This window comes from Durio zibethinus, chromosome 2 (genome assembly GCF_047325235.1).
Source record: "Durio zibethinus cultivar Kanyao isolate XHJ-2024 chromosome 2, ASM4732523v1, whole genome shotgun sequence".
NCBI classification, from domain to species: Eukaryota; Viridiplantae; Streptophyta; class Magnoliopsida; order Malvales; family Malvaceae; genus Durio; species Durio zibethinus.
The window spans coordinates 20,908,304-20,980,392 of NC_143163.1; positions in this window are offsets into that span (position 1 = coordinate 20,908,304).

Sequence of the window (72,089 nt, forward strand, 5' to 3'; positions counted from 1 at the left end):
CAGACGCAGAAGAAACTATCCCCCAAGTAGGTGAGATGGCAAGATTTTCTTATAGAATTTGATTTCCAGATGGAGTACAAGTCAGGACGGGCGAACCTAATGGTAGACACCCTGAGTAGAAAGGCTAACCTTGCTGCCATAAGCCAATTAGAGGGGTCACTGGTGCCACGCATCAAAGAGGGACTTACGCATGATCCTACAGCCAAGGCTTTGATGGAGTACGCCTAGTAAGGTAAGACTAGGCAGTTTTAGTTACAAGATGGGTTATTGTACACCAAGGGTAGTAGACTATTTATGCCACAGCACGGGGAGCTCCGCAAGGAAGTTTTGTAAGAATGCCATGATTCAAGGTGGGCTGGACACCCCGGAGTGAGCCGCACCTTGGCGCTGATCGAGGATAGGTACTACTAGTCATACATGAAGGACGATGTGGAGGCCTATGTGAAGACTTATCTTGTGTGCCAACAGGACAAGGTGGAGCTCAAGAAACCAAGCGGTCTCTTAGAGCCATTGCCAGTGCCAGAGTGACCATGGGAGAGTGTTTCTCTGGACTTTATAGTCGGTCTACCCAAAGCAGAAGGGTTTGGAAGCATCATGGTAGTGGTGGACAGGTTTTCCAAGTATGGAATCTTCATTCCAGCAACCAAAAAATGCCCAGCCGAGGAGGCAGCTCGATTGTTCCTGAAGAACATGGTTAAGTACTGGGGAGTGCCAAGGACCATTGTTAGTGATCGGGACGAGCGTTTCACAGGCAGGTTTTGGACTGAATTGTTCAAGCTGTTGGGGTCAGACTTGAACTTTTCCACCAGCATGCATCCACAGACCGATGGGCAGACAGAACGAGTGAATGGACTATTGGAAGTCTACCTCAGGCACTATGTGAGTGCCACACAAAGGGACTGGCCAAAGCTACTAGATATTGCATAGTTTTCCTACAACTTGCAAAGGAGTGAGGCAACGAACCAGAGCCCATTTGAGGTTGTGACAGGGCAACAACCACTAACACCCTGTTCGATTGCTGCAGGTTATACAAGGTCGAATCCAGCAGCATACAAGTTTACCAAGGCATGGCAGGAGCAAACTGACTTGGCCAGAGTTTGTCTACACAAGACGATCAAGAGGTCAAAGAAGTGGGCAGACCAGAATAGGCGGAACGTGTAGTTCCAGGTTGGAGACTTGGTGTTGGTGAAGTTGCATCCCATTGTGCGCCATAGGGGGCTGCACAAAGGCCTAGTCCAGTGGTATGAGGGACTTTTTTGAGTAGTCAAGAGGGAAGGCAAGGTTGCCTATAAGCTGGATATGCCACCCAAGTCGAGGGTACACCCGGTGTTCCATGTGAGCATGCTTAAGCCGTTCCATGAGGATGAGGGAGATCCAGGATGGGTAGAGTCAAAGCGTGTGCCATTGGAAGCAAGGGCCTCATATTAAAAGGAGGTCCACGGCATCATAGCTGATTGAGAGGTGAGACGAAAGAACTATCAGCCAAGATAAGAGTACTTGGTGCGCTGGAATGGACTGCCGGATAGTGAGGCAAGCTGGGAACTAACAGATGACTTATGGTAGTTCAGGGACCAGATCAGGCAGTAACATGTAGAAGACGTAACAAGGGTATTACGTAATCAGGTGGGGGAGAATGTCATGCCCTGGGCCGGCACGCCAGGCACATCAGGCGCACCAGCAGGTGAGCCAGAGGTTGAGGCCCGCAGACCAGGCATGTTGGCGGGTATCTGTGTGCAAAGCCTAGCAAACGAGTTCAAAACGCTCGCCCAACTTGCAGGGCAGCCCGTGAGACCAAGGCCTGGCATTCAAGCTAATCGCACCACATCCAGAAGGGCCTAAGGTGCTGGACACGCAAAGGAAGCTTCCGAAAGTAGGTAGGATCAGTAGGAGCATCCTGGTAGATTTGGTTGACCTTAAAAATCAGGTGTTAGCATCTTGATTGATTGTAATCTGTATAATCCCTTGATTTTAGCCTTTATTCTAGGGATATTGCCATTAAGTGTAGCAGGAGCCTCAACTATAAATACAGGGCTGCCCCACCCTCATTTGTACACCATCAAACACTTTTGTTTCAGTGAATACAAAAGCATTTCCAGAATTCTACCTTCTTATCCTGTTTCTCTTTAACATACGTAATCAGCCCTTCATATTGTTCTAGTGCCTGCACTCTTGTGTTTTAGGCTGACTTAGGCATAAAGGAGGAGATTCCAAGCCTAAGGCCGTACGGTTTCTGAGTCTAAGGTCAGAGCCCGTGACACCATCACCATGCGCCATCATGTGCCATTGATGGTCGAGGCCTTGGCCGAAGTTCAATTTTAAGCCACGATGCACATGCTGGGCTCAGGCATGTGCTGGTGCCATATTTTTTTCGCCTAGGGCACTATCGTCGGAGCATCACCGGAGAACCTAACCGGCGGGATTGAGGGTTCCGGCGGTTGGGGGGCCATTGGGTGTATGCATATGATGTGCGATGGGTGCTGGTACTTGGCCCTTATATTGGCCCCCTATCCCTTATCAAACCTCGAGAACTCACACCTCCTTGAAGAGCATTTGAGATTTTATAGGTTTGCTCCCAGTAGCCATTGAAGTGTCTGAAATAGGGACATTTTTTTCAAACGGTTACAAAATCTTCTCCACTTTGAGTTTTTAGCTGAATTTGTTTATGCGTGCCAACAAAAAAACAAGGATCACATCTACCAAATTTGGGGCCAAAACTCCTAAAAAATTTTTAAAAAATCCTGAACCGCAAAAAGTTTCAAAAATCGTGAAAAATAGAAAACAGGTCATCTTGCCACGAAACTTCACATGAAGACTTAGGGGACCATTGTATGAATTTACAAGCCATAAAAATGGCATTTGCATGGGAGAAATATGAAGATGTGCCTGAACCCACCTACCACTCGATCGATCCACGGCTTACGCATCCCGCCTCTCCGATCGGCTAAGTGCCCGCACGCTCGTTTCATGGGTTGACTTAGGCATACGTGGTGCGCTCCCAGTCTAAGATCAAACCGGACTGAGAGTTGTGGTAGTAGGACCCGTAGCGGGATCGACAACACGCAGAGGGGATCGGGTCAAGCCCCGACTTACGCATCCTACCTCTCTGGCCGGCTGAGTGCCCGCATGCTCATTTCATTGGCTGACTTAGGCATACGGAGTTCATCCCCAGTCTAAGCATACGGAGTTCATTCCCAGTCTAAGATCGAACTGGACCGAGGGTTACGACAGCAAGACTGACAGTAAGACCAACAGCAGGATCGACAGCACGTAGGGGGTGACCGAGCCGATCTCTGGCTCGTGCATTCTGCCTCCTTGGTCGATTGAGCGCCCGTACGCTCGTTTCGTGGGTTGGCTTAGGCATACGGAGTTCATTCCATGTCTAAGCCCAGTCGGACCGAGGGTTGTGGTAGCGGGACCGACAACACGCAGAGGGGGACTGGCCGATCCCTGACTTACGCATTATGCCTCTCCGGCCGGCTCAACGCCCGCACGCTCATTTCATGGGTTGACTTAGGCATACGGAGTTCATTCCCAGTCTAAGCATACGGTGTTCATTCTCAGTCTAAGATCAGACCTATAGTAGCATACAGAGGGGGATCGAGCCGATCTTTGGCTTGTACATCCTACCTCTTCGACCGATTGAGTGCCCGCATGCTTGTTTCGTGGGTTGACTTAGGCATACGGAGTTCATTCCTGGTCTAAGCCTCAATCGGATCGAGGGACCCACAGTAGGATCGACAGCACATAGAGGGGGACCGAGCTGATCCTCGGCTTGCACATTCTAGCTCTCCGACCGGCTGAGCACCCATACGCTCGTTTCATGGTTTGACTTAGGCATACGTAATGCATTCTCGATCTTGACCAACCAAGGGCCAGAGGCTATCGATGGCATTTGAAGCAACAACAGAGGGGGACCAGCAGCGAGATCCTTGGTCGGCTCACGCATCCCGCCCCTAGTAGTAGGTTCGATGCCCGTACACTCATTCTGGGGGCCGACCGAGGCTCGGCATGTGCCGATGGTGGTCGAGGCAATCGCCCGCACCATGGCCCAGCATGTGCCAATGGTGTTCGATGCAACCGCCTGCACCAGGGGCCATCTTGTGTCGATGGTGGTCGAGGTAATTGCCTGCACCAAAGGCCGGCATGTACCGATGGTGATCGAGGCAACTATCTACACCAGGGCCCAGCTTGTGTCGATGGCGGTCGAGGCAAGTGCCCGTACTAAAGGGCAGCCTGTGCCAATGATGGTCGATGCATGTGCCATTACCGTGAGCCACCATGTGCCATTGATGGTTGAGGCCTTAGCTGAAGTTTGATTTTGAGCCACGGTGCACATGCTGGGCTCGGGTATGTGCTGGTACCACATGTTTTTTGCCTGGGGCACCATCGCCGGAGCATCATCGGAGAACCTAACCGGCGGCATTGAGAGTTCCAACGATTGGGGGGACCGGGGTGTGTGCACACATGATGTGCGATTGGTGCTGGTACTTGGCCCTTATATTGGCCCCCTATCCCTCATCAAACCTGGAGAACTCACACTCCCTTAAAGAGCATTTGAGATTTTATAGGTTTGCTCCCAATAGCCATTAAAGTGTCTGAAATGGGGACATTTTTTTCAAACGGTCACAAAATCTTCTCCACTTTGAGTTTTTAGCTAAATGTTTTTGTGAATGCCAACAAAAATACAAGGATCACGTCTTCCAAATTTGGGGTGAAAAATCCTTCTAAAAAAATTTTAAAAAATCCCAAACCGTAAAAAGTTTCAAAAATCATAAAAAATAGAAAACGGGTCGTCTTGCCACGAAACTTCACATGAAGGCTTAAGGGACCATTGTATGAATTTACAACCCATAAAAATGGAATTGGTATGGCAGAAATATGAAGATGTGCCTGAACCCACCTACCACTCGATCGGTCCAAGGCTTACGTATCCCGCCTCTCCGATCGGCTAAATGCCCGCATGCTTCTTTCGTGGGTTGACTTAGGCATACGTAGTACACTCCCAGTCTAAGATCAGACTGGACTGAGGGTTGCGGTAATAGGACCCACAGCGGGATTGATAGCACACAGAAGGGATCGGGTCGATCCCTGACTTACACATCCTGCCTCTCTGGCCTACTGAGCGCCCGTACGCTCGTTTCGAGGGTTGACTTAAGCATACGGAGTTAATCCCCAGTCTAAGCATACGAAGTTCATTCCCAGTCTAAGATCGAACCGGACCGAGGGTTGCGGTAGCAGGACTAGTAGCAGGATCGACGGCACGCAAGGGGGACCGGGCCGATTCCCATTGATGCGCCATCATATGCCATTGATGGTCGAGGCCTTGGCCGAAGTTTGATTTTGAGCCGCAATGTACATGCTGGGCTCAGGCATGTACTGGTGCCACATTTTTTTCGCGCGGGGCACCATCATCGGAGAACCTAACCGATGGCATAGGGGTTCCAACGATTTGGGGGTCTGGGGGTGTGCGCAAATGATGTGCGATGGGTGCTGGTACTTGGCCCTTATATTGGCCCCCTATCCCTCATCAAACCTCGAGAACTCACACCCCCTTAAAGAGCATTTGAGATTTTATAGGTTTGCTCCCAGTAGCCATTAAAGTGTCTGAAATGGGGATATTTTTTTTCAAACGGTCACAAAATCTTCTCCACTTCGAGTTTTTAGCTGAATTTGTTTTTACGTGCCAAAAAAAATAAAAGGATCATGTCTACCAAATTTGGGGCCAAAACTCCTTTTAAAAAAATTTTAAACAATCCTGAACTGTAAAAAGTTTCAATAATAATGAAAAATAGAAAACGGTTTGTCTTGCCACGAAACTTCACATGAAGGCTTAAGGGACCATTGTATGAACTTACAAGCCATAAAAATGGCATTCACACGGTAGAAATATGAAGATGTGCTGAACCCACCTACCACTCGATCGATCCATGGCTTGAGCATCCCACCTCTCCGGCCGGCTAAGTGCCCTCACGCTCATTTCATGGGTTGACTTAGGCATACGTAGTACGCTCTCAGTTTAAGATCAGGTCAGACTGAGGGTAGTGGCAATAGGACCAGCAGCGGGATCGATAGCACAAAGAGGGGATCGAGTCGATCCCCGACTTGCGCATCCTGCCTTTCTGGCTGGCTGAGCGCCCGTACGTTCGTTTCGTGGGTTAACTTAGGCATACAGAGGTCATCCCTAGTCTAAGCATAAAGAGTTCATTCCCAGTCTAGGATTGGACCAGACCGAGGGTTATGGTAGCAGGACCAGCAGCAGGATCAGCAACACGTAGGCTGGATCGAACCGATCCCTGGATTGCACATTCTGCCTCTCCGACCGGTTGAGCGCCCGTACTCTCGTTTCATGGGTTGGCTTAGGCATATGAAGTTCATTCCATGTCTAAACCCAGTCGAACCGAGGGTTGTGGCAGTGAGACTAGCAGCACGTAGAGAGGGATCGAGCCGATCCCCGACTTTTGCATTATGCCTCTCCGGCTGACTCAGTGCCCATACGCTCGTTTTATGGGTTGACTTAGGTATACGGAGTTCATTCCCAGTCTAACCATACGGAGTTCATTCCCAGTCTAAGATCGAATCAGTAGCAGCACGCAAAGGGAGATCGGGTTGATCCTCGGCTTGCGCATCCTGCCTCTCTGATCGACTGAGTGCCCGCACGCTCATTTCGTGGGTTGACTTAGGCATACGGAGTTCATTCCTGGTCTAAGCCCCAATCGGACCGAGGGACCCGCAGTCGAATTGGTAGCACGCATAGGGGGATCGGGCTGATCCTCGTCTTGTGCATTTTGGCTCTCCAACCAGCTGAGCGCCCACACGCTCGTTTCATGGGTTGACTTAGGCATACGTAGTGCATTCCCGATCTCGACCAACCAAGGGCCAGAGGCTATCGACGGTGTTTAGGGCAACAATCGAGGGGGACCAGTAGTGGGATCCTTGGTCAGCTCATGCATCCCGCCCCCAACGGTCGGTTTGTGCCCACACGCTTGTTTCAGGGGTCGATCGAGGCTCGTCATGTGTCGATGGTGGTCGAGGCAACCGTCGACACCACGGCCCAGAATGTGCCGATGGTGTTCAATGCAATCGCCCACACCAGGGGCCATCTTGTGCTGATGGTGGTTGAGGTAATCGCCCGTACCAAGGGCCGGCATGTGCTGATGGTGATCGAGGCAATCGCCCACACCAGGGCCCAGCTTGTGCCGATGGCAGTCGAGGCAAGTGCCCGTACCAAAGGGTAGCTTACGCTGATAATGGTCGATGCTTGTGCCATCACTATGTGCCATCATGTGCCATTGATGGTCGAGGCCTTGGCCAAAGTTTGATTTTGAGCCACGATGCAAATGCTGGGCTCGGGCACGTGTTGATGCCACATTTTTTTCACCCGGGGCACCATCGCCAGAGAACCTAACCAGCGGCATTGGGGGTTCCGACGATTGGGGCGGCCGGGGGGTGTGCGTACATGATGTGTGATGGGTGCTAGTACTTGGCCATTATATTGGTGCCCTATCCCTCATCAAACCTCGAGAACTCACACCCCCTTAAAGAGCATTTGAGATTTTATAGGTTTGCTACCAGTAGCCATTAAAATGTCTGAAATAGGGACATTTTTTTCAAATGGCGACAAAATCTTCTCCACTTCGAGTTTTTAGCTGAATTGTCTTATGCATGCCACCGAAAATATAAGGATCACGACTACCAAATTTGGGACTAAAACTCCTTCTAAAAAAATTTTAAAAAATCTCGAACCGCAAAAAGTTTCAAAAAGGGTGAAAAATAGAAAATGGGTCGTCTTGCCACAAAACTTCACATGAAGGCTTAGGGGACCATTGTATGAATTCACAAGCCATAAAAATGGCATTGGCATGGCAGAAATATGAAGATGTGCCTAAACCCACCTACCACCCGATTGATCCACGGCTTACACATCCCGCCTCTCTGGCCGGTTAAGTGCTCGCACGCTCGTTTCGTGGGTTGACTTAGGCATACATAGTGCGCTCCCAGTCTAAGATCGAACCGGACCGAGGGTTGTGGCGGTAGGACTCGTAGTAGGATCAATAGCACGCAGAGGGGATCGAGTCGATCCCTGGCTTACGCATCCTGCCTCTCTGGCCGACTGAGCACCCGCACACTCGTTTCATGGGTTGACTTAGGCATATTGAGTTCATCCCCAGTCCAAGCATACAGAGTTCATTCCTAGTCTAAGATCAGGCCAGACCGAGGGTTGTGACAGTAGGACTAGCAGCAGGATCGACAGACGTAGGAGGGGATCGAGCCGATCCCCGGCTTGTGCATTTCGCCTCTTCGATCGGTGAGCACCTGCACGCTCATTTCGTGGGTTGGCTTAGGCATACGGAGTTCATTCCATGTCTAAGCCCCAGTCGGGCCAATCCTTGACTTGTGCAACCTGCCTCTTCGGTCGGTTGAGCACCCGTACGCTCATTTCGTGGGTTGACTTAGGTATACGGAGTTTATTCTCGGTCTAAGCCCTAACCGAACAGAGGGACCCGTAGTGGGATCAGCAACACGTAGAGGGGGATCGAGCCGATCCTCGGCTTGTGCATTCTGGCTGTCCATTCGGTTGAGTAACCGCATGCTCATTTCATGTGTTGACTTAGGCATACGTAGTGCATTCCCGATCTCGACCAACCAAGGGCCAGAGGCTATCGATGGCATTTGGGGCAACAATCGAGGGGGACTAGCAGCGGGATCCTTGGCCTGCTCGTGTATCCCGCCCCCAACGGTCAGATCGGTGCTCGCACGCTTGTTTCGGTGGTCGATTGGGGCTCGACATGTGCCGATGGTGGTCGAGGCAATCACCCACACCACAGCCCAGCATGTGCCGATGGTGTTCAATGAAACCGCTTGCACCAAGGGCCGTCTTGTGCCGATGGTGGTCGAGGCAACCGCCCACACCAACGCCCAGCTTGTGCCGAGGATCATGGTGTTTTGAATTTTTTTATGCATGCCAACAAAAATACAAGGATCACATCTACCAAATTTGGGGCCAAAAATCCTTCAAAAAAATTTTAAAAAATCTCAAACCGAAAAAAGTTTTAAAAATCGTGAAAAATAGAAAACGAGTCATCTTGCCATGAAACTTCACATGAAGGTTAGGGGACAATTGTATGAATTTACAAGCCATAAAAATGGCACTGGCACGGTAGAAATATGAAGATGTGCCTAAACCCACCTACCACTCGATCGATCCACGACTTGCGCATCCTGCCTCTCTAGCTGGCTAAGTGCTTGCACGCTCATTTCGTGGGTTGACTTAGGCATACGTAGTGCGCTCCCAGTCTAAGATCGGACTGAACTGAGGGTTGCAGCAGTAGGACCTGTAGCAGGATCGGTAGCACGTAGAGGGGACCAGGTCATCCCTGACTTACGCATCCTACCACTCTAGCCGATTAAGCACCCGCACGCTCGTTTTGTGGGTTGACTTAGGCATACGGAGTTCATCCCCAGTCTAAGCATACGGAGTTCATTCCCAGTCTAAGATCGGACCGGACCGAGGGTTGCGACAGTAGGACCAGCAATAGGATCGACAGCACGCAGGTGGGGATCGGGTCGATCCTCGGCTTGTGCATTCTGCCACTTCGACCGGTTGAACGCCCACACGCTCATTTTGTGGGTTGGCTTAGGCATACAGAGTTCATTCCGTGTCTAAGCCCCAACCAGACTGAGGGTTGTGGCAGCGGGACCGATAGCATGAAGAGGGGGAGTGGGTCGATCCCCGGTTTACGCATTATGCCTACCCGGCTGGCTCAGCGCCCGCACGCTCATTTCGTGGGTTGACTTAGGCATACGGAGTTCATTTCCAGTCTAAGCATACAGAGTTCATTCTCAGTCTAAGATCGGCCCGACAACGAGATCGGTAACAGCATGCGAGGGGGTCTGGGGTGATCTTTGGCTTGTGCATCCTGCCTCTTCGACCGACTGAGTGCCTGCACGCTCGTTTCATGGGTTGACTTAGGCATATGGAGTTCATTCCTGATCTAAGCCCCAATCGGACTGAGAGACCCGCAGAGGGATCAACAGCACGTAGAGGGGGATCAGGCCGATCCTTGGTTGCACATTCTGTCTCTCTGACCGACTGAGTGTCCGCACACTCATTTCATGGGTTGACTTAGGCATACGTAGTGCATTCCCGATCTCGACCAACCAAGGGCCAGAGGCTATCGACGGCATTTGGGGTAACAAACGAGGGGGACCAGAAGCGGGATCCTTGGTCGGCTCATGCATCCTACCCCCAACGTCAGTTAGGTGCTCACACGCTCGTTCGGGGGTCGATTGGGGCTCGACTTGTGCCAATGGTGGTCGAGGCAATCGTCCGCACCACGGCCCAGCATGTGTCGATGGTGTTCGATGCAACCGCCCACACCAGGGGCTATCTTGTGCCGATGGTGGTTGAAGCAACCACTCACACGAGGGCCCAGCTTATGCCATGACGGTCGAGGTAGGTGCCCATGTCATGCCTGGGTAGGTGCGCCAGGCACATCAGGTGCACCAACAGGCGAGCCAGAGGTTGAGGCCCGCAGACCAGGTGTGCTGGCAGGTATCTACGTACAAAGCCTAGGAAACTAGTTTAGAATGCCCACCCAACTTGCAGGCTAGCCCGTGAGACCAAGGCCTGGCATACAAGCTACCCGCACCACATCCAAAAGGGCCCAAGGTGCTGGACATGCAAGGGAATCTTCTGCAAGCAGGCAGGATCAGCAGGAGTATCCTGGCAGATTTGGTTGACCCTAAAAATCAAGAGTTAGCATCCTGATTGATTCTAATCTGTATAATCCCTTGATTTTAGCCTTTATTCTAGGGATATTGCCATTAAGTGTAGCTGGAGCCTCAACTATGAATAGAGGGCTGCTCTACCCTCATTTGTACACCATCAAACACTTCTGTTTCAGTGAATACAACAGCATTTCCAGAATTCTGTCTTGTTATCCTGTCTTCTCTTTAACTTGCATAATCAGCCTTTCCCATTGTTCTAGTGCCTGCACACTTGTGTTTTAGGCTAACTTAGGCATAAAAGAGGAGATTCCAAACCTAAGGCCATACGGATTCTGAGTCTAAGGTCAGAGCCCATGATAGTTGGTATCAGAGCGAGTTTAATTCTATGTGTTTGTATTGTGCAGGTTAGATCATGATTGAGGAGATGCCATCCCAAAGCGATGTTGCTAGCCAACAACCAGAGGTCCAAGAACATGGGCGTGGAAGAGGCAAGAAAGCCAGTTTTAGAGATATCTAGTCTACCATGGACGGTAGGCTGGCCAAGGTGGAGGTGACCATGGGCGACATGGGAAGAAGTTTGAGGAAGTAGAGACTCACATTGCATCGCTAGACTCCATGGGGGAGGACATCCAAAGTGAGCTGGAAGCTGCTCTCAACAAAGGCATGCATGTGATCACCCAGAAGAATAAGGCCTTGGAGGCTGAAGTGCTGACCTTGTACGATGGCATGGAGGCCATGCGCCAGTGGATGGAAGAGCTTACCAGTGAGTTCATTGCTTGCAAGACTACCATTGGGAATGGCATGTTTGCTAGAGTGTCCAAATCCAGATTGGAGGTCCCCAAGCCTAAGGATTTCAAGGGGACTAGGGTGGCCAAGGAAGTAGACAACTACCTTTGGGGTATAGAGCAATACTTTCAGGCCATGGGCATGCAAGACGAGGCGATAAAGGTAAGCACCACTGCTATGTATCTCACTGATGTAGCCTTATTGCGGTGGAGGCGCAGGTGTGATGATGTCAGGAGTGGGAGCGTCAAGATTGGAACCTGGGCAAAGTTCCAAAAGGAGTTCAGAGAATAATTTTTCCCGAAGTATGCCGATGATGAGGCACGAGCAAAGTTACGCTGGCTTAGCCAGCAAAGAGACATAAGGGAGTATGTCCAGAAATTCTCTGAACTGATGCTACAGATCTCAAATCTAGGTGAGAAGGATGCCTTATTTACTTTCATGGATGGGCTGAAGCCGTGGGTGAAGCATGAGCTAGAAAGGAGGGGAGTTCATGACTTGGCTAAAGCCATGACTACTGCCGAGGCCTTGATAGAGTTCAAGCCTCTGAACAAGTTCCAGTCTTCCAAGCCCAAGGGTAAGGGTAGGGATGATAAGGATCAAAAGAAGCAGTCCAAGGGGAAGAACCGTGACTAGGAGTCCAAGGATGGAAATCGAGACCATTCAACCAAGGATGGTGAAAAGAAGCCACTAGCAGGCAAGTGGAAAGCAAAGAGGGATCGAGAGCCACTAGCATGCTACCTATGTGGAGGGAGCCATATAGCACGCAATTGCCCGCAGAAGGGTAAGCTGGCTGCTGTAGACAAGGAGTCTGACGAGGAGCCAGAGTCAAAGGCAGCAAAGCTTGGGTCGTTGGTGCTCAATGTTGTCTAGAGTAAGGGGAGCCACAAGCCAAAGGGCTTGATGTTTGTGGATCTGATGGTTGCACAAGCTATTTGTCAAGAGGGAGAAGTGCTCATTCGCCCAACAAGAGATTCCCTTCCTTAGCCACATAGTGGGAGGTGGCAAGATATGCATGGATGAAGGCAAGATACACACCATCCTGGAGTGGCAACCACCAGCCAAGGTCATTGAGTTGAGATCGTTCCTTGGGCTGGTTAACTACTACAGAAGCTTTATCAAAGGTCACTGCGCAATAGCCATGCCATTGACTGAATTGCTCAAGAAAGGGAGAGCATGGGAGTGGAGCGCAGGGTGCCAGGAAGCCTTTAACAGGTTGAAGTGGGCTATGATCGAGAAGCCAGTCTTGGTCTTAGCAGACCATGCCAAGTCGTATGAAGTGCATACGGATGCATCAGACTTTGCTATAGGGGGCATGTTGATGTAGGAAGGACGTCCAGTCACATTTGAGAGCAAAAAGCTGAACAAGACTAAGTGCAAGTACACAGTCCAAGAGAAGGAGATGACTGCACTAGTGCTCTGCTTGCGCACTTGGTGCCATTACCTGTTGGGGTCAAGGTTCAGGGTGAGGACAGACAATATGGCGATCAGCTACTTCTAGACGCAGAAGAAGCTATCCCGCAAGAAAGCGAGATGGCAAGATTTTCTTGCAGAATTTGATTTCCAGATGGAGTACAAGCCAGGACGGGCGAACCTAGTGGTAGACGCCCTGAGCAGAAAGGCTAACCTTGCTGCCATTAGCCAATCAGAGGGGTCACTAGTGCTGCGCATCAAGGAGGGACTTGCGTATGATCCTACAGCCAAGGCTTTGATGGAGTACGCCCAGTAAGGTAAGACTAGGCAATTTTGATTGTAGGATGGGTTGTTGTACACCAAGGGCAGTAGACTGTTTGTGCCACAGCACAGGAAGCTCCGCAAGGAAGTTTTACAAGAATGCCATGATTCAAGGTGGGCTAGACACCTCGGAGTGAGCCACACCTTGGCATTGATCGAGGATCGGTACTACTGGCCGTACATGAGGGACGATGTGGAGGCCTATGTGAAGACTTGTCTTGTGTGCCAACAGGACAAGGTGGAGCTCAAGAAACCAGACGGTCTCTTGGAGCCATTGCCAGTGCCAGAGTAACCATGGGAGAGTGTTTCTCTGGACTTTATAGTCAATCTACCCAAAGCAGAAGGGTTTGGAAGCATCATGGTAGTGGTGGACAGGTTTTCCAAGTATGGAATCTTCATTCCAGCAACCAAGGAGTGCCCAGCCGAAGAGGCAGCTCGATTAAGTGGGTAGACCAGAATAGGCAGGATGTGCAGTTCCAGGTTGGAGACTTGGTGTTGGTGAAGCTGCATCCCATTGTTCACCATATGGGGCTGCACAAAGGCCTAGTCTGGAGGTATGAGGGACCTTTCTGAATAGCCAAGAGGGTAGGCAAGGTTGCCTACAAGCTGGATATGCCACCCAAGTTGAAGGTACACCCGGTGTTCCATGTGAGCATGTTCAAGCCGTTCCATAAAGATGAGAGAAATCCAGGATGGGCAGAGTGAAAGCGTGCACCATTGGGAGCAAAGGCCTCATATGAGAATGAGGTCCACAGAATCATAGCTAACCAAGAGGTGAGATGGAAGAACTATCAGCCAAGACAAGAGTACTTGGTGCGCTGGAAGGGACTTCCAGATAGTGAGGCGAGTTGGGAACCAGTAGATGACTTATGGCAGTTCAGGGACCAGATCAGGCAGTACCATGCAAAAGATGCAACGAAGGTGTTGCACAATCAAGTAAGGGAGAATGTCATGCCCTGGGTGGGTGCGCTAGGCACATCAAGCGCACCAGCAGGCGAGCCAGAGGTTGAGGCCCGCAGACCAGGCGTGCTGGCGGGTATCTGTACGCAAAGCCTAGCAAACGAGTTCAAAATGCCCGCCCAACTTGCGGGCCAACCCGTGAGACCAAGGCCTGGCATACAAGCTGCCCACACCACATCCAGAAGGGCCCAAGGTGCTGGACACACAAGGGAAGCTTCTGGAAGCAGGCAGGATCAGTAGGAGCATCCTGGCAGATTTGGTTGACCCTAAAAATCAAGAGTTAGCATCCTGACTGATTGTAATCTATATAATCCCTTGATTTTAGCCTTTATTCTAGGGATATTGCCATTAAGTGTAGCTGGAGCCTCGACTATAAATAGAGGGCTGCTTCACCCTCATTTGTACACCATCAAACACTTCTGTTTCAGTGAATACAAGAGCATTTCCAGAATTCTGCCTTTTTATCCTGTTTCACTTTAACTTGCACAATCAGCCCTTCCTATTGTTCTAGTGCCTGCACACTTGTGTTTTAGGCTGACTTAGGCATAAATGAGGAGATTCCAAGCCTAAGGCCGCAAGGTTTCTGAGTCTAAGGTCAGAGCCCGTGACACCCGTACCAAAGGGCAGCCTGTCCCGATGATGGTCGATGCATGTGCCATCACCATGTGCCATTATGTGCCATTGATGGTCAATGACTTGGTCGAAGTTTGATTTTGAGCCACGGTGCACATGCTGGGCTCGGGCATGTGCTGGTGCCACATTTTTTTCGCCCGGGGCACCATCGTCGGAGAACCTAACCGACGACATTAGGGGTTTCAGTGATTGGGGGGCCGGGGGGTGTGCACACATGATGTGCGATGGGTGCTGGTACTTGGCCCTCATATTGGCCCCCTATTCCTTATCAAACCTTCAGAACTCACACCCATTTAAAGAGCATTTTAGATTTTATAGGTTTGCTCCCAGTAGCCATTAAAGTGTCTGATATGGGGACATTTTTTTCAAACGGTCACAAAATCTTCTCCACTTGAAGTTTTTAGCTGAATTTGTTTATGCATGCCAACAAAAATACAAGGATCACGTCTACCAAATTTGGGGCCAAAAGTCCTTCTAAAACAATTTTAAAAAATCCCGAACCACAAAAAGTTTCAAAAATCGTGAAAAATAGAACACGGGTCGTCTTGCCAAGAAACTTCACATTAAGGCTTAGGGGATCACTGTATGAATTTACAAGCCATAAAAATGGTATTGGCATGTCAAAAATATGAAGATGTGCCTGAACCCACCTACCACTCGATCGATCCACGACTTGTGCATCCTGTCTCTCCGGTTGGCTAAGTGCCCGCACGCTCGTTTCGTGGGTTGACTTAGGCATACGTACTGCGCTCCCAGTCTAAGATCGGATCGGACCAAGGGTTGCAACTGTAGAACCTGTAACGGGATCGACAGCACGCAGAGGGGATCGGGTCGATCCCTGGCTGGCACATCCTACCTCTCTGGTCGGTTGAGCACCCGCACGCTCATTTTGTGGGTTGACTTAGGCATACAGAGTTCATCCCCAGTCTAAGCATATGGAGTTCATTCCCAGTCTAAGATCGGATCGGATTGAGGGTTGCGATAGTAGGACCAGCAGCTAGATCGGCAGCATGCAGGAGGGATCGGGCTGATCCCTGGCTTGCGCGTTCTGCCTCTTCGGCCAGCTGAGCCCCCGCACGTTCATTTCGTGGGTTGGCTTAGGCATACACAGTTCATTCCATGTCTAAGCCCGAGCCCGATTGAAGGTTGTGGTAGTGGGATCGGCAGCACGCATAGGGGGACCGGGCCGATCCCCAACTTGCACATTATGCCTCTCCAGCCTACTCGGTGCCCGCACGTTCGTTTCGTGGGTTGACTTAGGCATACGGAGTTCATTCTCAGTCTAAGCATATGGAGTTCATTCTCAGTCTAAGATCAGACCGATAGCAGCATGTAAAGGGGGATAGGGTCGATCCTTGGCTTGCGCATCCTACCTCATTGGCAGGCTGAGCACCCGCACGCTTGTTTCGTGGGTTGACTTGGGCATACGAAATTCATTCTTGGTCTCAGCCCCAACCGGATCGAGGAACCCATAGCGGGATCGACAGCATGCAGAGGGGGACCGGGTTGATCCTTGACTTGCACATTCTGGCTCTTTGACCGGTTGAACGCCTGCACACTCATTTCATCGGTTGACTTAGGCATACATAGTGCATTCCCGATCTTGACCAATCAAGGGCCAGAGCCTATCGACGACGTTTGGGGCAACAACCAAAAGTGACCAGCAGTGGGATCCTTGGTCGGATCGCGCATCCCGGCCCCAACAGTCGGTTCAGTGCCTGCACCATGGCCCAACATGTGCCAATGGTGTTTGATGCAACCACCTGCACTAGGGGCTATCTCGTGTCGATGGTGGTCGAGGCAACCGCTCTCACTAGGGCCCAGCTTGTGCTGATGGCGATCGAGGTAAGTGCTCGTACCAAAGGGCAGCCTGTGCCGATGACGGTCGATGCATGTGCCATCACCATGCGCCATCATGTGCCATTAATGGTCGAGGCCTTGGCCGAAGTTTGATTTTGAGCCACGGTGCACATGCTGGGCTCGGGCATGTGCTGGTGCCACATTTTTTTCTCCCAGGGCACCATCGTCGGAGCATAGCAGGAGAACCTAACCGGCGGCATTGGGGGTTCGGCGATTGGGGGGGCCGGGGGGTGTGCGCACATGATGTGTGATGGGTGCTGGTACTTGGCCCTTATATTGACCCCATAAAGAGCATTTGAGATTTTATAGGTTTGCTCATAGTAGCCATTAAAGTGCTTGAAATGGGGACATTTTTTTCAAACGGTCATAAAGTCTTCTCCACTTTGAGTTTTTAGCTGAATTTGTTCATGCGTGCCAATAAAAGTACAAGGATTACGTCTACCAAATTTGGGGCCAAAATGCCTTCTAAAAAAATTTTAAAACATCTTGAACCGTAAAAAGTTTCAAAAATCATGAAAAATAGAAAACGGGTTGTCTTGCCACGAAACTTCACATGAAGGCTTAGGGGACCATTGTATGAATTTACAAGCCATAAAAATGGCATTGGCACGGTAGAAATATAAAAGATGTGTTTGAACCCACCTACCACTCGATCGATCCACGGCTTGCGCATCCCGCCTCTCCAGCCAGCTAAGTGCCCGCACGCTTGTTTCATGGGTTGACTTAGGCATACGTAGTGTGCTCCCAACCTAAGATCAGACCAGACCGAGGGTTGCGGTAGCAGGACCCACAGTGGGATCGACATTGCCCAGAGGGGATCAGGTCAATCCCCGGCTTGGCCATCCTGCCTCTCTGGCTGGTTGAGCGCCCGCACGCTTGTTTCGTGGGTTGACTTAGGCATATGGAGTTCATCCCTAGTCTAAGCATACGGAGTTCATACCAAGTCTAAGATCGGACTAGACCGAGGGTTGCGGCTATAAGACCAGCAACAGGATCGGCAGCACGCAGGGGGGACCGGGCCGATCCCCGACTTGCAGATTCTACCTCTCCGGCTAACTGAGCCCCCGCACGCTCGTTTCGTGGGTTGCCTTAGGCATACAGAGTTCATTCCACGTCTAAGCCCTAGTCGGACTGAGAGTTGTGGCAGCGGGACCAGCAGCACGTAGAGGGGGACCAGCCTGATCCCCGGTTGCGCATTATGCCTCTCCGGCCTGCTCAGCGCCCGCACGCTCATTTCGTGTGTTGATTTAGGCATATGGAGTTCATTCTTCGTCTAAGCCCCAATCGGATCAGGGGACCCGCAACGGGATCGACAGCACGTAGAGGGGGATCGGGCTGATCTTTGACTTGCGCATTCTGGCTCTCCGACCGACTGAGCGCCCGCACGCTCATTTCATAGGTTGACTTAGGCATACGTAGTGCATTCCCGATCTCGACCAACCAAGGGCCAGAGGCTATCGACAGCGTTTGGAGCAACAACTGAGGGGGACCCGGAGCGGGATCCTTGGTCGGCTCGTGCATCCTAGCCCCACCGGTCGGTTCGATGCTCGTATGTTTATTTCAGGGGCCAACCAGGGCTCGACATGTACCGATGGTGGTCAAGGCAACCGTCCGCACCACGGCCCAGCATGTGCCGATGGTCTTCGATGCAACCACCCATACCAGGGGCCATCTTGTGCCGATGGTGGACGAGGCAACCACCCACACCAGGGCCCAGCTTGTGCCGATGGCGGTCGAGGCAAGTGCCCGTACTAAAGGGCAGCCTGTGTCGATCATGGTCGATGCATGTGCCATCACCATGCGCCATGATGTGCCATTGATGGTCAAGGCCTTAGCCGAAGTTCAATTTTGAGCCACAGTGCACATGATGGGCTCAGGCATGTGTTGGTGCCACATTTTTTTCACCTAGGGCACCATCACAAGAGCATCGCTGGAGAACCTAACCGACAGCATTAGGGGTTCCGACGATTGGGGGGGTCGGGCGGTGTGCGCACATGATGTGCGATGGGTGCTGGTACTTGGCCCTTATATTGGCCCCCTATCCCTCATCAAACCTCGAGAACTCACACCCCCTTAAAGAGCATTTGAGATTTTATAGGTTTGCTCCCAGTAGCCATTAAAGTGTCTGAAATGGGGACATTTTTTTCAAACGGTCACAAAATCTTCTCCACTTTGAGTTTTTAGCTGAATTTTTTTGTGTGTGCCAACAAAAATACAAGGATCATGTCTACAAAATTTAGGGCCAAAACTCCTAAAAAAATTAAAAAAAAATCCCAAACCGTAAAAAGTTTTAAAAATCGTGAAAAATAAAAAACGGGTCATCTTGCCACGAAACTTCACACGAAGGCTTAGGGGACCATTGTATGAATTTACGAGCCATAAAAATGGCATTGGCACGGTAGAAATATGAAGATGTGCCTGAACCAACCTACCACTCGATCAATCCATGGCTTGGGCATCCCGCCTCTCTGGCCGGCTAAGTGCTTCCACGCTCGTTTCGTGGGTTGACTTAGGCATACCTAGAGCACTCCCAGTCTAAGATCGGACCGAACCAAGAGTTGCGGTAGAAGGAACCACAGCGGGTTTGACAGCACGCAAAGGGGATCGGGTCGATCCCCGGCTTACGCATCCTGCCTCTCTGGTCGGCTGAGCGCCCGCACGCTTGTTTCGTCGGTTGACTTAGGCATACGAAGTTCATCCCTAGTCTAAGCATACGGAGTTCATTCCCAGTCTAAGATTAGACTGGACTGAAGGTTGCGATAGCAGGACCAGCAGCAGGATCGACAACACACAAGGGGGGATCGGGCTGATCCCCGGCTTGCACATTCTGCCTCTCCGACCAACTGAGCCCCCGCACGCTCGTTTCATGGGTTGGCTTAGCCATATGGAGTTCATTCCATGTCTAAGCCCCAATCGGACCGAGGGTTGTGGCAGCGGGATCGACAGCACGCAAAGAGGGACCGGGTCGATCCCTAGCTTGTGCATTATGCCTCTCCGGCCTACTCAGCGCTCGCACGCTCGTTTTGTGGGTTGACTTAGGGATACGGAGTTCATTCCTGGTCTAAGGATATGGAGTTCATTCCCAGTCTAAGATCAGACCGGTAGTAGGATGCAGAGGGGGATTGGGCCAATCCTCGGCTTGCGTATCCTACCTCTCTGGTTGGCTGAGTGCCCGTACCCTCATTTCATGGGTTGACTTAGGCATACGGAGTTCATTCCCGGTCTGAGCCCCAACCAAACCGAGGGATCCGCAACGAGATCGACAGCATGCAGAGGGGGATCGGGTCGATCCACGGCTTGTGCATTCTGGCTCTCCGGACGGTTAAGCGGCCATACGCTTGTTTCATGGGTTGACTTAGGCATACGTAGTGCATTATCGATCTTGACCAATCAAGGACCAGAGGCTATCGACAGTGTTTGGGGCAACAACTGAGAGGGACCAGCACGGGATCCTTTGTTGGCTCGCGCAGCCCACCCCCAGTGGTCAGTTCGGTGCCCACACGCTCATTTTAGGGGTCGATCAGGGCTTGGCATGTGCCGATGGTGGTCGAGGCAACCACCCGCACCACGGCCTAGCATGTGCCGATGGTGGTTGAGGCAACCACCCTCACCACGGCCCAGCATGTGCTGATAGTGGTCGAGGCAACTGTTCGCACCACGGCCCAGCATATGCCGATGGTGTTTGATGTAACCACCCACACCAGGGGCCATCTTGTGCCGATAGTGGTCGAGGCAACTGCCCGCTCCAGGGCCCAGCTTGTGCTGATGGCGATTGAGGTAAGTGCCCGTACCAAAGGGCAGCCTGTGCCGATGATGGTCGATGCATGTGCCATCACCATGCGCCATAATGTGCCATTGATGTTTGAGGCCTTGGCCGAAGTTTGATTTTGAACCACGGTGCACATGCTGGGCTCGGGCATGTGCTAGTGCCACATTTTTGTCACCTGTGGTACCGTCATCGGAGCATCATCGGAGAACCTAACCGACAGCATTGGGGGTTCCGGCGATTGGGGTGGCCGGGGGGTGTGCGCACATGATGTGCGATGGGTGCTGGTACTTGGCCCTTATATTGGCCACCTATCCCTCATCAAACCTCGAGAACTCACACCCCCTTAAAGAGCATTTGAGATTTTATAGGTTTGCTCCCAGTAGCCATTAAAGTGTCTGAAATTGGGACTTTTTTTCAAACTGTCACAAAATCTTCTCCACTTCGAGTTTTTAGCTGAATTTGTTTGTACGTGCCAACAAAAATACAAGGATCATGTCTACAAATCTTGGGGCCAAAACTCCTTCTAAAAAAATTTTAAAAAACTTCAAACCGTAAAAAGTTTCAAAAATCATGAAAGATAGAAAATGGGTTGTCTTGCCATGAAACTTCAAATGAAGGCTTAGGGGACCATTGTATGAATTTAAAAGCCATAAAAATGGCATTGGCACACCGTAAATATGAAGATGTACCTGAACCCACCTACCACTCGATCGAACCACGGCTTACGCATCCCGTCTCTCCGGTCGGCTAAGTGCCCAGACGCTCGTTTCATGGGTTGACTTAGGCATACGTAGTGCGCTCCCAGTCTAAAATTAGACCGGATCGAGGGTTGCAGTAGCAGGACCTACAGCGGGATCGACAGCACGTAGAAAGGACCAGGTCGATCCCCGACTTACGCATCCTACCTTTCTGGCCGGTTGAGCGCCCATACGCTCGTTTCATGGGTTGACTTAAGCATACGGAGGTCATCCCCAGTCTAAGCATACGGAGTTCATTCCCAGTCTAAGATCGGATCGAACGGAGGGTTGCGGCAGCAGGACTAACAGCAGGATCGGTAGCACATAAGGGTGGACCGGGTCGATCCTCGGCTTGTGCGTTCTGCCTCTCCGGCAGACTGAGCCCCCACACGCTTGTTTCGTGGGTTGGATTAGGCATACAGTGTTCATTCCATGTCTAAGCCCCAGCAGGATCGAGGGTTGTGGCAGCAGGACTGGCAGCACGCAAAGGGGGATCGGGCCGATCCCTGACTTGCGCATTATGCCTCTTCGGCCTATTCAACACCTGCATGTTCCTTTCGTGGGTTGACTTAGGCATACGGAGTTCATTCCCAGTCTAAGCATATGAAGTTCATTCCCAGTCTAAGATCAGACCGGCAGCAACACGTAGAGGGGGACCGGACCGATCCTTGACTTATGCATCCTGCCTCTCCGACTGGCTGAGCGCCCGCACACTTATTTCGTGGGTTGACTTAGGCATACGGAGTTCATTCCCGGTCTATGCCCCAATTGAGCCGAAGGACCCGTAGCGGGATCGACAACACGTAGAGGGGGACCAGGCCGATCCTCAACTTATGCATTCTAGCTCTCCGGTCGGCTGAGCGCCCGCAGCTCATTTCACGGGTTGACTTAGGCATACGTAGTGCATTCCCGATCTCGACCAACCAAGGGCCAGAGGCTATCGATGGCGTTTGGGGCAACAACCGAGGGGGATCAGTAGGGGGGTCCTTGGTCGGCTCGTGCATCCCACCCTCAATGGTCTATTCGATGCTCGTACGCTAGTTTCATGGGCTAATCGGGGCTCGGCATATGCTGATGGTGGCTGAGGCAATCGCCTGCACCATGGCCCAGCATGTGCCAATGGTGTTCGATGCAACCGCCCGCACCATGGGCCATCTTGTGTCGATGGTGATCAAGGCAACCACCCGCACCAGGGCCCAGATTATGCCGATGGCAGTCGAGGCAAGTGCCCATACCAAAAGGTAGCCTGTGTCGATGATGGTCGATGCATGTGCCATCACCATGCGCCATCATGTGCCATTGATGGTCGAGGCCTTGGTCGAAGTTTGATTTTGAGCCACAGTGCACATACTGGGCTCGGGCATGTGTTGGTGCCACATTTTTTTGCCTGGTGTGCCATTGTCGGAGCATGGCTGGAGAACCTAACTGATGGCATTGGGGGTTCTGGTGATTGGGGGGGCCGAGGGGTGTGCGCACATGATGTGCAATGGGCGCTGGTACTTGGCCCTTATATTGGCCCCCTATCCCTCATCAAACCTCGGGAACTCACACCCCCTATCCCTCATCATACAAGAATCACGTCTACCAAATTTGGGGCCAAAACTCCTTCTAAAAAAATTTAAAAAAATCTCGAACTGTAAAAAGTTTCAAAAATCATGAAAAATAGAAAATGGGTCGTGTTGCCATGAAAGTTCACATGAAGGCTTAGGGGACCATTGTATGAATTTACAAGCAATAAAAATGGCATTGGCACTACAGAAATATGAAGATGTGCCTGAACCCACCTACCACTTGATCGATCCATGGCTTGCGCATCCAGCCTCTTTGACTGGCTAAGTACCTGCACGCTCGTTTCGTGGGTTGACTTAGGCATACGTAGTCTACTCCCAGTCTAAGATCGAATCGGATCGAAGGTACAGCAACAAGACCCACAATGAGATCGGTAGCACGCAGAGGGGACCGGGTAGATCCCCAGCTTGTGCATCCTGCCTTTCTGGCCGACTGAGTGCCTGCACGCTCATTTCGTCGGTTGACTTAGGCATACGGAGTTCATCCTCAATCTAAGCATACGGAGTTCATTCCCAATCTAAGATCGGACTGGATCGAGGGTTGCGACAGCAGGTAGGGGGAACGGGCTAAACCCCGGCTTGCACATTTTGCCTCTCTGGCTGACTGAGCCCCCGCACGCTCATTTCGTGGGTTAGATTAGGCATACAGAGTTCATTCCATGTCTAAGCCCCAGCTGGACCGAGGGTTGTGGTAGTAGGACCAGTAGCACGCAGTGGGGGATCGGGCCGATCCCCGACTTGCGCATTATGCCTCTCCGGCCTGCTCAGCGCCTACACGCTGGTTTTATGGGTTGACTTAGGCATACAGAGTTCATTCCTAGTCTAAGCATACAGAGTTTATTCCCAGTCTAAGATCGGACCGATAGCAGCATGCAGAGGGGGATCGGGTCAATCCTCGACTTGTGCATCTTGGCTCTCCGGTTGGCTGAGCGCCCGTATGCTCGTTTCATGGGTTGACTTAGGCATACAGAGTTCATTCTCGGTCTAAGCCCCAACCAGATTGAGGGACCCACAGTGGGATCGATAGCACATAGAGGGGGATCGGGCCGATCCTTGACTTGTGCATTCTGGCTCATCGATCGGTTGAGCGCCTGTATGCTCGTTTCATGGGTTGACTTAGGCATACATAGTGCATTCCCAATCTCGACCAACCAAGGGCCAGAGGCTATCGACGGCATTTGGGGCAACAACCGAGGGGGACCAACAGTAGGATCCTTGGTCGGCTCACGCATCCCACCCCCAGCGGTTGATTCAATGTCCACACGCTTATTTCGGGGGCCCACCAGGGCACGGTATGTACCGATTATGGTCGAGGCAACCGCCTGCACCATGGCCCAGCATGTGTCGATGGTGCTCGATGCAACTGCCCATACCAGGGGCCATCCTGTGCCGATGGTGGTCGAGGCAACCGCCTGCACCAAGGCCCAGCTTGTGCCGATGGTGGTCGAGGCAAGTGCCCATACCAAAGGGCAGCCTGTGCAGATAATGGTCGATGCATGTGCCATCACCATGCGCCATCATATGCCATTGATGGTCGAGGCCTTAGCCGAAGTTTGATTTTTAGCCATGGTGCACATGCTAGGCTCCAGCATGCACTGGTGCCACATTTTTTTCACCCGGGGCACCATCACCGGGCATCATCAGAGAACCTAACCGGCGGCATTGGGGGTTCTAATGATTGGGGGGGCCAAGGGGTGTACGCACATGATGTGCGATGGGTGCTGGTACTTGGCCCTCATATTGGCCCCCTATCCCTCATCAAACCTCGAGAACTCACACCCCCTTAAAGAGCATTTGAGATTTTATAAGTTTGCTCCCAGTAGCCATTAAAGTGTATGAAATAGGGACATTTTTTTCAAATAGTCACAAAATCTTCTCCACTTCGAGTTTTAAGTTGAATTTTTTAATGCGTGCCAAAAAAATATAAGGATCACGTCTACCAAATTTGGGGCCAAAACTCCTTCCAAAAAAATTTTAAAAAATCCCGAACTGCAAAAAGTTTTGAAAATCGTGAAAAATAGATAATGGGTTGTCTTGCCACGAAACTGCACATGAAGGCTTAGGGGATCATTTTATGAATTTACAAGTCGTAAAAATGGCATTGGCATGGTAGAAATATGAAGATGTGCCTAAACCCACCTACCACTCGATCTATCCATGGCTTGCGCATCCCGCCTCTCTGGCCGGCTAAGTGCCCGCACACTCGTTTTGTGGGTTGACTTAGGTATACGTACTGCACTTTCAGTCTAAGATCAGACCAAACCGAGGGTTCCGATAGGACCCACAATGAGATCGACAGCACGCAGAGGGGATCGGGTCGATCCCCAGCTTGTGCATCTTGCCTCTCTGGTCGGCTGAGTGCCCGCACGCTTGTTTCATGGGTTGACTTAGGCATACGGAGTTCATCCCCAGTCTAAGCATACGGAGTTCATTCCTAGTCTAAGATCGGACCGGACCGAGGGTTACTGTAGCAGGACCAGCAGCAGGATCGGCAGCACACGGGGGGGGATCGGGTCGATCCCTGTCTTACACATTCTGCCTCTCCGATCAGTTGAGACCCCGTACGCTCATTTCGTGGGCTGGCTTAGGCATACGGAGTTCATTCCATGTCTAAGCCCCAGTCGGACCGAGGGTTGTGGCAGTAGGACCGGCAGCACGTAGAGGGAGACCGGGCCGATCCCCGACTTATGCATTATGCCTATCCGACCGGCTCAGGACCCACATGCTCGTTTCGTGGGTTGGCTTAGGCATACGGAGTTCATTCCCAGTCTAAGCATATAGAGTTCATTCTTTGTCTAAGATCAGAGCGGCAGCAACACGCAGAGGGGGATCGAGCTGATCCTCGGCTTATGCATTCTGCCTCTCCGGTCGGTTGAGCGCCCGTACGCTCGTTTTGTGGGTTGACTTAGGCACACAGAGTTCACTCCTGGTCTAAGCCTCAACTAGACTGAGGGACCCGTAGCAAGATCGACAGCACATAGAGGGGGATCGGGCCGATCCTTGACTTGCGCATTTTGGCTCTCAGGTCGGCTGAGTGCCCGTACGCTCATTTCATGGGTTGACTTAGGCATACGTAGTGCATTCCCGGTGTTGACCAACCAACGGCCAGAGGCTATCGATGGCGTTTGGGGTAACAACCGAGGGGGACCAGCAGTGGGATCCTTGGTCGGCTCGTGCATCCCACCCCCAGCGGTCGGTTTGATGCTCGCACGCTTGTTTCGAGTGCCAATCGGGGCTCGACATGTGTCAATGGTGGTCGAGGCAACCGCCCGCACCATGGCCCAGCATGTGCTGATGGTGTTCGGTGCAACCACCCACACCAGGGGCCATCTTGGGCCGATGGTGGTCGAGGCAACCACCCGCACCAAGATCCAGCTTGTGCTGATGGCGATCGAGGCAACTGCTCATACCAAAAGGCAACCTGTACCGATGATGGTCGATGCATGTGCCATCACCATGCGCCATCATGTGCCATTGATGGTCGAGGCCTTGGCCGAAGTTCAATTTTGAGCCATGGTGCACACGCTGGGCTCGGGCATGTGCTGGTGCCACATTTTTTTCACCCGGGGCACCATCGTCGGAGAACCTAACCGGCAGCATTGGGGTTCCGACGATTGGGGGGCTGGGGGGTGTGCGCACATGATGTGCGATGGGTGGTGGTACTTGGCACTTATATTGGCCCCCTATCCCTCATCAAACCTTGAGAACTGACACCCCCTTAAAGAGCATTTGAGATTTTATAGGTTTGCTCCCAGTAGCCATTAAAGTGTCTGAAATGGGGACATTTTTTTCAAACGGTCACAAAATCTTCTCCACTTTGAGTTTTTACCTGAATTTTTTTATGCATGCCAACAAAAATATAAGGATCACGTCTAATAAATTTAGGGCCAAAACTCCTTGTAAAAAAATTTTAAAAAGTCCTGAACTGCAAAAAGTTTCAAAAATCGTGAAAAATAAAAAACAGGTCATCTTGCCACGAAACTTCACATGAAGGCTTAGGGGACCATTGTATGAATTACAAGCCATAAAAATGGCATTGGCATGGCAGAAATATGAAGATGTGCCTGAACCAACCTACCACTCGATCGATCCACGGCTGTCGCATCCCGCCTCTCCAGCCGGCTAAGTGCCCGCACGCTCGTTTCGTGGGTTGACTTAGGCATACGTAGTGCACTCATAGTCTAAGATCAGACCAGACCGAGGGTTGCAGTAGTAAGACCCGCAGTGGGATCGACAACACGTAGAGGGGATCGGGTTTATCCCCAGCTTGCCCACCTTGCCTTTCTGGCCAGCTGAGCACTCGCACGCTCATTTTATGGGTTGACTTAGGCATACGAAGTTCATCCCCAGTTTAATCAGATGGAGTTCATTCCCAGTCTAAGATCGGATCGGACCGAGGGTTGTGGTAGCAGGACCAGCAGTAGGATCGACAGCACGCAGGGGGGACCGGGCCAATCCCTGGCTAGTGCATTCTGCCTCTTCAGCCGGCTGAGCACCCGCACACTCGTTTCGTGGGTTGGCTTAGGCATACGGAGTTCATTCCATGTCTAAGCCCCAGCCAGACCAAGGGTTGTGGTAACGGGATTGACAACACGTAGAGAGGGATCGGGCTGATCCCCAGCTTACGCATTATGCCTCTTCGACCTGCTCAGCATCCGTACGCTCGTTTCGTGGGTTGACTTACGCATAAGAAGTTCGATCCCAGTCTAAGCATATGGAGTTCATTCCCAGTCTAAGATCGGATCGGCAGTAGCATGCAGAGGGGGATCGAGCCTATCCTCGGCTTGCGCATCCTACCTCTCTGGTCGGTTGAGCACCCGCACGCTTGTTTTGTGGGTTGACTTAAGCATACGGAGTTCATTCCCAGTCTAAGCCCTAATCGGATCGAGGGACCCACAATGGGATCGACAGCACGTGGAGGGGGATCGAGCTGATCCTCAGCTTACGCATTCTGGCTCTCTGACCAGTTGAGCACCTGTACGCTCATTTCATCGGTGCCCACACGCTCATTTCGGGGGCCGACTGGGGCTCAACATGTGCCGATAGTGGTCGAGGCAACCGGCCACACCACGGCCTAGCATGTGCCGTTGGTGTTCGATGCAACCGCCCGCACCAGGGGCCATCTTGTCCTAATAGTGGTCGAGGCAACCGCCCACACCAGGGCCCAGCTTGTGACGATGGCGGTCGAGGCAAGTGCCCATACCAAAGAGCAGCCTGTGCCGATGATGCTCGATGCATGTGCCATCACCATGCGCCATCATGTGCCATTGATGGTTGAGGCCTTGGTTGAAGTTTGATTTTGAGCCACGGTGCACATGCTAGGCTTGAGCATGTGCTGGTGCCACATTTTTTTCACCTGGGACACCATCGTCAAAGCATCGCCGGAGAACCTAACCGACGGCATAGGGGGTTCCGACGATTGGGGGGGCCGGGGGGTGTGCGTACACGATGTACGATGGGTGCTGGTACTTGGCCCTTATATTGGCCCCCTATCCCTCATCAAACCTCGAGAACTCATACCCCCTTAAAGAGCATTTGAGATTTTATAGGTTTGCTCCCAGTAGCCATTAAAGTGTCTGAAATGGGGACATTTTTTTCAAATGGTCACAAAATCTTCTCCACTCTGAGTTTTTGGCTGAATTTGTTTCTGCATGCCAATAAAAATACAAGGATCACATCTACCAAATTTGAGGCCAAAACTCCTTGTAAAAAAAATTTAAAACATCCCGAACCACAAAAAGTTTCAAAAATCATGAAAAATAGAAAACGGGTTGTCTTGCCACGAAACTTCACACGAAGGCTTAGAAGACCATTGTATGAATTTACAAGCCATAAAAATGGCATTGGCATGGCATAAATATGAAGATGTGCCTGAACCCACCTACCACTCGATCGATCCACGGCTTGCGTATCCCGCCTCTCTAGCCGGCTAAATGCCCACACGCTCGTTCCATGGGTTGACTTAGGCATACATAGTGTGCTCCCAGTCTAAGATCGGATCAGACCAGAGTAAGGGTTGCGGCAACAGGACTCGCAACGGGATCAACAGCACGTATAGGTGATCGGGTCGATCCCTGGCTTGCGCATCCTGTCTCTCTGGCCAGTTGAGCGCCCGCACGCTCATTTCGTGGGTTGACTTAGGCATACGGAGTTCATCCCCAATCTAAGCATATGGAGTTCATTCCCAGTCTAAGATCAGATCAGACCGAGGGTTTTGGTAGCAGGATCGATAGCACGCAGGGAGGGACCAGGCCAATCCCTGGCTTGCGCATTCTACCTTTTCGATCGGCTCAGCCCCCGCACACTCGTTTCGTGAGTTGTCTTAGGCATACAGAGTTCATTCCATGTCTAAGGCCCAGTCGGCCCGAGGGTTGTGGCAGTGGGACCAGCAGCATGCATAGGGGGATCGGGCCGATCCCCGGCTTGCGCATTATGCCTCTCCTGCCAGCTCAGCACCCGCACACTCGTTTCGTGGGTTGACTTAGGCATATGGAGTTCATTCCAAGTCTAAACATACGGAGTTCATTCCTAGTCTAAGATCGGATCGGTAGCAGCACGTAAAGGGGGATCGAGCTGATCTTCGGCTTGCCTATCTTGCCTCTCCGATCGACTGGGTGCTCGCACGCTCGTTTCGTGGGTTGACTTAGGCATAGGAGTTCATTCTTGATCTAAACCCCAACCGGACTGAGGGACCCATAGCGGGATCGATAGCACACAGAAGGGGATCGGGCTAATCCTCGACTTGCGTAATCTGGCTCTCCGACCGGTTGAGCGCCCGCACGCTCGTTTCATGGGTTGACTTAGGCATACGTAGTGCATTCCCAATCTCGACAAACCAAGGGCCAGAGGCTATGGATGGTGTTTGAGGCAACAACCAAAGGAGACCAGCAGCAGGATCCTCGGTCGGCTCGCGTATCCCGCCCCTAGCTGTCGGTTCAGTGCTGGTGGTGTTCGATGCATGTGCCATCACCATGCACCATCATGTGCCATTGATGGCCGAGGCCTTGGCAGAAGTTTGATTTTGAGCCACGGTACACATGCTGGGCTCGGGCATGTGCTAGTGCCACATTTTTTTCACCCGAGGCACCATCGTCGGAGCATCGTCGGAGAACCTAATCGATGGCATTGGGGGTTCCGGCAATTAGGGGGACCAGGAGGTGCGCACATGATGTGCGATGGGTGTTGGTACATGGCCCTTATATTGGCCCCAATCTTTCATCAAACCCTGAGAACTCACACCCCCTTAAAGAGCATTTGAGATTTTATAGGTTTGCTCCCAGTAGCCATTAAAGTGTCTGAGATGAGGACATTTTTTCTAAACAGTCACAAAATCTTCTCCACTTCAAGATTTTAGCTGAATTTTTTTATGCCTGCCAATTAAAATACGAGGATCACGTCTACCAAATTTGGTGCCAAAACTCCTTCTAAAAATATTTTAAAAAATCTTGAATCGTAAAAAGTTTTGAAAATCGTGAAAAATAGAAAACTGCTCGTCTTGCCATGAAACTTCACATGAAGGGTTAGGAGACCATTGTATGAATTTACAAGCCATAAAAATGACATTGGCATGGCAAAAATATGAAGATGCACCTGAACCCACCTACCACTCGATCGATCCACGGCTTGCACATCCCGTCTCTTCGGTCGGCTAAATGCCCCGCATGCTTGTTTCGTGGGTTGACTTAGGCATACGTAGTGCGCTCCCAGTGTAAGATCAAACTAGACTGAGGGTTGCGGTAGTAGGACCCACAGCAGGATCGACAGCACGCAGAGGGGATCGGGTCGATCCTCGGCTTACGCATCCTGCCTCTCTGGCTGGCTGAGCGCCCACACACTCGTTTCATGGGTTGACTTAGGCATATGGAGTTCATCCCCAGTCTAAGCATACAGAGTTCATTCCCAGTCTAAGATCAGACCAGACTAAAGGTTGTGACAGCAGGCCTAGCAACAAGATCGGTAGCATGCAGGGGGGACCAGGTCGATCCCCGGCTTGCGCATTCTACCTCTCCTACTGGCTGAACCCCCGTACGCTCGTTTCATGGGTTGGCTTAGGCATACGGAGTTCATTCTGTGTCTAAGCCCCAACCAGATCGAGGGTTGTGGCAACGGGATCGACAGCACGCAGAAGGGGATCGAGTAGATCCCTAGCTTACGCATTATGCCTCTCCGGCCTGCTCAGTGCCTGCACACTCGTTTCGTGGGTTGACTTAGGCATACGGAGTTCATTCCCAGTCCAAGCATACGGAGTTCATTCCCAGTCTAAGATCAGATCGATAGTAGCATGTAGAGGGGGATCGAGCTGATCCTCGGCTTGTGCATCCTGCCTCTTCAGTCCGCTGAGTGCTCGTACGTTTGTTTCATGGGTTGACTTAGGCATACAGAGTTCATTCCTAGTCTAAGCCCCAACCGGATCAAGGGACCCGCAGCGGGATTGGCAGCACGCAGAGGGGGAGCGGGTCGATCCTCGACTTATGCATTCTAGCTCTCCGATCGGCTGAGTGCCCGCACGCTCGTTTCATGGGTTGACTTAGGCATACATAGTGCATTCCCGATCTTGACCAACCAAGGGCTAGAGGCTATCGACGGCATTTGGGGCAACAACCAAGGGGGACCAGTAGCGGGCTCCTTGGTCGACTCACGCATCCTGCCCCCAGCGGTCTGTTTGGTGCTCGCAAGCTCGTTTCAGGGGATGAACGGGGCCCGAGCATGTGCCGATGGTGTTCAATGCAATAGCCCGTACCAGGGGCCATCTTTTGTCGATGGTGGTCGAGGTAATCACCCGCACCAAGGGCCAGCATGTGCCGATTGTGATTGAGGCAACCGCTCGCACCAGGGCCCAACATATGCCGATTGTGGCAGTAAGATCGACAGCACGTAGAGGGGGATCGGGTCGACCCTAGCTTGCGCATTATGCCTCTCTGACCGGCTCAGCGCCCGCACGCTCATTTCATGGGTTGACTTAAGCATTCGGAGTTCATCCCAGTGTAAGCATACGGAGTTCATTCCCAATCTAAGATCGGATCAGACCGAGGGTTGTGACAGCAGGACCAGTAGTAGGATCGACAGTACGTAGAGGGGGATCGGGCAGATCCCTGAATTGCACATTCTGCCTCTCCGATCGGTTGAGCCCCCGCACACTCGTTTCGTGGGTTGGCTTAGGCATACGGAGTTCATTCCATGTCTAAGCCCCAGCTAGACCGAGGGTTGTGGCAGTGGGACCGACAGCACGCAGAGGGGATCGGGTTGATCCTCGGCTTGCGCATCCTGCCTCTCTGGCCGGCTGAGCGCCCGCATGCTCGTTTGGTGCGTTGACTTAGGCATACGGAGTTCATCGCAGTCTAAGCATACAGAGTTCATTCCCAGTCTAAGATCGAATCGAATCGAGGGTTGCAATAGCAGGACCAACAACAGGATCGATAGCATGCAGAGAGGGACCGGGCCGATCCCCGACTTATGCATTCTGCCTCTCCAGCCGGCTGAGCCCCCGCACATTCGTTTCGTGGGTTGGCTTAGGCATACGGAGTTCATTCCATCTCTAAGCCCTAGCCAAACTGAGGGTTGTGGTAACGGGACTGATAGCACACAAAGGGGGATCGGGCCGATCCCCAGGTTGCGCATTATGCCTCTCTGGCCTGCTCAGAGCCCGCACGCTCATTTCGTGGGTTGACTTAGGCATACAAAGTTCATTCCCAGTCTAAGCATATGGAGTTCATTCCCAGTCTAAGCATATGAAGTTCATTCCCAGTCTAAGACCGGACTGACAGCAGCGCGCAGAGGGGGACCGAGTCGATCCTTAGCTTGCACATCCTGCCTCTCTGGCCGGTTGAGCGCCTGCACACTCGTTTCATGGGTTGACTTAGGCATACGGAGTTCATTCCCGATCTAAGCCCCAATCGGACTGATGAACCTGCAGCGGGATTGGTAGCACGTAGAGGGGGATCGAGTCGATCCTTGCTTGCACATTCTAGCTCTCCGGTCGGTTGAGCGCCCATACGCTCATTTCATGGGTTGACTTAGGCATATGTAGTGCATTCCCGATCTCAACCAACCAAGGGCCAGAGGCTATCGATGGCGTTTGGGGCATCAACCGAGGGGGACCAGCAGCAGGATCCTTGGTCGGCTCGTGTTTCTCACCCCCAGTGGTCGGTTCGATGCTCGTACGCTCATTTTGAAGGTCGATCGGGGCTCGGCATGTGTCGATGGTGGTCGAGGCAACTGCCCGCACCATGGCCCAGCATGTGCTGATGGTGTTTGATGCAACCGCCCGTACCAAGGCCCAGCTTGTGCCGATCGCGGTCGAGGCAAGTGGCCGTACCAAAGGGCTCCCTGTGCCGATAATGGTCGATGCATGTGCCATCACCATGCGCCATCATGTGCCATTGATGGTCGAGGCCTTGGCCGAAGTTTGATTTTGAGCCACGGTTCACATGCTAGGCTTGGGCATGTGCTGGTGCCACATTTTTTTTGCCCGGGGCACCATCACCGAAGCATCAACAGAGAACCTAATCGGAGGCATTGGGGGTTCCGACGATTGGGGGGCTGGGGAGTGTGCACACATGATGTGCGATGGGTGCTAGTACTTGGCCCTTAATTGGCCCCCTATCCCTCGTCAAACCTCGAGAACTCACACCCCCTTAAAGAGCATTTGAGGTTTTATAGGTTTGCTCCAGTAGCCATTAAAGTGTCTGAAATGGGGACATTTTTTTCAAACGGTCACAAAATCTTCTCCACTTCAAACGGTCACAAAAAGTTTCAAAAATCGTGAAAAATAGAAAACGGGTCGTCTTGCCACGAAATTTCACATGAAGGCTTAGGGGACCATTGTATGAATTTACAAGCCATAAAAATGGCATTGGTGTGGCAGAATTATGACGATGTGCCTGAACCCACCTACCACTCGATCGATCCACAGCTTGCGCATCCCGCCTCTCTGGTCGGTTAATTGCCGGCACGCTCGTTTCATGGGTTGACTTAGGCATACATAGTGCACCCTAGTCTAAGATTGGACCGGACTGAGGGTTGCAGTAGCAAGACCCACTGCGGGATCGACAGCAAGCAGAGGGGATCGGGTGGATCCCTGGCTTACGCATCCTGCCTCTCTGGCCGGTTGAGCACCCGTACGCTCGTTTCGTGGGTTGACTTAGGCATACAGAGTTCATCCCCAGTCTAACCATACGGAGTTCATTCCCAATCTAAGATCGGATCGAACCGAGGGTTGTGGCAGCAGGACCAGAAGCAGGATCGGTAGCACGTAAAAGGGGACCGGACTGATCCCCAGCTTGTGCATTCTACCTCACCGGCCGGCTGAGCCCCCGCACACTCGTTTCATGGGTTGGCTTAGGCATATGGAGTTCATTCCATGTCTAAGCCCCAGCCAGACCGAGGGTTGTGGCAATGGGATCGATAACACGTAAAGGGGGACCGGGCCAATCCCTGACTTGCGCATTATGCCTCTCTGGCCTGCTCAGCGCCCGCACACTCGTTTCGTGGGTTTTCTTAGGCATACAGAGTTCATTCCCAGTCTAAGGATATGGAGTTCATTCCCAATCTCAGATCGAACCGGTAGCAGCACGTAGAGGGGGACCGAGCTGATCCTTGGCTTGCGCATCCTGCCTCTCCTGTCGGTTGAGCACCCGCACGCTTGTTTCATGGGTTGACTTAGGCTTACGAAGTTAATTCTCTATCTAAGCCCCAATCGGACTGAGGGACCCACAATGGGATCGATAGCACACAAAGGAGGAATGGGTTAATCCTCGGCTTACGCATTCTGGGTCTCCGACCGACTGAGCACCTGCACATTCATTTCATGGGTTGACTTAGGCATACGTAGTGCATTCTCGATCTCGACCAACTAAGCGCCAGAGGCTATCGAGCGTTTGGGGCAACAACTGAGGGGGACCAGCAGCGGGATCCTTGGTCGGCTCACACATCCCACCCCTAGCGGTTAGTTTAGTGCCCGCAAGCTCGTTTCGGGGGCCGATTGAGACTCGAGATATGCTATGGTGGTTGAGGCAACCACCCACACCATAATCCAGCATGTGTCGATGGTGTTCAATGCAACCGCCCGTAGCAAGGGCCATCTTATGTCGATGGTGGTCGAGGCAATCGCCTGCACCAGCGCCCAACTTGTACCGATGGCATTTGAGGCAAGTGCCCGTGTCATGCCCTGGTGTGAGCACGCCAGGTACATCCGACACACCAACAGGCAAGCCAAAGGTTGAGGCCTGCAGACTAGGTGTGCTGGCGGGTATCTGTGCGTAAAGCCTAACAAACGAGTTCAAAACGCCTGCCTAACTTACAGGCCAGCCCGTGAGTCGAAGGCCTGGCATACAAGCTACTCGTACCATATCCAGAAGGGCCCAAGGTGCTGGACACATAAAGGAAGCTTTGGAAGCAGGTAGGATCAGTAGGAGCATCCTGGCAGATTTGGTTGACCCTGAAAATCAGGAGTTAGCATCCTAATTGATTGTAATATGTATAATCCCTTGATTTTAGCCTTTATTCTAGGGATATTGCCATTAAGTGTAGCTGGAGCCTCAACTATAAATAGAGAGCTGTCCCACCCTCATTTGAACACCATTAAACACTTCTGTTTCAGTGAATACAAGAGCATTTCCAGAATTTTGCCTTCTTATCCTGTTTCTCTTTAACTTGTGTAATTAGCCTTTCCTATTGTTTTAGTGCCTGCACGCTTGTGTTTTAGGCTGACTTAGGCATAAAAGAGGAGATTCCAAGCCTAAGGCCACACAATTTCTGAGTCTAAGGTCAGACCCCGTGAAAGTTGGTATCAGAGCAAGTTTGATTCTACGTGTTTGTGTTGTGCAGGTTAGATCATGATTAAGGAGATGGCATCCCAAAGCGACGTTGGTAGCCAACAACCAGAGGCCCAAGAACATGGGCATGGAAGAGGCAAGAAAGCCAATTCTAGAGATATCTGATTACCATGGACGGTAGGCTGGCCAAGGTGGAGGTGACCATGGGCGACTTAGGGGAGAAGCTTGAGGAAGTAGAAACTCACATTGCATCGCTAGACTCCATGGGGGAGGAGATCCAAAGTGAGCTGGAAGCTGCTCTCAACAAAGGCATGGATGTGATCACCCAAAAAAATAAGGCCTTGGAGGCTGAAGTGCTGACCTTGCATGATGGCATGGAAGCCATGCACCAACGAATGGAAGAGGTTACCAGTGAGTTCGTTGCTTGTAAGACTGCCATTGGGAATTGCATGTTTACTGGAGTGTCCAAATCCAGATTAGAGGTCCCCAAGCCTAAGGAGTTCAAGGGGACTAGGGCAGCCAAAGAAGTAGACAACTACCTTTGGGGTATGGAGCAGTACTTCCAGGCCATGGGCATGCAAGAGAGGCGATAAAGGTAAGCACCGCTTCTATGTATCTCACTGATGTAGCCTTATTGTGGTGGAGGCATAGGTATGATGATGTCAGGCATGGGAGTGCCAAGATTGGAACCTGGGTAGAGTTCCAAAAGGAGTTTGGAGAATAATTTTACCCGAAGTATGTTGATAATGAGGCACGAGCAAAGTTACGTCGGCTTAGCTAGCATGGGGACATAAGAGAGTATGTCCAAAAATTCTTTGAATTGATGCTACAGATCTCAGATCTAGGTGAGAAGGACACCTTATTTGCTTTCATGGATGGGCTGAAGCCATGGGTGAAGCATGAGCTATAAAGGAGGGGAGTTCATGACTTGGCTAAAGCCATGACTACTGCCAAGGCCTTGATAGAGTTCAAGCTTCTGAACAAGTTCGAGTCTTTTAAGCCCAAGGGTAAGGGCGGGGATGATAGGGACCAAAAGAAGCAGTCCGAGGGAAAAGATCATGACCGGGAGTCCAAGGATGGAGACTGAGACCGTTTAACCAAGGATGGTGAGAAGAAGCCACCAGCACGCAAGTGGAAAGCAAAAGAGGACCGAGAGCCACTAGCATGCTACCTATGTGGAGAGAGCCACATAGCACGTAATTACCTATAGAAGGGTAAGTTGGCTGCTGTAAACAGGGAGTCTGACGAGGAACCAGAGTCAGAGACAGCAAAGCTTGGGTCGTTAGTGCTCAATGCTGTCTAGAGTAAGGGGAGCCACAAGCCAAAGGGCTTAATGTTTGCAGATCTGATGGTTGTGGGTCAGAATGTGAGCACACTGGTGGACATAGGTGCCTCACATCTTTTTATTTCAGGTGATGGAGCCTGAAAGCTCGGACTAAAGGTGTAGAAAGGGATTGGTACCATTAAAATAGTGAACTCCAAGGAAGTTCCACCTATTGAAGTAGCACGGGGAGTGGAATTACAGCTTGGAGACTGGAAAGGTAAAGAGAACATTGAGGTAATACCCCTTGACGACTATGAGTTTGTGATTGGGTTAGATTTCCTTGTTTGGATTAACACCCTCTTTGTGCCTTTTGTCGATTGTGTTTGTATCTTGGATGCATGATGCCAATGCCTAGTGCCATTGAGGAGAGGGGCTGGAGTTGGGTCACGGGTGGTGTTAGCCATCCAATTTGCCAAGGCGGTAAGCAAACAAGAAGACACCTTCTTGGCAGCCATGAAATATGATGAGCCAAAGGAGAAGGAGATCGAGTCACCCTTAGAGGTGCTAAAGGTGCTGAAGACCTTTAGTGATGTGATGCTTGCAAAGCTACCTAGCAAGCTACCACCTAAGAGGGAGGTGGACCATAAGATCGAGTTGGTGTCCGAGGCCAAGCCACCAGCCAAAGCCCCTTACCGAATGTCTCCACCAGAGTTGGAAGAGTTGAGGAAGCAGCTCAAAGAGTTAGTTGATGCTGGCTTCATCAGGCCATCGAAAGCACCCTATGGTGCACCAGTTCTATTCCAGCGCAAGCATGATGGGTCGTTGCAGCTGTGCATAGACTACCAAGCTTTGAACAAACTAACCATCAAGAACAAGTACCCCATCCCACTCATTACGGACTTGTTTGATCAACTTGGGAGCGCAAAGTGGTTCACTAAGCTGGATTTGAGGTCAGGCTACTACCAAGTCAAGATCGTGGAGAGAGATGAGCCAAAGACAGCATGTGTCACTCGATATGGTTCGTATGAGTTCTTGGTGATGCCTTTCGAACTCATGAATGCCCCAACAACATTTTGCACCCTTATGAACAAGGTACTTTAGTCATTCCTTAATCGATTTGTTGTGGTTTATTTGGATGACATTGTAATCTACAGCTAGACTTTGAGAGAGCATGTAAACCACTTGAGACAGGTGTTCGAGGTGTTGCAGGCGTACAAGCTATTTGTCAAGAGGGAGAAGTGCTCATTCGCCCAATAGGAGATCCCGTTCCTTGGCCACATAGTGGGAGGTGGCAGGATACGCATGGATGAAGGCAAGATACACGCCATTCTGGAGTGGCAACCACCAGCCAAGGTCACTGAGTTGAGATCGTTCCTTGGGCTGTTTAACTACTATAGGCACTTCATCAAAGGTCACTCAGCAATAGCCACGCGATTGATTGACTTGCTCAAGAAAAGGAGAGCATGGGAGTGGAACGTAGGGTGCCAGAAAACCTTTGACAGGTTGAAGTGGGCTGTGACCGAGGAGCCAGTCTTGGCCATGCCAAACCATGCCAAGCCATATGAGGTGCATATGGATACATCAAACTTTGCCATAGGGGGCGTGTTGATGCAGGAGGGACATCCAGTCGCATTCAAGAGCAGGAAGTTGAACGTGACTAAGTGCAATTACACGGTCTAAGAGAAAGAGATGAGTGCAGTGGTGCACTGCTTGCGTACTTGGCGCCATTACCTGTTGGGGTCAAGGTTCATGGTAAGGACAGACAATGTGGCGACCAACTACTTCCAGACGCAGAAGAAGTTGTCCCCCAAGCAGGCGAGATGGTAAGATTTTCTTGCAGAATTTGATTTCCAGATGGAGTACAAGCCAGGACGGGCGAACCTAGTGGCAGACGCCTTGAGCAGAAAGGCTAACCTTGTTGCCATTAGCCAACCAAAGAGGTAACTGGTGCCGTACACCAAGAAGGGACTTGCGCATGATCCTATAGCCAAGGCTTTGATGGAGTACACCCAGTAAGGTAAGACTAGGTGATTTTGGTTGCAGGATGGGTTGCTGTACACCAGGGGTAGTAGACTATTTGTGCCGTAGCATGGAAAGCTCCGCAAGGAAGTTTTGTAAGAATGCCATGATTCAAGGTGGGCTGGACACCCCGGAGTGAGCCGTACCTTGGCGCTAATTGAGGACTGGTACTACTGGCCGCACATGAGGGATGATGTGGAGGCCTATGTGAAGACTTGTCTTGTGTGCCAACAGGACAAGGTGGAGCTCAAGAAACCAGGCGGTCTCTTAGAGCAATTGCCAGTGCCAGAGTGACCATGGGAGAGTGTTTCTCTAGACTTTATTGTTGGTCTACCCAAAGCAGAAGGGTTTGGAAGCATCATGGTACCGGTGGACAGGTTTTCCAAGTATGGAATATTCATTCCAGCAACCAAGGAGTGCCCAACCGAGGAGGTAGCTCGATTGTTCTTGAAGAACATGGTTAAGTACTGGGAAGTGCAGAGGACCATTGTTAGTGATCAGGATGGGCATTTCACGAGCAGGTTCTGGACTAAGTTGTTCAAGCTATTGGGGTCAGACTTGAACTTTTCCACCAGCATGCATCCGCAGACCGATGGGCAAACAGAACGAGTGAATGGACTATTGGAGGTCTATCTCAGGCACTATGTGAGTGCCACATAAAGGGATAGGCCAAAGCTGCTAGATATTGCGCAGTTTTCCTACAACTTGTAAAGGAGCGAGGCAACGAACTAGAGCCCATTTGAAGTTGTGACAAGGTAACAACCACTAACACCCGGTTCGATTGCTGTAGGTTTTACGGGGCTGAATCTAGTAGCATACAAGTTTGCCAAGGCATGGCAGGAGCAAACTGACTTGGCCAGAGTTGTCTACACAAGGTGGCCAAGAGGTCAAAGAAGTGGGCAGACCAAAATAGGCGGGACGTGCAGTCCAGGTTGGAGACTTGGTGTTGGTGAATCTGCATCCCATTGTGTGACACATGGGGCTACACAAAGGCCTAGTTCAGAGGTATGAAGGACTTTTTCGAGTAGTCAAGAGGGTAGGCAAGGTTGCCTACAAGTTGGATATGCCACCCAAGCCAAGGGTACGCCCGGTGTTCTATGTGAGCATGCTCAAGCCATTCCATGAGGATGAGGGAGATCCAAGATGGGCAGAGTCAAAGCGTGCACCATTGAGAGCAAGGGCCTCATATGAGAAGGAGGTCTATAGCATCATAGCTGATCGGGAGGTGAGACGAAAGAACTATCAGCCAAGACAAGAGTACTTGGTGCACTGGAAGGGACTTCCAGATAGTGAGGTGAGCTGGGAACCAGCAGATGACTTGTGGCAGTTTAAAGACCAGATCAGGTAGTACCATGTAGAAGACACAATGAGGATGTTATGCAATTAGGTGAGGGAGAATGTCTCACCCTGGGTGGGCACGCCAGGCACATCAGGCGACCAGCAGGCAAGCTAGAGTTTGAGGCCCGCAGACCAGGCATGCTGGGGGGTATCTGTGCGCAAAGCCTAGCAAACGAGTTCAGAATGCCCGCCCAACTTGCAGGCTAGCCCGTAAGACCAAGGCCTGGCATACAAGCTACCCTCACAACATCCAGAAGGGCCCAAGGTGCTGGACATGCAAGGAAAGCTTCTGGAAGTAGGTAGGATCAGCAGGAGCATCCTGGTAGATTTGGTTGACCCTAAAAATCAGGAGTTAGCATTCTGATTGATTGTAATCTGTATAATCCCTTGATTTAACCTTTATTCTAGGGATATTGCCATTAAGTGTAGTTGGAGCCTTAACAATAAATAGAGGGCTATTCCACCCTCATATGTACACCATCAAACACTTCTATTTCAATGAATACAAGAGCATTTCTCGAATTCTGCCTTCTTATCCTATTTCTCTTTCACTTGCGTAATCAGCCCTTCCTATTGTTCTAGTGCCCGCACGCTTGTGTTTTAGGTTGACTTAGGCATAAAGTAGGAGATTCCAAGCCTAAGGCCGCATGGTTTCTGAGTTTAAGGTCGGAGCCCGTGACACCCATACCAAAGGGCAGTCTGTGTTGATGATGGTCGATGCATGTGCCATCACCATGCGCCATCATGTGCCATTGATGGTCGAGGTCTTGGCCGAATTTGATTTTGAGCCATGGTGCACATGCTGGGCTCGGGCATATGCTGGTGCCGCATTTTTTTCACCTGGGGCACCATCGTTGGAGCATCGCATGAGAACCTAACCGGCGGCATTGGGGGTTCCGGTGATTGGGGGGGTTGGGGGGTGGGCGCACATGATGTACGATGGGTGCTGGTACTTGGCCCTTATATTGGCCCCCTATCCCTCATCAAACCTTAAGAACTCACACCCCCTTAAAGAGCATTTGAGATTTTATAGGTTTGCTCCCAGTAGCCATTAAAGAGTGTGAAATGGGGACATTTTTTTCAAACGGTAACAAAATCTTCTCCACTTTGAGTTTTTAGCTGAATTTTCTTATGCGAGCCAACAAAAATACAAGGATCACGTCTACCAAATTTGGAGCCAAAACTCCTTCTAAAAAACTTTTAAAAAATCCTGAACCGTAAAAAGTTTCAAAAATTGTGAAAAATAGAAAACGGGTCGTCTTGCCCCGAAACTTCACATGAAGGCTTAGGGGACCATTGTATGAATTTACAAGCCATAAAAATGGCATTGGCAAGGCAGAAATATGAAGATGTGCCTGAACCCACCTACCACTCGATCGATCCACGTCTTGCGCATCCCGCCTCTCTGATCGACTAAGTGCCCGCACGCTCGTTTCGTGGGTTGACTTAGGCATACGTAGTGTGCTCCCAGTCTAAGAACAGACCAGACTCAGGGTTGCGACAGTAGGACCTATAGTGAGATCGACAGCACGCGGAGGGGACCGGTTCGATACCCAGCTTACACATCCTGCCTCTCTGGCCGTCTAAGTGCCCGCACGCTCGTTTCGTGGGTTAACCTAGGCATATAGAGTTCATCCCTAGTCTAAGCATACAGAGTTCATTCCCAATCTAAGATCGGATCGGACTGAGGGTTGCAACAGCAGGACCAGCAGCAGAATCGACAGCACGCTAGGGGGGATCGAGCTGATCCTGGCTTGTGCATTCTGCTTTTTCAGCCGACTGAGCCTCCGCACGCTCATTTCGTGGGTCGGCTTAGGCATACGGAGTTCATTCCATGTCTAAGCTGCAACCGGACCGAGGGTTGTGGTGGCAGGACCCACAGCATGTAGAGGGGGACCGGTTCGATCCCCGGCTTGTGCATTATGCCTCTCCGGCAGGCTTAGCGCCCGAGCGCTCATTTCGTGGGTTAACTTAGGCAAACGGAGTTCATTCCGAGTCTAAGCATACAGAGTTCAATGCCAATCTAAGATCGGACCGGCAGTAGCATGCAGAGGGGGATCGGGCCGATCCTCAGCTTGCACATTCTGGTTTTTCAACTGGCTGAGCACCTGCAGCTTGTTTCATGGGTTGACTTAGGAATACCTAGTGCATTCTCGATGTCGACCAACCAAGGGCCAGAGGCTATCGATGGTGTATGGGGTAACAACCGAGGGGGACCAACAGCGGGATCCTTGGTCGGCTCGCTCATCCCACCCCCAGCGGTCGGTTCGATGCCCGCACGCTCATTTCGAAGGTCGATCGGGGCTCAGAATTTGCCGATGGTGGTCGACGCAACCGCCCGTACCACGGCCCATCTTGTGGCGATGGTGTTCGATGCAACCGCCCGCACTAGGGGCCATCTTGTGCCGATGGTGGTCGAGGCAACCACCCGCACCAGGGCCCAGCTTGTGCCGATGGTGATCGAGGCAAGTGCCCGTACCAAAGGGCAGCTGTACCGATGATGGTCGATGCATGTGGCATCACCATGCGCCATCATGTGCCATTGATGGTCGAGGCCTTGGCTGAAGTTCGATTTTGAGCTACGATGCACATGCTGGGCTCGGGCATGTGCTGGTGTCACATTTTTTTCGCTCGGGGCACCATCACCGGAGCATCACTGGAGAACCTAACCGGCGATATTAGGGGTTCCGGCGATTGGGGGGGCCAGGGGGTATGTGCACATGATGTACGATAGGTGCTGGTACTTGTCCCTTATATTGGCCCCCTATCCCTTATCAAACCTCGAGAACTCACCCCCCCTTAAAGAGTATTTGAGATTTTATAGGTTTGCTCCCAGTAGCCATTAAAGTGTTTGAAATGGGGACATTTTTTTCAAACGGTCACAAAATTTCTCCACTTCGAGTTTTTAGCTGAATTTGTTTGTGCGCGCCAACAAAAATACAAGGATCACGTCTACCAAATTTGGGGCCAAAACTCCTTCTAAAAAAATTTTTAAAAAATCCTGAATTACAAAAAGTTTTGAAAATCATGAAAAATAGAAAATGGGTCGTCTTGGCACGAACTTCACATGAAGGCTTAGGGGACCATTGTATGAATTTACAAGCCATAAAAATGGCATTGGCACAGCAAAAATATGAAGATGTGCCTGAACCCACCTACCACTCGATCGATCCACAGCTTGTGTATCCCGTCTCTCTGGCCGACTAAGTGCCCGCACACTCGTTTCGTGGGTTGGCTTAGGCATACGGAGTTCATTCCATGTCTAAGCCCCAGTCTGACTGAGGGTTGTGGCAGTAGGACCTGCAGCACGCAGAGGGGACTGGGCTGATCCCCAGCTTGCGTATTCTGCCTCTTCGACCGGCTGAGCCCCCCGTACGCTCATTTCGTGGGTTGGCTTAGGCATATGGAGTTCATTCCATGTCTAAGCTCCAGCTAGACCGAGGGTTGTGGCAGTCGGACTGACAGCACGCAAAGGGGGACTGAGCCGATCCTCGGCTTGCGCATTATGCCTCTCCGGTCGGCTCAGCGCCCGCACGCTCATTTCGTGGGTTGACTTAGGCATACAAAGTTCATTCCCAGTCTAAGCATACAAAGTTCATTCCCGTCTAAGATCGGACCAGTAGCAGCACGCAGAGGGGGATGGGTCGATCCTTGGCTTGCGCATCCTGCCTTTTCGGTCGGCTGAGCGCCCGCACGCTCGTTTCGTGGGTTGACTTAGGCATATGGAGTTCATTCTTGGTCTAAGCCCCAATCGGACCGAGGGACCCGGAGCGGGATCGGTAGCACATAGAGGGGGACTAGGCCGATCCTCGGCTTACGCATTTTGGCTCTTCGATCGGCTGAGTGCTCGCACACTCGTTTCATGGGTTGACTTAGGCATACATAGTGCATTCTCGATCTCGACCAACCAAGGGCCAAAGGCTATCGACGGCGTTTGGGGCAACAACCGAGGCAAACCAGCAGTGGGATCCTTGGTTGGATCATGCATCCCGCCCCCAGCGGTTAGATCGGTGCTCGGATGCTCGTTTCGGGGGCCGACCGAGGCTTGACATGTGTCGATGGTGGTCGAGGCAACCGCCCGCACCATGGCCCAGCATGTGCCGATGGTGTCCGATGCAACCGCCCGCACTAGGGGCCATCTTATGCCGATGGTGGTTGAGGTAACCGCCTGCACCAGGGCCCAGCTTTTACCGATGGCGGTTGAGGCAAGTGCCCGTATTAAAAGGTAGCCTGTGTCGATGATGGTCGATGAATGTGCCATCACCATGCGCCATCATGTGCCATTGATGGTCGAGGCCCTGGCCAAAGTTTGATTTTATGCCACGGTGCACATGCTGGGCTCGGGCATTTGCTGGTGCCACATTTTTTTTGCCCGGGGCACCATCACCTGAGCATCGTCGGAGAACCTAATCGGTGGTATTAGGGGTTCTGACGATTGGGGGGGCTGAGGGGTGTGCGCACATGATGTGTGATGGGTGCTGGTACTTGGCCCTTATATGGGCCCCCTATCCCTCATCAAACTCAAGAACTCACACCCCCTTAAAGAGCATTTGAGATTTTATAGGTTTGCTCCAGTAGCCATTAAAGTGTCTAAAATGGGGACATTTTTTTCAAACGGTCACAAAATCTTCTCCACTTCGAGTTTTTAGCTGAATGTTTTTGTACCAAATTGGGGCCAAAACTCCTTCTGAAAAAATTTTAAAAAATTTCGAACCCCAAAAAGTTTCCGAAATCGTGAAAAATAGAAAACGGGTCGTCTTGCCATGAAACTTCACATGAAGCCTTAGGGGACCATTGTATGAATTTACAAGCCATAAAAATGGCATTGGCATGGCAAAAATATGAAGATGTGCCTGAACCCACCTACCACTCGATCGATCAACGGCTTGCGCATCCCGCCTCTCTGGCCGACTAAGTGCCCGTGCGCTCGTTTCGTGGGTTGACTTAGGCATACGTAGTGCACTCCCATTCTAGGATCAAACTGGACCGAGGGTTGTGGCAGTAGGACCCGTAACAGGATCGGTAGCACGTAGAGGGGATCGGGTCCATCCCTAGCTTGTGCATCCTACCTCTCTGGCCGGCTGAGCGCCCATACACTCGTTTCGTGGGTTGACTTAGGCATACGGAGTTCATCCCTAGTCTAAGCATACAGAGTTCATTCCTAGTCTAAGATCAGACCGGACCGAGGGTTGCGACAATAGGACCAGCAACAGGATAGGCAGCACGCAGGAGGGGACCGGGCCGATCCCTGGCTTACACGTTCTGCCTCTCCGATAGGCTGAGCACCCGCACGCTTGTTTCATGGGTTGGCTTAGGCATACGAAGTTCATTCCATGTCTAAGCCCCAACCAGATAGAGGGTTGTGGCAGCGAGACTGGCAGCATATAGAGAAGGACCGGTTTGATCCTCGGCTTACGCATTATGCCTTTTCGGTTGACTTAGCACCCGTACGCTCGTTTCATGGGTTGACTTAGGCATATGAAGTTCATTCCCAGTCTAAGCATACGAAGTTCATTCCCAGTCTAAGATCGGACCGACAACAGCACGCAGAGAGGAACCAGGCCGATCCTCAGCTTACGCATCCTACCCTCCGGTCGACTGAGAGCCCGTACACTCATTTCGTGGGTTGACTTAGGCATATGGAGTGCATTCCTGGTCTAAGCCCTAACCAGATCGAGGGACCCGCAGCGGGATCGGTAGCACACAAGGGGGGATTAGGTCGATCCTTGGCTTACGCATTCTGGCTCTCCGGTCGGCTGAACGCCCGCAAGCTCCTTTCATGGGTTGACTTAGGCATACGTAGTGCATTCTCGATCTCGACCAACCAAGGGCCAGAGGCTATCGACGACATTTGGGGTAACAACCGAGGGGGACCAGCAGTGGGATCCTTGGTCGGCTCATGCATCCCGCCCACACCTACCACTCGATCGATCCACGGCTTGCGCATCCCGCCTCTCCGGCCGGCTAAGTGCCCGCATGCTCGTTTCATGGGTTGACTTAGGCATACGTAGTGCGCTCCCAGTCTAAGATCGGACCAGATCAAAGTTTGTGGTAGCAGGACCCACAACGGGATTGACAGCACGTAGAGGAGTTCAGGTCAATCCCCAGCTTGCGCATCCAACCTCTCTGGTCGGCTGAGTGCCCACACGTTCGTTTCATGGCTTGACTTAGGCATATGGAGTTCATCCCCAATTTAAGCATACGAAGTTCATTCCCAGTCTAAGATCAAATTGGATCGAGGGTTACGGTAGTAGGACCAGCAGTAAGATCGGCAGCACGCAGGGGGGATCGAGCCAATCCCCGGCTTGCACATTCTGCCTCTCCGGTCGGCTGAGCACCCACACGCTAATTTTGTGGGTTGGCTTAGGCATACGGAGTTCATTCCATGTCTAAGCCCAGTCGGACCGAGGGTTATGGTAACAGGACCAGTAGCACACAGGGGGGATCGGGCCGATCCCTGGCTTACGCATTATGCATCTTCGGTTGGCTTAGCACCCACACACTCATTTCGTGGGTTGACTTAGGCATACGGAGTTCATTCCCAGTCTAAGCATGCAGAGTTCACTCCCAGTCTAAGATCAGACTGGCAGCAGCACGTAAAGGGGGACCGGGCTAATCTTCAGCTTACGTATCCTACCTCTTTAGCCGGCTGAGTGCCTGCACGCTTGTTTTGTGGGTTGACTTAGGCATATGGAGTTCATTCCCGGTCTTAGCCCTAACTGGACCGAGAGACCCGCAGTGGGATCGGTAGCACGTAGAGGGGGATCGACCCAATCCTCAGCTTATGCATTCTAGCTCTCCAGTCGCTTGAGCACCCGCATGCCCGACGCTCCATCGTCGGAGAACCTAACCGACGGCATTGGGGGTTCCGACGATTGGGGTGGCCGAGGGGTGTGCGCACATGATGTGCGATGGGTGCTAGTACTTGGCCCTTATATCGGGCCCCTATCCCTTATCAAACCTTGAGAACTCACACCCCGTTAAAGAGCATTTGAGATTTTATAGGTTTGCTCTCAGTAGCCATTAAAGTGTTTGAAATAGGGACATTTTTTTCAAATAGTCTCAAAATCTTCTCCACTTCGAGTTTTTAGCTGAATTTTTTTGTGCGTGCCAACAAAAGTACAAGGATCACGTCTACCAAATTTGGGGCCAAAACTCCTAACAAAATTTTAAAAAATCTCGAACCGCAAAAAAGTTTTAAAAATCGTGAAAAATAGAAAATGGGTCGTCTTGCCATGAAACTTCACATGAAGGCTTAGGGGACCATTGTATGAATTTACAAGCCATAAAAATGGCATTGGCACGGCAGAAATATGAAGATGTGCCTGAACCCACCTACCACTCGATCGATCCACGGCTTGTGCATCCTGCCTCTTCGGCCGGCTAAGTGCCCACACGCTCGTTTCGTGGGTTGACTTAGGCATACGTAGTGTGCTCCCAGTCTAAGATCAGACTGGATTGAGGGTTATGGTAGCAGGACCCACAGCAGGATCGACAGCACACAGAGGGGACCGGGTCATCCCCGACATGCGCATCCTGCCTCTCTGGCCGGCTGAGTGCCCGTACGCTCGTTTCGTGGGTTGAGTTAGGCATACAGAGTTCATCCCCAGCCTAAGCATATGGAGTTCATTCCCAGTGTAAGATTGGACCGGACCGAGGGTTGTGGTAGCAAGACCAGCAGCAAGATCGACAGCACGAAGGGGGGACCGGGCCAATCCTTGACTTGCGCATTCTACCTCCTCGATCGACTGAGCTCCCGCACGCTTGTTTCGTGGGTTGGCTTAGGCATACAGAGTTCATTCCATGTCTAAGCTCCAGCCGAACTGAGGGTTGTGGTAGCAGGACCGACAACACGCATAGGGGGATCGGTTCAGTCCCCGGCTTGTGCATTATGCCTATCCGGTTGGCTCAGTGCCCGCACATTTTTTTCATGGGTTGACTTAGGCATACGGAGTTCATTCCCAGTTTAAGCATACAGAGTTCATTCTTAGTCTAAGATCGGACCGACAGTGGGATCAGTAGCAGCACGTCGAGGGGGACCGGGTCGATCCTCGGCTTATGCATCCTGCCTCTTTGACCGATTGAGTGCCCGCATGCTCGTTTCGTGGGTTGACTTAGGCATACAAAGTTCATTCCCGGTCTAAGCCCAAACCAGATCGAGAGACCCGCAGCGAGATCGACAGCATGCAAAAGGGGACTGGGTCGATCCTCGGCTTGCGCATTCTAGCTCTCCGACCGGTTGAGCGCCCGTACGCTCATTTCATGGGTTGACTTAGGCATACGTAGTGCATTCCCGGTCTCGACCAACCAAGGGCCAGAGCCTATCGACGGTGTTTGGGGTAACAACCGAGGGGGACTAGTAGTGGGATCCTTGGTCGGCTGTCGCATCCTACTCCCAGCGGTCAGTTTAGTGCTCGCACACTCATTTCGGAGGCCGACCGGGGCTCGACATGTGCTAATGGTGGTCAAGGCAACCGCCTGCACCACGGCCCAGCATGTGCCGATGGTGTTCGATGCAACCTCTCGTATCAGGGGCCATCTTGTGCCGATGGTGGTCGTGGCAACCGCCAACACTAGGGCCCAGCTTATACTGATGGTGATCGAAGCAAGTGCCCGTACCAAAGGGTAGCCTGTGCCGATGATGGTCGATGCATGTGCCGTCACCATGTGCCATCATGTGCCATTAATGGTCGAGGCCTTGGCAAAAGTTGGATTTTGAGCCACGGTGCACATGCTGGGCTCGAGCATGTGCTGGTGCCACATTTTTTTTGCCCGGGGCACCATCATCAGAGCATCGTCAGAGAACCTAACCGGCGGCATTGGGGTTCCGACGATTGGGGTGGTCGGGGGGTGTGCGCACATGATGTGCAATGGGTGCTGGTACTTGGCCCTTATATTGGCACCCTATCCCTCATCAAACCTTGAGAACTCACACCCCCTTAAAGAGCATTTGAGATTTTATAGGTTTGCTCCCAGTAGCCATTAAAGTATCTGAAATTAGGATATTTTTTCAAATGGTCACAAAATCTTCTCCACTTTGTGTTTTTAGTTGAATTTGTTTTTGCATGCCAATAAAAATAGAAGGATCACGTCTATCAAATTTGGGGCCAAAACTTCTTCTAAAAAAATTTTAAAAAATCTCAAACCGTAAAAAGTTTCAAAAATTATGAAAAATAGAAAACAGGTTATCTTGCCATGAAACTTCACATGAAGGCTTAGGGGACCATTGTATGAATTTACAAGCCATAAAAATGGCATTGGCACGGTAGAAATATGAATATGTGCCTGAACCCACCAACCACTTGATCGATCCACGACTTGCGCATCCCGCCTCTCCGGCCGGCTGAGTGCCCGTAAGCTCGTTTCATGGGTTGACTTAGGCATACATAGCGTGCTCCCAGTCTAAGATCAGGCTGGACCGAGGGTTGCAGTAGGAGGACTCGCAGTGGGATCGATAGCACGCAGAGGGGACCAGGTCCATCCTCGGCTTACGCATCCTGCCTCTCTGGCCGGTTGAGTGCCCGTACGCTCGTTTCATGGGTTGACTTAGGCATACAGAGTTCATCCCTAGTCTAAGCATACAGAGTTCATTCCCAGTCTAAGATTGGACCGGACCGAAGGTGACGACAGCAGGACTAGCAGCAGGATCGACTGTATGTAAGGGGGACCGGGTCGATCCCCAGCTTGTGCATTCTGCCTTTTTTTGACTGACTGAGCGCCCGTACGCTCGTTTCATGGGTTGGCTTAGGCATACGGAGTTCATTCCATGTCTAAGCCCCAGCCGGACCGAGGGTTGTGGTAGTGGGACTGACAGCACGTAGAGGGGGATCGAGCCAATCCTCGGCTTACGCATTATGCCTCTCCGACCGGCTCAGCGCCCGCACACTCATTTCGTGGGTTGACTTAGGCATACGGAGTTCATTCCCAGTCTAAGCATATGGAGTTCATTCCCAGTCTAAGATCAGACTGACAGTAGCACGCAGAGGGGGGCCGAGTCGATCCTCGGCTTGCGCATCCTACCTCTTTGGTCGGTTGAGCGTCCGTACGCTTGTTTCATGGGTTGACTTTGGCATACGGAGTTCATTCCCGGTCTAAGCCCCAATCGAACGGAGGGACCGATAGCTGGATCGACAGCACGCAGAGGGGGACAGGGCCGACCCTTGGCTTGCGCATTCTGGCTCTTCGATCGGCTGAGCGCCAGTACGTTCATTTCATGGGTTGACTTAGGCATACGTAGTGCATTCTCGGTCTCGACCAACCAAGGGCCAGAGGCTATCGATGGCATTTGGGGCAATAACCGAGAGGGACCAGCAGTGGGATCCTTGGTCGGCTCATGCATCCCGACCCCAACGGTCGGTTCGATGCTCGCACGCTCGTTTTGAGGGCCAACCGGGGTTCGGTATGTTTCGATGGTGGTCGAGGCAACCGCCCACACCACGGCCCAGCATGTGCCGATGGTGTTTGATGCAACCGCTCGCACCAGGGGCCATCTTGTACCGATGGTGGTCGAGGCAACCACCTGCACTAGGGCTCAGCTTATGCCGATAGCGATCGAGGCAAGTGCTGTACCAAAGGGTAGCCTGTGCCGATGATGGTTGACGCATGTGCCATCACCATACGCCATCATGTGCCATTGATGGTCGAGGCCTTGGCCGAAGTTTGATTTTAAGCCACGATGCACATAATGGGCTCAGGCATGTGCTGGTGCCAAATTTTTTTCGCCTAGGGCACCATCGCCAAAGCATCACCAGAGAACCTACCCGACAGCATTGGGGGTTCTGGCAATTGGGGTGGCCGGGGGGTGTGCGCACATGATGTGCAATGGATGCTAGTACTTGGCCCTTATATTGGCCCCCTATCCCTCATCAAACCTCAAGAACTCACACCCCCTTAAAGAGCATTTGAGATTTTATAGATTTGCTACCAGTAGCCATTAAAGTGTCTAAAATGGTGACATTTTTTTCAAACGGTCACAAAATCTTTTCCACTTCGAGTTTTAGCTGAATTTGTTTGTGCGTGCCAACAAAAGTACAAGGATCACGTCTACCAAATTTGGGGCCAAAACTCCTAAAAAAATTTAAAAAAATCCCAAACCGTAAAAAGTTTCAAAAATCATGAAAAATAGAAAACGGGTCGTCTTGCCACGAAACTTCACATGAAGGCTTAGGGGACCATTGTATGAATTTACAAGCCATAAAAATGGCATTGGCATGGAAGAAATATGAAGATGTGCCTGAACCCACCTACCACTTGATCGATCCATGGCTTGCGCATCCCGCTTCTCCGACCGGCTAAGTGCCCGCACGCTCGTTTCGTGGGTTGACTTAGGCATACATAGTGCGCTCCCAATCTAAGATCAGATTGGACGAAGGGTTGCGGTAGCAAGACTCACAGCGGGATCGACAGCACGTAGAAGGGATCGGGTCGATCCCCGACTTGCGCATCCTGCCTCTCTGGCTGGCTGAGCACTCGCACGCTTGTTTCGTGGGTTGACTTAGGCATATGGAGTTCATCCCCAGTCTAAGCATACGGAGTTCATTCCTAGTCTAAGATCAAACTAGACCAAGGGTTGCAATAGTTGGACCAGCAGTAGGTTCGACAGCATGTAAGGAGGATCGAGCCGATGCTCGGCTTGCGCATTTTGCCTCTCCGACCGGCTGAGCACCTGTACGCTCGTTTCATGGGTTGGCTTAGGCATACGGAGTTCATTCCATGTCTAAGCCGCAGCCGATCAAGGGTTATGGTAGCAAGATTGGCAGCACGTAAAGGAGGATCGGGCTGATCCCCGGTGTCATGAGCCAACCTTGTATAGGGCCATGACCGGGACTTAGGTTGCCATGAGCCACCCATGTATAGGGCCAATGGCCTGGTAGATCTTTTGTGCTAGGAAAAGTGTCCCCATTTCAAAAATTGTAATGGTTACTGGTAGCATAGCTCTAAAATCTCTAAGGTTCTTTAGGGGTGGTGAGCCGGCAGCGTAGTGTTGGGCTATCTCACCTGTTGCTATGCGAGCCTAGGCTACCCACCATGGGCTGCCCCCTAGCCCTGGTGATGGTGGGAGGTCCCGATGTATGATTCCCAATTATAATAGAACTCATCCCGATTGAATGTCCCGATTGTTGCCTCGATGTGTTTTTCTTTTTCTCGATGCGAATATGCCTTCTTGTATGTGTGCTTGAGATTGATCTCGATATATTATGTCTTATTGTGAATGCTTGGGACTAACCATGGCTTATGGTTATTTGTTCAGATATCGATCTATTGAAGGCTGACTTGGTTGGGAGCGCCCATTCAAGTGCCGCACGGTCTATTGCTTGTTGAGAGAAAGCTTAGTCCGTGACACGTGGTATCAGAGCACGGTTGAAAAGTGCTAGAAAAATGGATGAAATGGCCACAAGTGGTGGACCCAATCATCAATAGAGAATTGAGGAACTTGAGGCCGCGGTGGCCGCAATGAAAACTCATATGGCGACCAAAGACCGAGTGAGGGAGATCGAGACAACCCAACGAGAGTTGTCCAATACTCTTCACAGCATGAGCGAAAAGGCTAGAGATGCCTTGAACATTCTCCAAAAGGAGTTTGAGGAGCTCAGAGCACAGGTGAGCATCCTACAAATGGCCGTGGCCAGATCGGGTTTGAGCTCGATGAAAAGGGGAAAAAGGCCTAAGGTGTCGGAGCCTCGATGCTATGAGGGGGCAAGGGATGCTAAGGAACTTGGAAATTTCTTGTTTGACATAGAGCAGTACTTTTAAGCTGTACACACGGATTCAGAGGAAGACAAGGTAGCAATGGTGTCGATGTACCTCACAGGGGATGCCAAGCTATGGTGGCACTCCAAGTTTGTTGATAACGAGTGCCCAATTAAGACTTGGATGGATCTGAAGCGAGAATTGAAAAACCAATTTTCCCCTGAGAATGTGGAGTATATGGCTCGAAGGGGACTTCGAGAATTGGTGCAAACAGGAACGGTGTGAGAGTTTGTAAGGAGTTTTTCTACCCTGATGTTGGATATTCAGGACATGTCTGAAAAGGACAAGATGTTCTATTTTCTTGAGGGCCTCAAGCCTTGGGCTAGGACAGAACTACAAAGACAGAAAGTGCAAGACGTGGCCACGACCATGGTTGCAGCTGAACGTCTCCACGATTACAATGATGGCTCCTCAAAATGGAAAAATCCTCCATCAACTGGCAGTAGCTTCAACTTTGGGAGTGAGGGAAAGATGACTAGGTTGGATCGGCCCTTCAGTGGGGGATTAGACAGGAGGTCCTTTGGTCGAGATAGCACCCAACCCAAGACAAGCAACGCAGGGATTTTCAAGCCTAGGCAACCGCTAGCTTGCTTTCTTTGCAAGAGGCCGCATCGGGTGGCTGAATGCCCGCACAGGGGAGCCCTTAAGGCCTTAAGGACCTCATTTCAAGAGTCCGCAAAAGCACCAAAAAGCGTTGAAGAAGTTGAAGAGGAGCCATCCAGGATGGGTTCAATAAGGTTCCTCAATGCCCTCCGTACCCAATTGAACACTATAAAGAAAGAGCAGAGTAGAGGCTTGATGTATGTGAACTTGACGATCAATGAGAAAGCCACCAAGGCCATGGTGGATAGGGGTGCAACTGACACTTTTATCACACCAAAAGAAGTAAAAAGGTGTGGTCTTCGGATTAGTAAAGACTGTGGATGAATGAAGGTGATCAATTCGCCAGCCTTTGCAATCAGTGGAAGCTCTAAGAGTGTGACAACCCGATTGGGGCCATGGGAAGGGAAGATAGACTTTACAGTCTCCCCCATGGATGACTTTGATGTTGTTCTCGGATTGGACTTCATGATGTTGGCTCAGGTCATCCCTATCCCCGTCGCTAGCTACTTGTTGTTCTTAGGGGAACACCCATGTGTGGTGCTAGCCAACATCTTACCAAAGAGTGGGAAGAAAATGATTTCAGCTTTGCAGTTCAAGAAAGGGGTAAAGAGAGGGGAACCATCTTTTGTGGCTATGCCAATCTACAAAGAAGGGTCGGAAGTAGAACCAATACTTGATGGTGTGGAAAAAGTGTTGGAAGAATTCAAAGAGGTGATGCCAGAGATGTTGCCTATGGTTCTACCCCCTCGACGAGCAGTAGACCATGAAATTGAGCTCCTCTCAAGAGTGAAACCCCCTGCTAGAACTCCTTACAGCATGGCACCACCAAAGTTGGTCGAACTAAGAAAACAGTTAGATGAGCTACTACAAGTCGGGTTCATCAGACCATCAAAGGCTCCTTTCGAAGTGCCAGTGCTATTTTAGAAGAAGCATGATGGAAGTTTGTGATTATGTGTTGACTACAAGGCCCTGAACAAAGTCACCATAAGAAACAAATATCCCATCCCCCTTATAGCAGACTTGTTTGATCAACTGAGCCGGGCCAAGTACTTTTCCAAATTGGACCTGAGATCTGGCTACGATCAAGTCAGAATCGTTGAGGGAGATGAGCCAAAGACCACTTGTGTGACACGGTATGGTGCATTTGAATTTCTTGTTATGCCCTTTGGATTGACCAATGCTCCTGCCACATTTTGTACATTGATGAATTACGTGTTCCATGACTACCTAGACAAATTTATAGTCATCTATAGTGGTATATAGCTCCACCTTGGAGGAACATCAAGAACACCTGCGCTGAGTACTTCAAAGATTACAGGACCATCGGTTATACGTAAAAAAGGAGAAGTTATGTATTTGCTCATACCCAAATCCATTTTCTTGATCACATTGTCGAACGTGGCCACATTCGAATGGACATGAAAAAGGTTAGGGCCATCAAGGAGTGGACAACACCGAAGAACGTTAGTGAGCTCCGCTCATTTTTGGGACTAGCCAACTATTATAGAAGGTTTGTGGAAGGGTACTCTCGCAAGACCACGGCCCTCACGGAGCTATTGAAGAAGGAGCATAAATGGTGTTGGATGAGTGAGTGCCAAGAGGCCTTCGAGAGATTAAAGGATGCTATAATGAAGGATCCCATCTTAGCTCTCCCTGATATTGAAAAGCCTTTCGAAGTCCAGACGAATACATCTAATTTTGCTATTAAAAGAGTGCTTTTGCAATAACATCACCCGGTAGCATTTGAAAGTAGGAAGCTAAGTGAAGCTGAAAAGAAATATATGGCCCAGGAAAAAGAACTCCTGGCGGTGGTTCACTGCTTGAGGGCTTGGCGACATTACTTGTTGGGTTCACACTTTGTCGTGAAGACAGACAATGCGACCGTTAGCCATTTTTTCACCCAACCAAGGCTTACGATAAAACAAGCTAGGTGGCAGGAATTTTTAGTAGAGTTTGACTTGTGTTTTGAGCACACCACTGGAAAGACCAATCAAGTGGCCGATGCATTGAGCAGGCGAGCAAATTTAGTGGCCCTTAGAAGAATTGCCCCAATGGCAGCTAGCAAAGCCACTACAGACATTCACAAGTTGATTAGAGATCACTTAAGGAAAGACCCGTAAGCTTGTGCCATCTTGAAGCTAAAAGAAGAAGGGAAGTCCAAGTACTTTTGGCAAGAGAATGGGGTCTTATGGACCAAGGGGCCTCGAGTGTTTGTGCCAAGAGTAGAAGGTCTGAGACAAATGCTGATGAAGGAATGTCATGACACACTATGGGCGGGACACCCGGGCTGGCAACGCACTTTGGCGTTATTGAAACAGGGATACTATTGGCCTCACATGCGACAAGATGTGATGGACTACACGAAGACTTGCCTCATTTGCCAACAAAACAAGGTTGAAAGGAGAAAACCTGCAGGCATGCTTAAACCACTACCAGTACCCGCCAAACCATGGGAAAGCATCTCCCTCGATTTCATTTCAGGCCTACCCAAGGTTGGTGACCTTGAGCTATTTTGGTAGTGATTGATCGGTTCTCTAAGTACGCCACATTCATTCTCGCTCACAAGTATTGCGCAGCAGAAGACACAGCTCAACTATTATTCAAACATGTGGTCAAATACTGGGGCCTCCCTCAAAATATTGTCAGCGATCGAGATTCGAGATTCACGGGGTCCTTCTGGAGAGAACTTTTCAAGATATTAGGGTCCCAACTCAACATCTCCTCAAGCTATCACCCTCAAACTAATGGTTAAACGAAACAGTTCAACGGGTTATTAGAGGAATACTTGAGGCACTTTGTTCAAGCCAATCAGAAAGACTGGCCTTCATTATTGGACGTGGCTCAACTCTTCTTTAATTCCAACAAAAGCTTTTCCACCAATAAAAGCCCATTTGAGGTGGTCACTAGATAATTACCAAGGCTACCCTACACTTCCTTGGAACAATATAGAGGAAAAAATTAGAGAGCCTTCAATCTCAGCAAGAAGTGGAAACAAAACACAGAGATTGCACAAGCCTACCTTGAGAAAGCATCAAAGCGGATGAAGAAATGGGTAGACAAGGGTCGTAGGGCTCAACAATTTCAAGTTGGTGATTTGGTTCTTGTTCGACTAGTTCCTAAACAAACCAGGTTCTTAAGAAAGAGAGATCATAGACTGGTGCGCAAATATGAAGGTCCAGTAAGGGTCTTTTTCAAGGTGGGGAATGCTTCTTACAAAATTGACCCACCAAAGTGGATGAAGGTGCACCCAGTATTTCATGTGAGCAACCTAAAACCCTTTCATGTAGATTCTACAGATGCTAGCCGAAGGGAGCCAACAAGAGTCACCATCACCATGAAGCCACCCTCAGAGCATCGAGTCGAAGAGATCTTAGCTGACAGGGAAACCAAGATATCTCGAAGACTAGTTCAAGAGTATTTAGTGAAGTGGGAGGGATTAGGACTAGAAGCAACTAGCTGGGAAAGAAAACACGACCTCCAAAGATTTCAAAGAAAGATCAAAGAATTTCAAGCCAGCAAGTCGATTAGGATGTCGATAGAATAGGCGGGGGAAGATGTCATGAGCCAACCTTGTATAGGGCCATTATCGAGACTTAGGTTGCCATGAGCCACCCATGTATAGGGCCATGGCTGGGTAGATCCTTTGTGCTAGGAAAAGTGTCCCCATTTCAAACATTGTAACGGTTACTGGTAGCATAGCTCTAAAATCTCTAAGGCTCTTTAGGGGGTGAGCCAGCAGCGTAGTGTTGGGCTGTCTCACCGGTTGCTATACGAGCCTAGGCCACCCACCATGGGCTGCCCCCTGGCCCTGGTGATGGTGGTAGGTCCTGATGTATGGTTCCCAATTATAATAAAACTCATCCCGATTGAATGTCCCGATTGTTGCCTCGATGTGTTTTTCTTTTTCTCGATGCGAATATGCCTTCTTGTGTGTGTGCTTGAGATTGATCTCGATATATTGTGTCTTATTGTGAATGTTTGGGACTAACCATGGCTTATGGTTATTTATTCAGATATCGATCTATTGAAGGCTGACTTGGTTAGGAGAGCCCATTCAAGTGCCGCACGGTCTATTGCTTGTTGAGAGAAAGCTTAGTCCGTGACACCCGGCTTGCGCATTATGCCTCTTTGGTCGGCTCAATGCCCGCACGCTCATTTTGTGGGTTGATGACATAGGCATACGGAGTTCATTCCCAATCTAAGCATACAAAGTTCATTCCCAGTCTAAGATCAAATCGGCAGCGGGATCGGTAGCAGCACGCAGAGGAGGATCGGGTCGATACCCGACTTACGCATCTTGCCTTTCTGGCCGGTTGAGCGCCCGTACGCTCGTTTCATGGGTTGACTTAGGCATACAGAGTTCATCCCCAGTCTAAGCATACGAAGTTCATTCCTAGTCTAAGATCGAACTAGACCGAGGGTTGCGATAGTAGGACCAGTAGCAGGATCAATAGCACACAAGGGGGATCGGGCCGATCTCCGGCTTGCGCATTCTGCCTCTTCGGCCGACTGAGTGCCCGCACGCTCATTCGTGGGTTGGCTTAGGCATACGAAGTTCATTCCATGTCTAAGCCCCAGTCGGATCAAGGGTTGTGGCAGTGGGACCGACAGCACGCAGAGGGGGATCGGGTCGATCCCCGGCTTGCGGATTATGCCTCTCTGACTGGCTCAGTGCCCGTACGCTCGTTTCATGGGTTGACTTAGGCATACAGAGTTCATTCCCAGTCTAAGATCGGACCGACAGTGGGATGACAGCAGCACGCAGTGGGGGACTGGGTCGATCCTCGACTTACACATCCTGCCTCTCTGGTCGGCTAAGCGCCCACACGTTCGTTTCATCAGTTGACTTAGGCATACGGAGTTCATTCCCAGTCTAAGCCCCAACCGAACTGAGGGACCCACAGCGGGATCGATAGCACGCAGAGGGGGACTGGGCCAATCCTCAGCTTACGCATTCTAGCTTTCAAACTGGCTGAGCGCCCGTACGCTCATTTCATGGGTTGACATAGGCATACATAGTGCATTCCCGGTCTTGACCAACCAAGGGCCAGAGGCTATCGATGATGTTTGGGGTAACAACCGAGGGGGACTAGTAGCGGGATCCTTGCTCGGCTCGCGCATCCCGCCTCGAGCGGTCGGCTCGGTGCTCTCACGCTCATTTCGGGGGTCGATCGAGGCTCGGCATGTGCCGATGGTTATGGAGGCAACCGCCCACACCGGGGGCCATCTTGTGCCGATGGTGGTCGAGCCAACCACCCGCACCAGGGCCCAGCTTATGCCGATGGTGGTTGAGGCAAGTGCCCATACCAAAGGGTAGCTTGTGCCGATGATGGTCGATGCATGTGCCATCACCATGCGTCATCATGTGCCATTGATGGTCAAGGCCTTGGTCGAGGTTTGATTTTGAGCCACGTGGACTGTTGGGCTCTGGCATGTGCTGGTGCCACATTTTTTTTGCCCGAGCACCATCGTCGGAGCATCACCGGAGAACCTAACCGGCGGCATTGGGGGTTCCGGTGATTGGGGGATGGGGGGTGTGCGCACATGATGTGTGATGGGTGCTGGTACTTGGCCCTTATATTAGTCCCCTATCCCTCATCAAACCTCGAGAACTCACACCCCCTTAAAGAGCATTTGAGATTTTATAGGTTTGCTCCCAGTAGCCATTAAAGTGTCTGAAATGGGGACATTTTTTTCAAACGGTCACAAAATCATCTCCACATCGTGTTTTTAGCTGAATTTGTTTGTGCCGGCCAACAAAAATACAAGGATCATGTCTACCAAATTTGGGGCCAAAACTTCTTCTAAAAAAATTTTAAAAAATCTCGAACCACAAAAAGTTTAGAAAATCATGAAAAAAAGAAAACGGGTCGTCTTGCCACGAAACTTCACATGAAGGCTTAGGGGACCATTGTATGAATTTACAAGCCATAAAAACGGCATTGGCATGGTAGAAATATAAAGATGTGCCTGAACCCACCTACCACTCGATCGATCCACGGCTTGTGCATCCCACATCTTCGGCCGGCTAAGTGCCCGCACGCTCGTTTCGTGGGTTGACTTAGGCATACGTAGTGCGCTCCCAGTCTAAGATTAGATCGGACCGAGCGCTATGACAGCAAGACCCGCAGTGACATCGGTAGCACACAGAGGGGACTGGGTTGATCCTCGGCTTGCGCATCCTCCCTCTCTGGCCGGCTGAGCACCCGTACGCTCGTTTCATGAGTTGACTTAGGCATATGGAGTTCATCCCCGGTCTAAGCATATGGAGTTCATTCCTAGTCTAAGATCAGATCAAACCGAGGGTTGCAACAGCAGAACCAACAGCAAGATCGATAGCACGTAAGAGGGGACTGGGCCGATCCCCGGCTTGCGTATTCTGCCTCTCTGGCCAGCTGAGCACCCGCACGCTCGTTTCATGGGTTGGCTTAGGCATACGAAGTTCATTCCATGTCTAAGCCTCAGCCGGAGTGAAGGTTGTGGTAGCGGGATTGGTAGCATGCAGAAGGGGAACGAGCTGATCCTTGGCTTGCGCATTATGCCTCTTCGGTCAGCTCAGCGCCCACATGCTCATTTTGTCGTTTCACTTAGGCATACGGAGTTCATTCCTAGTCTAAGCATACGGAGCTCATTCCCAGTCTATGATCGGATCGGTAGTGGGATCGGCAGCAGCACGCTGAGAGGGACCGGGCCCGTCCTCGACTTACGCATCCTGCCTCTCCGGTCGGCTGAGCACCCACACGCTCGTTTTGTGGGTTGACTACGCATAGTAGTGCATTCCCGATCTTGACCAACAAAGGGCCAGAGGCTATCAACGGTGTTTGGGGCAACAACCGAGGTGGACCAGTAGCGGGATCCTTGGTCGGCTCATGTTTCCCACCCCCAACGGTCGGTTCGTGCTCGCACACTCGTTTCAAGGGCCGACCGAGGCTCGACATGTGCCGACAGTGGTTGAGGAAACCGCCCGCACCACTGCCCAGCACGTGTCGATGGTGTTCGATGCAACCGCCCACACCAGGGGCCATCTTGTGCCGATGGTGGTCAAGGCAACCGCCCGCACTAGGGCCCAGGTTGTGCCGATGGCGATCGAGCCAAGTGCCCGTACCAAAGCGTAGCTTGTGCCGATGATGGTCGATGCATGTGCCATCACCATGCGCCATCAAGTGCCATTGATGGTCGAGGCCTTGGTCGAAGTTTAATTTTGAGCCACGGTGCACATGTTGGGCTCGGGCATGTGCTGATGCCACATTTTTTTCGCCCGGGGCACCATCGCCGGAGCATCATCGGAGAACCTAACCGACGGCATTGGGGGTTCCAACGATTGGGGGGGCCGGGGGGTGTGCGCACATGATGTGCAATGGGTGCTGGTACTTGGCCCTTATATTGGCGCCCTGTCCCTCATCAAACCTCGAGAACTCACACCCCCTTAAAGAGCATTTGAGATTTTATAGGTTTGCTCCCAATAGCCATTAAAGTGTCTAAAATGGGGACATTTTTTTCAAACGGTCTCAAAATCTTCTCCACTTATAGTTTTTAGCTGAATTTGTTTGTGCGTGCCAACAAAAATACAAGGATCACATCTACAAAATTTGGGGCCAAAACTCCTTCTAAAAAAATTTTAAAAAATCCCAAACTGTAAAAAGTTTAGAAAATCGTGAAAAAAAAATGGGTCGTCTTGCCACGAAACTTCACATGAAGGCTTAGGGGACCATTGTGTGAATTTACAAGCCATAAAAATGGCTTTGGCATGGTAGAAATATGAAGACGTTCCTGAACCCACCTACGACTCGATCGATCCATGGCTTGCGCAACCCGCCTCTCCGGTCGGCTAAGTGCCCGCACACTCATTTCGTGGATTGACTTAGGCATACTTAGTGCGCTCCCAGTCTAAGATCGGATCAGACCGAGGGTTACGGTAGCAGGACCCACAGTGGGATCGATAGCACGCAGAGGGGATCGAGCCCCCAGCTAGTGCATCCTACCTCTTTGGCCGGCTGAACACCTGCACGCTTGTTTCATGGGTTGACTTAGGCATACGAAGTTCATCCCCAGTCTAAGCGTACGGAGTTCATTCCCAGTCTAAGATCAGACTGGATCGAGGGTTGCGATAGCAGAACCAGCAGTAGGATCGGTAGCACATAGGGGGGATCGGGCCGATCCCCAGCTTGTGCATTCTGCCTGCCCATCCGGTTGAGCGCCTGCATGCTGGTTTCATGGGTTGGCTTAGGCATACGGAGTTCATTCCATGTCTAAGCCCTAGCTGGACCGAGGGTTGTGGTAGCGGGACCGGTAGCAAGCAGAGGGGGACTGAGCTGATCCTCGGCTTGCGCATTATGCCTCTCCGACCAGCTCAGCGCCCGCACGCTCGTTTCGTGGGTTGACTTAGGCATACAGAGTTAAGTCCCGATCTAAGCATAGGGAGTTCATTCCCAGTCTAAGATCGGACTGACAGTAGCACGTAGAGGGGGATCGGGCTGATCCTCGGATTGCGTATCTTGCCTCTCTGATCAGCTGAGCGCCCGTACGCTCGTTTCATGGGTTGACTTAGGCATATGAAGTTCATTCTCAGTCTAAGCCCGAACTGGACTGAGGGACCCGTAGTGGGATCGGTAGCATGCAGAGGGGGACCAGGCTGATCCTTAGCCTATGCATTCTGGCTCTTCAGCTTGCTGAGCGCCCGCACGCTCATTCCATGGGTTGACTTAGGTATACGTAGTGTATTCTCGGTCTCGACCAACCAAGGGCTAGAGGCTATCGACGGAGTTTGGGGCAATAACCGAGGGGGACCAGCAGCTGGATCCTTGGTCGACTCACGCATCCCACCCCCAACGATCGGTTCGGTGCTCGCACGCTCATTTTGGGGGTCGACCGGGCCTCCGCATTTACCAATGGTCGTTGAGGCAACTGCCCGCACCATGGCCCAGCATGTGCCGATGGTGTTTGATGCAACCGCCTGTCGCAGGGGCCATCTTGTGCCAATGGTGGTCGAGGAAACCGCCCATACCAGGGCCCAGCTTGTGCTGATGGCGATCGAGGCAAGTGCCCGTACCAAAGGGTAGCCTGTGCCGATGACGGTCGATGCATCCTGCCTCTTTGGTCGACTGAGCGCCCGCACGCTCGTTTCATAGGTTGTCTTAGGCATACGGAGTTCATCCCCAGTCTAAGCATACAGAGTTCATTCCCAGTCTAAGATCAGACCAGACCAAGGGTTGCGATAGCAGGACCAGCAGTAAGATCGGCAGCACATAAGGGGGGATCAAGTCGATCCTCAGCTTGTGCATTTTGCCTCTCCGCCCGGTTGAGTGCTCGTACACTCGTTCCGTGGGTAGGCTTAGGCATATGGAGTTCATTCCCAGTCTAAGCATACGAAGTTCATTCCTAGTCTAAGATCGAACCGACAGCAAGATCGGTAGCAGCACGCAGAGGGGATCGGGCCGATCCTCGACTTACGCATCCTACCTCTCTGGCTGGCTGAGTACCCGCATGCTCATTTTGTGGGTTGACTTAGGCATACAAAGTTCATTCCCGATCTAAGCCCTAATCAGATCGAGAGACCCGCAGTGGGAACGGCAGCACATAGAGAGGGACCGGGCCGATCTTCGGCTTGTGCATTCTGGCTCTCCAGTCGGTTGAACGCCTGCACGTTCATTTCATGGGTTGACTTAGGCATACATAGTGCATTCTCGGTCTCGATCGACCAAGGGCCAAAGTCTATCGACAGCATTTGGGGCAACAACCGAGGGGGACCAGCAACAGGATCCTTGGTTAGCTCGTGCATCTCGCCCCTAGCGATTGGTTCGATGCTCGGACGTTCGTTTTAGGGGCTGACCGGGGCTCGGCATGTGCCGATGGTGGTCGAGGCAACCACCTGCACCAAGGCTCAGCTTGTACCGATGGCGGTTGAGGCAAGTGCCCGTACCAAAAGGCAGCCTATGTCGTTGATGGTCGATGCATGTGCCATCACCATGCGCCACCATGTGCCATTGATGGTCAAGGCCTTGGCCGAAGTTTGATTTTGAGCCACAGTGCACATGCTGGGCTCGGGCATGTGCTAGTGCCACATTTTTTTCACCCGGGGCACCATCACCGGAGCATCGCCGGAGAACCTAATCGACGACATTGGGGGTTTTGATGATTGGGGGGTCGGGGGGTGTGCGCACATGATGTGCGATGGGTGCTGGTACTTGGCCCTTATATTGGCCCCCTATCCCTCATCAAACCTCGAGAACTCACACCCCTTCAAAGAGCATTTGAGATTTTATAGGTTTGCTCCCAGTAGCCATTAAAGTGTCTGAAATGGGGACATTTTTTTCAAACGGTCACAAAATCTACTCCACTTCGAGTTTTTAGTTGAATTTGTTTGTGCGTGCCAACAAAAATACAAGGATCACGTCTACCAAATTTGGGGCCAAAACTCCTTCTAAAAAAATTTTAAAAAATCCCGAATCGCAAAAAGTTTCAAAAATCGTGAAAAATAGAAAACGGGTCGTCTTGGCACGAAACTTCACATGAAGGCTTTGGGGACCATTGTATGAATTTACAAGCCATAAAAATGGCATTGGCATGGCAGAAATATGAAGATGTGCTTGAACCCACCTACCACTCGATCGATCCACGGCTTGCGCATCCCACTTCTTCGGCTGGCTAAGTGCCCGTACGCTCGTTTCATGGGTTGCCTTAGGCATACGTAGTGCGCTCCCAGTCTAAGATCAAACCAGACTGAGGGTTGCCGCAGCAGGACCCGCAACGGGATCAATAGCACAAATAGGGGATCGGGTCAATCATCGGCTTGCGCATCTTGCCTCTATGGTCGTTTGAGCGCCCGCACGCTCGTTTCATGGGTTGACTTAGGCATACGGAGTTCATTTCCAGTATAAGCATACGGACTTCATTCCTAATCTAAGATCAGACCGGATCGAGGGTTACGATAGCAGGACCAGCAGCAGGATCGGCATCACGTAGGGGGGACCGAGTTGATTTCTGGCTTAGGCATTATGCCTCTCTGGCCGGCTCAGTGCCCGCATGCTCATTTCGTAAGTTGATTTAGGCATACAGAGTTCATTCCCAGTCTAAGCATACGGATTTCATTCCCAATCTTAGATCAGACCGGTAGCAGGATCGACAACAGCAAGTAAAAGGGGACTAAGCCGATCCTCGACCTGCGTATCCTGCCTCTCCGATCGGCTGAGCGCCAGTATGCTCGTCTCATGGGTTGACTTAGGCATACGAAGTTCATTCTCGGTGTAAGCCCTAACTGGACCGAGGGACCCGCAGCGGGATACTAGGCCGATCCTCAATTTATGCATTCTGGCTCTTCGGTCGGCTGAGCGCCTGTATGCTCATTTCATGGGTTGACTTAGCCATACGTACTGCATTCCCAGTCTCGACCAACCAAGGGCTAGAGGCTATCGATGGCATTTAGGGAGACAATCTAGGGAGACCAGCAGTGGGATCCTTGGGCGGCTCGTGCATCTCGCCCCCATCGATCGGTTCGATGCTCGTACGCTCGTTTCAGGGGCCGACTAGGGCTCGACATGTGCTAATGGTGGTCGAGGCAACCGCCCGCACCACGGCCCAGCATGTGCCGGTGGTGTTCGATGCAACCACCTGCACCAGGGGCCATCTTGTGCCCATGGTGGTTGAGGCAGCCACCCGCACCAGGGCCCAGCTTATGCTGATGGCAGTCGAGGCAAGTGCCTATACCAAAGGGCAGCCTGTGCCAGTGATGGTCGATGCATCCTGCCTCTTTGGCCGGCTGAGCACCTGTACGCTCGTTTCGTGGGTTGACTTAGGCATACGGAGTTCATCCTCAGTCTAAGCATACGGAGTTCATTCCCAGTCTAAGAATTGACCGAACTGAGGGTTGTGATAGCAGGACCAGTAGCAGAATCGGTAGCACGTAAAGGGGACCGGGCCAATCCCTGGCTTACGTATTTTGCCTCTCCAGCTGGCTGAGTGCCCGCACACTTGTTTCGTGGGTTGGCTTAGGCATACGAAGTTCATTCCATGTCTAAACCGTAGTCGAATCGAGGGTTATGGTAGTGGGACCGATAGCACGTAGAGGGGGACTAGGCCGATCCCTGGCTTACGCATTATGCCTCTCTGGCCAGCTCAGCGCCTGCACGCTCGTTTCATGGGTTGACTTAGGCATACAAAGTTCATTCCCAGTCTAAGCATACGGAGTTTATTCCCAGTCTAAGATCAAATCGGCAGCGGGATCGGTAGTAGTACGTAAAGGGGGACCGAGCTGATCCTCGGCTTATGCATCCTGCCTCTCCGGCTGGCTGAGTGCCCGCACGCTCGTTTTGTGGGTTGACTTAGGCATGTGAAGTTCATTCTCGGTCTAAGCCCGAACTGGACCGAGGGACCCACAGTGGGATCGACAGCACGTAGAGGGGGACCAGGTCGATCCTCAGCTTACGTATTCTGGCTCTCCGGCTTGCTGAGCACCTGCACGCTCTTTTCATGGGTTGACTTAGGCATACGTAGTGCATTCTCGGTCTCGACCAACCAAGGCCCAGAGGCTATCGACGGCGTTTGGGGTAACAACCGAGGGGGACTAACAGCGAGATCCTTCATCGGCTCGTGCATCATGCCCCACCAGTTGATTCAGTGCTCCCACGCTCATTTCGGGGGCCGACTTGGGCTCGGTATGTGCCACTGGTGGTCGAGGCAACCGCCCGTACCACGACCCAGAATGTGCCGATGGTGTTCAATGCAACCGCCCATACCAAGGGCCATCTTGTGTCGATGGTGGTCGAGGCAACCACCCGCACTAGGGGCCAGCTTGTGCCGATGGCGGTCGAGGCAAGTGCCCGTACCAAAGGGTAGCCTATGTCGATGATGGTCGATGCATGTGCCATCACCATGCGCCATCATGTGCCATTAATGCTCGAGGCCTTGGCCGAAGTTTGATTTTGAGCCACGATGCACATGCTGGGCTCGGGCATGTGCTGGTGCCACATGTTTTTTGCTCGGGGCACCATCGCCGGAGAACCTAACCGGCGGCATTGGGGATTCCGATGATTAAGGGGGCAGGGGGTGTGTGCACATGATGTGCGATAGGTGCTGGTACTTGGCCCTTATATTGGCCCCCTATCCCTCATCAAAGCTTGAGAACTTACACCCTCTTAAAGAACATTTGAAATTTTATAGGTTTGCTCCCAGTAGCCATTAAATTGTTTGGAATGGGACTTTTTTTTCAAACGATCACAAAATCTTCTCCACTTCGAGTTTTTAGCTGAATTTTTTTGTGCATGCCAACAAAAATACAAGGATCACGTCTACCAAATTTGGGGCCAAAACTCGTAAAAAAATTTTAAAAAATCTTGAACCGTAAAAAGTTTCCAAAATCATGAAAAATAGAAAATGGGTCGTCTTGCCACGAAACTTCACATGAAGGCTTAGGGGACCATTGTATGAAATTACAAGCCATAAAAATGGCATGGCATGGTAGAAATATGAAGATGTGCCTGAACCCACCTACCACTTGATCGATCCACGGCTTGCGCATCCTTCCTCTCCGGTCGGCTAAGTGCCCGCACGCTCGTTTCGTGGGTTGACTTAGGCATACGTTGTGTGCTCCCAGTCTAAGATCAGATCGAATTGAGGGTTGCAGCAGCCAGACCCGCAGCAGGATCGTGGGTGGGGCTTAGGCATACGGAGTTCATTCCATGTCTAAGCCCCAGTCGGACCGAGGGTTGTGGCAGCGGGACTGATAGCATGCAAGGGTGATCGGGCCGATCCCTGACTTGCGCATTATGCCTCTCTAACCGGCTCAGCACCCACACGTTCGTTTCGTGAGTTGACTTAGGCATACAGAGTTCATTCCCAATCTATGATCAGACCTGCAGCGGGATCAACAGCAGCATGCAGAGGGGGACTGGGCCGATCCTTGGCTTGCACATCCTGCCTCTCCGACCGACTGAACGCCTGTGTCACACCTTGGGCAGGCATGCCAGGCACATCAGGCACACCTACAGGCGAGTCGGAGGTTGAGGTCCATAGACCAGGTGTGCTGGCGGGTATGTATGCGCAAAGCGTAGCAAACGAGTTCAGAATGCCTGCCCAACTTATAGGCCAGCCCGTGAGACCAAGGCCTGGCATACAAGCTACCTGGACCACATCTAAAAGGGCCCAAGGTGCTGGACATGCAAGGGAAGCTTCTGAAAGTAGGTAGGATCAGTAGGAGCATCTGCAGGCATCCCAAAGTGACGTTGCTAGCTAACAACTAGAGGCCCAGGAACATGGGCGTGAAAGAGGCAAGGAAGCCAGTTCTAGAGATATCTGGTCTACCATGGACAGTAGGCTGGCCAAGGTGGTGGTGACCATGGGTGACATGGGGGAGAAGCTTGAGGAAGTAGAGACTTACATTGCATCGCTAGACTCCATGGGGGAGGAGATCCAAAGTGAGCTGGAAGTTGCTCTCAACAAAGGCATGGATGTGATCACCCAAAAGAATAAGGCCTTGGAGGCTGAAGTGCTGACCTTGCGCGATGGCATGGAGGCCATGCGCCAGTGGATGGAAGAGCTTACCAGTGAGTTCATTGCTTGCAAGACTACCATTGGGAATGGCATGTTTGCCGGAGTGTCCAAAGCCAGATTGGAGATCCCCAAGCCTAAGGAGTTCAAGGGGACTAGGGCGGCCAAGGAAGTAGACAACTACCTTTGGGGTATGGAGCAGTACTTCCAGGCCATGGGCATGCAAGACGAGGCGATAAAGGTAAGCACCGCTGCTATGTATCTCACTAATGTAGCCTTATTGTGGTGGAGGCGTAGGTGTGATGATGTCAAGTGTGGAAGCACCAAGATTGGAACCTGGGTAGAGTTCTAAAAGGAGTTTAGAGAACAATTTTACCCGGAGTATACCGATGATGAGGCGCGGGCAAAGTTACGCCGACTTAGCCAGCAAGGGGACATAAGGGAGTATGTCTAAAAATTCTCTAAACTGATGTTACAGATCTTGGATCTAGGCGAGAAGGATGCTTTATTTACTTTCATGGATGGGCTGAAGTCATGGGTGAAGTATGAGCTACAAAGGAGGGGAGTTCATGACTTGGCTAAAGCCATGACTACTGTCGAGGCCTTGATAGAGTTCAAGCCTCTGACAAAGTTTGAGTCTTCTAAGCCCAAGGGTAAGGGTAAGGACGATAGGGATCGGAAGAAGCAGTCCAAGGGGAAGGACCATGACCAAGAGTCCAAGGATGGAGATCGAGATCGTTAAACAAGGATGGCAAGAAAAAGCCTTTAGCAGGCAAGTGGAAAGCAAAGGGGGACCAAAAGCCACTAGCATGCTACCTATGTGGAGGGAGCCACATAGCGTGTAATTGCCCACAGAAGGGCAAGCTGGCTGTTGTAGACAAGGAGTCTGATGAGGAACCAAAGTTAGGGGAGCAAAGCTTAGGTCGGTGGTGCTCAATGCTGTCTAGAGTAAGGGGAGCCGCAAGCCATAGGGCTTAATGTTTGTGGATCTGATGGTTGCAGGTCAGAAGGTGAGCGCACTGATCGACACAGGTGCCTCACATCTTTTTATTTCAGGTGATGGAGCCCAAAAGCTCAGACTAAAGGTGCAGAAAGGGACTGGTACCATTAAAACGATGAACTCCAAGGAAGTTTCAGCCATTAGAGTAGCACAAGGAGTGGAGTTGCAGCTTGGAGATTGGAAAGGCAAGGAGACCATTGAGGTAATACCCCTTGACGACTATGAGTTTGTGATTGGGTCGGATTTTCTTGTTCGGATTAACGCCCTCTTTGTGCCTTTTGCTGATTGTGTTTGCATCTTGGACGGACGGTGCCAATGCCTAGTGCTATTGAGGAGAGAGGCTGGAGTTGGGTCACGGGTGGTGTTAGCGATCCAATTTGCCAATGCGGTAAGCAGACAAGAAGACACCTTCTTGGCAGCCCTGAAACATGATGAGCCAAGAGAGAAGGAGACCGAGTCACCCTTAGAGGTGCTGAAGACTTTTAGTGATGTGATGCTCGCAAAGCTACCTAGCAAGCTACCACCTAAGAGGGAGGTGGACCATAAGATCAAGCTGGTGTCCGAGGCCAAGCCACCAGCTAGAGCCCCTTACCGAATGTCTCCACCAGAGTTAGAGGAGTTGAGAAAGCAGCTCAAAGAGTTAGTTGATGCTGGCTTAATCAGGCCATCGAAAGCACCCTATGGTGCATCGGTTCTATTCTAGCTCAAGCATGATGGGTCATTATGGCTATGCATAGACTACCAGGCTTTGAACAAGCTGACCATCAAGAACAAGTACCCCATCCCACTCATTGCAGACTTGTTCGATCAACTTGGGAGTGCAAGGTGGTTCACCAAGCTGGATTTGAGGTCGGGCTACTACCAAGTCAGGATCGCGGAGGGAGATGAGCCAAAGATAACATGTGTCACTCGGTATGGTTCGTATAAGTTCTTGGTGATGCCTTTCGGACTCACGAACGCCCCAGCAACATTTTACACCCTTATAAACAAGGTACTTCAGTCATTCCTTGATCGGTTTGTTGTGGTTTATTTGGAAGACATTGTGATCTACAGCTAAACTTTAGGAGAGCATGTAGACCACTTGAGACAGGTTTTCGAGGTGTTGCGGGTGCACAAGCTATTTGTCAAGCAGGAGAAATGCTCATTCGCCCAACAAGAGATCTCGTTTCTTGACCACATAGTGGGAGGTGGCAGGATATGCATGGATGAAGGCAAGATACACGCCATCATGGAGTGGCAACCGTTAGCCAAGGTCACTGAGTTGAGATCATTCCTTGTGCTGGTTAACTACTACAGGCGCTTCATCAAAGGTCACTCAGCAATAGCCACGCCATTGACTGACTTGCTCAAGTAAGGGAGAGCATGGGAATGGAGCGCAAGGTGCCAGGAAGTCATTGATAGGTTGAAACGGGCTGTGATCGAGGAGCTAGTCTTGGCCTTACCAGACCATGCCAAGCCATATGAGGTGCATACAGATGCATCAAACTTTGCCATAGGGGGTGTGTTGATGCAAGAGGGACGTCCAGTCACGTTCGAGAGTAAGAAGCTGAATGAGACTGAGCGTAAGTACACGGTCCAAGAGAAGGAGATGACTGCAGTGGTGCACTGCTTGTGCACTTGGTGCCATTAGCTGTTGGGGTCAAGGTTCATGGTAAGGACAGACAATATGGTGACCAGCTACTTCCAGACGTAGAAGAAGCTATCCCCCAAGCGGGTGAGATGGTAAGATTTTCTTGCAGAATTTGATTTCCAAATGGAGTACAAGCCAGGACGGGTGAACCTAGTGGCAGATGCCCTGAGCAGAAAGGCTAACCTTGCTGCCATTAGCCAACCAGAGGGGTCACTGGTGTTGTGCATCAAGGAGGGACTTGTGCATGACCCTACAGCCAAGGCTTTGATGGAGTACGCCCAGCAAGGTAAGACTAGGTGGTTTTGGTTACAGGATGGGTTACTGTACACCAACGACAGTAAACTATTTGTATTACAGCATAGGAAGCTCTGCAAGGAAGTTTTGCAAGAATGCCATGATTCAAGGTGGGTTGGACACCCCGGAGTGAGCCATACCTTGGCGTTGATCGAGGATCGGTACTACTGGCGGCATATGAGGGACGATGTGGAGGCTTAGTGAAGACATGTCTTGTGTGCCACGTGGAGCTCAAGAAACCAAGCGGTCTCTTGTAGCCATTGCCAGTGCCAGAGCAACCATGGGAGAGTGTTTCTCTAGACTTTATAATTGGTCTACCCAAAGCAAAAGGGTTTGGAAGCATCATGGTAGTGGTGGATAGGTTTTCCAAGTATGGAATCTTCATTCCAGCAACCAAAAAGTGCCCAGCTGAGGAGGCAGCTCGATTGTTCCTGAAGAACATGGTTAAGTACTGGGGAGTGCCGAAGACCATTGTTAGTGATCGGGATGGGCGTTTCACGGGCAGGTTTTGGACTGAGTTGTTCAAGCTATTGGGGTCAGACTTGAACTTTTCCACCAGCACGCATCCGTAGACCGATGGGCAGACAGAATGAGTGAATGGACTATTGGAGGTCTACCTCAGGCACTATGTGAGTGCCACACAAAGGGACTAGCCAAAGTTGCTAGATATTGCGCAGTTTTCCTACAATTTGTAAAACAACGAGGCAATGAACCAGAGCCCATTTAAGGTTGTGACAGGGCAACAACCACTAACACCTAGTTCGATTGCTGCAGGTTATACAGGGTCGAATCCAACATCATACAAGTTTGCCAAGGCATGGCAGGAGCAAACTGACTTGGCCAGAGTTTTTCTACACAAGGCGGCCAAGAGGTCGAAGAAGTGGGCAGACCAGAATAGGCGGGACATGCAGTTCTAGGTTGGAGACTTGGTGTTGGTGAAGTTGCATCCCATTGTACGCCATAGGAGGCTTCACAAAGCCTAGTTAGCAGGTATGAGGGACCTTTTTGAGTAGTCAAGAGGGTAGGCAAGGTTACCTACAAGCTGGATATGCCACCCAAGTCGAGGGTACACTCGATGTTCCATGTGAGCATGCTCAAGCCATTCCATGAGGATGAGAGAGATCCAGGACGGGCAAAGTCAAAGTGTGCACCATTGGGAGCAAGG